Below are 72,089 nucleotides of genomic sequence, written 5' to 3' on the forward strand. Positions count from 1 at the left end.
GCTAATTAATATTTTCTTTAACATGTTTTGGAGAAACTTAATTTTAATAAATAAATATGTATATATTTGTGTATTATCTGAAGATATGAATGCAATATTTGTGACATTAAACATTCATCTTCAAGGAAAATAACAAAGTCAACTTCATAACTATTGGAAAAGGTAAGTTTTCTACAATTTCCTGATTTATATTTAACAATTTTAAAATTTAGCACACTCATTCAAATAATATAAATGTATGACGTTTACTGAATTTGGTAATTAACTATATTGTACTTTAGATAGAAATTAACGTAGATATTCCCCGTATTTTACGGTACAAAAACTTATATATTTAATAATAATTGACCTAAATCTTCCCTATGTTTTCTTTGCATATGCGAATAACTGGTAAAAATTTAGTCCGATGTCTTCTCCTCTTTCCTATGCACATTTTTGGTAAAAAATTTGCATAAATCTCCAATTACCTATTTACTGCATTTTTCATAAAATGTGCTTATTTTAATCTCAGATTTTTTATATAAATCTATGCAAAAATGTTCTGCATATTATGATTAAAATATAAAATGTTAATTTGATATCATATTTTTACATACCACCTTTTAGGTATGTACAGCAATATGGAATATATATAACTGGAAAATTTAAATGCAAAAAAATTAATTTCTATTCAAAAATTATGTAACACTTAAAGGCTGAAAATCACTTTTAATATTTTATTTCAAAGTGACTACAAAATATGCAATAAATTTTGTAAACCTGAGTTCTATGTTTTAAATCAATGCTATCGTTCATTTACATGGAATAAGAAAATGTCCTCCGGAAAAGCAAATAATTTATTTAAAGTGTTATTTAGTAATAATGAATTCAGTAAACAACTGTTTGCTACAGTTGTTTACTAAATTTATATTTATGAAATGAATTTAGTAAACAAAAATGTAAATGAACGATAGCATTAATTGATTTAAAACATAGAATTGGTGTTTATGATATTTATTGCATATTTTGTAGTCACTTTGAAATGAAATATTAAGTGATTTTCAGCTTTTAAGTGTTGAATTTGAATTAAGTTAAGTATTTGAATAGAAATTAAATTTTTTTGGGCATTTATTAGTGCATTTAAATTTTCCAGTTATATATATTCCATATTGCTGTACATAACTAAAAGGCAGATATGTAAGAATTTGATATAAAAATGACATTTTACCTTTTAATCATAGCATGCAGAAAGTTTTTGCATAGATTTATATAAAAAATTTGAAATTAAAATAAGTACGTTTTACGAAAAATGCAGTGAAAAGGTAACTGGAGATTACCAAAAAATGTGCATTTATACACAGTAAAGTGGAGAAGACATCGGATTAAATTTTTACCAGTCATTCGCATATGCAAAGAAAACATAGGGAAGGTTTTAGGTTAATTACTATCAAATATATACGTTTTTTACCGTAAAATATGGGAAATATATACGTTAGTTTCTATCAAATATATACGTTTTTGTACTGTAAAATACGGGGAATATCTACCTAATATATACGTTTATATACCGTAAAAAATCGGGGATACTTACGTAAATTTTTACTAAAAATATACGTAAATCCCTGAAATTTACGTACATTATACGTAAAAGTTGCGAATGACCAGCAGTCTCTCGCGTAAATATACCTAAATTTTACGTAAAATTTACGTATTGTATAACGTAAAAATATACGTAAATATATAGTAATTGCCACTGGACACTTTTTATGATATTTTTACGTTCAACTTGAACGTTTTTTATACGAAAGGCCATTCGTAAATTGCACGTATTTTTCTCGTGCAATTTACGAATGCATGCTGCATGGGGTGATGCTGGGATAAATACATGGTATGGTTGAATGCAAATATTTAGTAACCTGAATCCATTATAGATCACAAGATACCAAAATAAAATATAACATGTGGAAAATATACAGTAAGCACAATTACAAATAACATAAATACACACATGGTGCAGAAGATACTTGGATACGGAAAATATTATGGCACGTGTAAACAGTTGGTTCTTGCTAACATAGTAGTGGTGTTCAGTTGGGGCGAGGGCCCATCCATATTGTCTAAATTATTGTAGTCATAAGTACAAATTTTAATACTGGAGTTATCAATTATATTTGTTTTGCATGAAAATGTTTTGCTATTTTGTAACACAAATTTATACAATGTAATTAATTATTTGCATAATGTAGTGGGCTCTAAGTAACTCTACACCAAGCTCCTATTATATTCGATTATTTCTGATGTACCAGCCGGCACTGGTTATCTGCCTTAGCACCATATTCTAGCATGCTTGGAGCTTCTGCCTATTTGCTTTTCTTGTATGAGCCCAGACTGGACTTGCATAACATAATAATGGTCTGAGAATGGGCTTGTAAATAAGTAACTTGAGACTGTGCATCGGAGAAAGAAATTAACCCGGAGAAATTAGATAGTATACTGACATAATATTGCAAGGCATTTTACTGTCTTGTCCTCCAGGTATTGATTTAATTATAAATTATAAAGTTGCATTGCTCATCAACGTAAAAATATGTCATATAAAAGAAACGTATAATTTTATCAAATGTGTAATATACAGTACATTTTATACATTTGTACTTTTTATAAGAGATCTAAATATTGCAGCTTAAACAGTATGTGATTTTTATTTCCTGTAGGAAATAGCAATGCTTTTACAGTTATGAAAATATGCATTTAGGAAATGCTCTGTGTTAATTGCATGTGTCGTAACAGCGCGTTTACTGTTTGCAAGATAATATAATAAAGATCGTTCAAACATCTTAAAAATGTATTGAATACTGAAAAAAGAGAAGCTACCAATTCAAATAATCCTTCCAAACAAAAATTCGCATTTTCAAAAAATGAAAAGAATTAGCCAAAGATGCATTTTTCTGAAGCACGTTTCCAATACTTAGAATATCCAATGTTACAATATCTGTTAGAGAATCAGCGAGACATAGCAAAGTTATGATTGACGATATTTCAATTATCGGATATAGGTTAACAGTTTTCCTACTTTGCGGTTTTAAACTTGTTTCTAAATTAAAGGACAAATTAATATATGGAGGGTTTAAAAATTTAACGATCCCCCAAAAGAGTTTGTTATGGTTTCTTACGCTCTTTTTGACTTCGCAGTTTACCAGTCTACTGCTACACTCCCTCCTACTAACTCATTTTTTTTTTTTTTTTTTTTTTGTCTTTTTAGTTTTATTATTGAACATAATTTTATTCCCATTTACGCCATATGTAAATCAACAGAAAAATTACAAAAAATTTAAAAGCAGCATAGCAGTACATGTTTGAATATTCATGATGCGGCGTTAACTATTGCATACATTTTTCCGTTCTTTTCTAAGTTAATCATATCAATTCGGCTTGACAAAACCTTTTGTCTTTTTTTTTTTATTAAAGTTCTGTGTATTCACTTTATTTGAAAATTAAAATTCCGAGTAAAAAACATTTTCGACTTCCATTCAAGTAACTGTGTTATTTTCCACTTTTAGGATGACTGGATCAAATCATTTCTTTCGCAGTATTATGTTTTCGGACGCAACGTTACGATTTTTCCGAATTATTGACATTCTATAATACGGACTTCGAAGAGTCCTAATGAACTTATTTCCCAGATTCCCCCCGAATGAGTTTTGGTATTACCAGTAAACTGAAGCAGTATTTTCCCAGTCCTCGAACTATTTGATTATATTATTCGTATGCGAGTTTCATTAATATAAAAGGAGGTATAACTTCATGAAGGACTTTCTAAGGAACACTGCTCATATTAATGTTAAAAGGTGGAGAAAAACAGGAAAAAACGCGACAAGGTTCTCTGAGGTTTGTTTCCAGCTCTAACCAATAATGATAATTCAATGATTTTACTGTCGGTCGGCTGGTCCAACTGTATGTTTATTGCTAAAACGAGGACATTTGGTTTGGTTTATGTGATTATGGCAGATCCTGAAGTTATGTGATTAGGCTATATGCCTACGGGGAGGGATGCGATCGGGCAAGACTTTCTAAGAAAACTGGCTCGTTGCACACGGGGAAAACCACGAAAACGCCCATGCAGCCAGCTGGTTCGCGGGATTCGAACCACGAACTGAAGCACCAGTGTTCAGTGACTTTGCCGGTCGGCCGCTGGGGTACTTCCAAAATGGGGAGGAGATTCGAAGCCTCTCACCGCTACATATATTTCTTTGCTGGAGGCCGACACTTAAGGAATCTCTGAGCTAAATGTTTTAGAAATGAATGCGAAATTATATAGTAAAGTTGAAAAACAATTTTAGAGAATTATACTGTATAAAAGCAAATGAAAAGTAGACTTAACGTTATTAATTTTGGAAAATGATGTAATATAGGAAATACAAAATGGATATGAGACAGACACGTTATTCATTTTAAGGCATTTCATTAAATTTCACTAAGAACTGAGAAACCCATTCGTTAAGTTGAAATTATCAGTCAGGCAAACGTTTGCCTTTACTAGGTTGTTAAATTCCAGAGTAATGTATTAAAAACTAATTAACAATTTGGAATGAATCAATTTAACATGGAAGAAATATACCAAAGAATGGTATTTTCAATAACATTCAACTCAATCTGACAATCTAACAAAAGCCATATAGTAACAAGAGTTGCTGAACGATTTAAATATCACTTGTTAAATTCCAATATGAATTAGGGTAATAAATTTGTTTTACGCGAAGTTGCAGTTGTTTTCCATGTTAAAGTAAATAAATAGGATAAAGATAATAGACTTGCTTGGCAGTTTCCGCTAAAATCAAAAGTACATAAAAATGTATTGATTATTAAAGCTATGTTTGCATGTATTGTATATGATAGTATTTTAAAAATATTAAATCCCTATGAACTAGCAAGAAATTAAAGAATGAAATTTCACTATGGTGTCCTTTAATAAAAAACAATCTGTAGTTAATTTGTAAAGCATTCAGTAGTTTTTGATTAAGAAACTCAGCGTTTTGAAAGCACTTATAATCATCGGCAGTGTGCGGCGGAGAGACATTTTTATAACTAGCGCGCAATACAGTGTATCGGAAATTCTAAAGATATGCTTTTTAAAATATTTTGTGATATTGCTGTTAAAAACCTTTCATGGTTTAAGTGCAAACAATATGATATTTAATACATAAAAGTAATACACAAAGCGTTAAAAAGCGCCTCTTTGGGCGTAGTAACAATTCTGAAAGCCTTCAGATTTTTTTTCCTTCTTCTTTTTCACTATGATCATAAATATATAAGAAAAATACAGAATATATAAAAAATTAACTTAGCAACGTAACTTTCTCTGCGTTATTCTAGATTAATCCATGTAATATGACGGTTACATAATTCAGATTATGTAAATGGAATTAAAACTCTAACAGCCAATGTTAATTGTATAGTAATTGTCATGCCTCGCGAGTCCAACTCCCCGTGCCCTCTCCGTCCAGTCTTTCTTCCCCCCACCAGCCTGCCTCGACCGGTTTTTCCGGGGTAAGTCACTTCCGTTCTTCGTCTTTCATCAGGGGAAGGAACTTCACATATTATTTTGGCACTTACCAGGTAGTCCCTCTTTTCCGGGGCACAGCACAAGGAATCACAGTAAAATCAGAGAGCAAAAAAAAAAAAAAAAAAAAGGGTCATGCTACAGTTATAAACACTAACACAAAAAAGAACACTTAAAACACATAAACATAAAAACTGCACATGTCCAAATTTCTATAGCGATACAAACAAAACATTGCAATATCAACTCGCTGACACTTCTGTAAGGAATAATTCGTTTACTAATATACCCTAATAACACAATCTTTTCTAGAGTAACCACAATAATACAAAAAAAAAAATAATAAATGAAAATTACAATATCTGTATACTTTTTGCCATACTAGCATTGAACATTATCCTTTCTAGTGTTACAATAACAAACACACACAAAAAAAAAATATATATATATATATATATGATACCAACATTAGTTTCTTTTTTTTTCAATTTAGTTCAGATTATTGGTCACTTATACATTCGTGAGGGATCCTCGACAATGCGTCTGCATCGGAGTTTTTAGCTCCTGGTTTATGCATTACAGTGACTTGGAAGCGGGATAGAGCTAATGCCCATCTCTGTAATCTAGCATTCCGGGGTATCCCTTCGGTTAAGTACTTTAATGGGTTATGGTCTGTATGCAACAAAATTTTATTTCCGTATGTCCAAGTTTCGAACTTGTCGAGAGCCCAAATAATTGCATACGCCTCTCTTTCTATAGTGCTCCATTTAGACTGAGCGCTAGTTAATTTCTGGCTAGCAAATGTTATCGGTCTAGCTTTCCCATACTCATCTCGTTGAAGTAAACACGCTCCAATACCTATTAGTGAGGCGTCTGTGTTAATTTCAAAAGGTTTCCGTATATCCGGCGTATATAAAGACGATGCCGTGCACAATGCATCCTTTAATTCTTTGAATGCCTTCTCGGCTTCAGACCCCCAAGGTATATCATTAGGTATAGATTTTCTCGTGAGCTCAGTTAATGGCCTAGCTATTTTTGCATAATTCGGAACATACTCTCGATAGTAATTATATAACCCCAAAACTGATCTTAATGCCTTTTTGGTTCTAGGTGGCTTCAAATTTTTAATGACCTGCAATTTCTCTGGATCTGGGCCATGTCTGCCTGAGCCTACTATGTGACCTAAATACTTTACCTCCGAATTGCCAAAAGAGCATTTCTCTAAATTAGCCGTAAAGTTCAATGTCTGTAAAGTACTGAGTACGGCTCTTAAATGTTTAAGATGTTCTTCCCACGTTGACGAATAGACAATTATATCATCGATGAAACTTTCAGCATAATCACTATGTGGTCTAAGAGCTTGATTCATAACTCTTTGGAAAGTTGCGGCAGCACCTGACAAACCGAACGGCATCACTTTCCACTGATACTGACCCTTCGGAGAAACAAAACTCGTCAGATGTCTACTTTCCTTCTCCATAGGGATTTCCCAATACCCCTTAAGAATATCTAGCGTAGACAAATAACGTGCTGCCCGTGCCTTATATCGAAGCTCTTCTGCGTTTTGCATAGGAAATGGGACAATCTGACTTTCCGCATTAAGCCCTCGATAACCACAACATAAACGTACGCTTCCGTCCCGTTTCGCTACACACACAATAGGGTAAGCAATCTCTGCTGTGGAAGGTTAAATTAAACCTCTTTCTAACAAATCAGCAATTTGCTTTTCCACCTGTGGCTTCAACGCCTCAGGTACCTTATAAACATGAGGTTGCTTTCTTTCAACTCCCGTTTTTAACCTGATACTGCGGGATCCTACCTTCGCACATTTAATCTCCCCGTCAAACACTACATGGAAAGATTTGATTAATCTGCTCAACTGATCCCTTTGTGACCTATCTAAATGTTTCCATTCCTCTGAAACACAGATCCTATCTAAAAGTTTGTCTACTTTAAGGTTTCTTTGAATAGGCGCGTGCTGCACCTCCCCAAATTCTGTGTCAGCCTCATAGATTATCCCTACTGCATTTATAGGCTGTATATATTTCCGTAACTTATTTTGATGCAAATGTCTAACAGATTCATCTGGCAATTTTACCAAATATGAATGTGGAGACTTTTTCGCAACTATTTCTCCAGGTCCTGTCCATTTCGAGCAAAGTTTATTTGTTGACGTTGGTATCAGTACTACTACCTCATCTCCTATCTCGAATTCATTTTCCTTAGACCTCAAATTATGATGATGAACATATTTCTGCTGTTTAGCTTCCGAATTTTCTTTAGCGAATTTCTCTGCCTCCTGTAACCTATTTCGAAGAGAAATTAAATATTCAGTAACTGATTTCCCAACTCCTTGTGGTAATACCGTCTCATCTACCCAACTTGATTTAAGTATCGCCAGTGGCCCCACTGGCACCCGACCATACATCAGCAAAAATGGTGAGACTCCGGTAGTTGAATTCGGTATCTCCCTATATAAGCCCATAACAAATATGGTAACTGCTTATTCCAGTTTCTTCCTTGAGTATTTATCGCGTGATGCAACATTGACTTCATTGTTCCTATCCACCTTTCCACTAGCCTGTTTGACTGCGGATACCCTGGCGTAGAAAATTTTGGCGAGGCCCCTAACCTAGTTAAAAATTCTTGTGTTAGCTTAGCCTTAAAGTTCGTTCCGTTATCCATGGCTATCATTCTCGGAACTCCTGTTCGCATGAAAATATCAATGAAAGCGTCACATGTAGCTTTCGCTGTTATCGCCTTTAGTGGAATTGCCTCCGGCCATCTGCTATGTTGATCAACAACACATAACACATATTGGTGCCCTCTTGAAGATTTCGGCTCAATCGGCCCTAAAACGTCCGCATTAACCACTTGAAATGGAAGTTCTGGCCACCCTACTGCTGTAATTGGAGCCCTATCCTTTCACTTTAACTTTCCTTCGTAGCTGGCATTCCTTGCAAGCTTCACACCACTTCCGCACCTCTTTGACAATCCTTCCCACCAAAACGACATTTTAATCCTTTCCGCCGTCTTCTTTGCTGCGAAGTGCCCCCCTTGTAAGCTTTCGTGAGCCAACTTCACAATTTCTTTCCTGCGGCTTTGAGGAACAACTAACTGACTACATCGCTGCCCATTGACACTTCCCGTATGGTACAAAATTCCTGACTCCAGCCAATACCCATTCTTGTTATTACGTGCATCCATGAACGCGCTTTTCAGCGAAATACATTCCGCTTGCTCCTGTCTAAAACGTTGAGTTTGCGATAAGGGTGGGTTATCAGCTGACATTTGCTCACTGCCTCCCACTTCTACTTCCCCCTCATCTTTACTCCTTACCAACGGTGTAGTACGAGCTATTTCCGCTTCACCTTCGACCTCGTGACTGGCTTTTTCTGTCGATTCCTTTCCGTACAAGTTACTCGATACCTGACCAACTCCCAATACTAGTTTTTCTTCCTTATTTTCTCCCCAATAAATATCTCCTTGTTCCCTGAGAAGTCTAAAATCTCGAGGTGTCACCAGCGCCTCCTCGTTCAAATTATGCACTACTGCTGCATGAACGTTTACATAAGGCTGTACCTCCTCTTCTCCTGACCAGATACTGATAGGTACTGTAACTAATTGGGCTTCTACCTGGGGTCCCACGGCGGGTTGTAACCATATCTTCCCTCCAGACTCCAAATATTTCTAAGGAACTACCGATTTCCGGATTACAGTAACTTCTGCTCCGCTATCAATCACTCCTTTAAATCTAGCGTTGCCTATCTGCAGTTCTATCCTAGGTAATTCCCCACTTGCCCTAGTTAACGGAATTTCTTCTGCATAGTTAGCTAACTTCAACCCTACGCATATTTTATTTAATCCCTTTGCTTCCACCTCATCCGTATCCTCTTTTTCGCTTCCTCTCTTGGGTTTCGCTATCAGGTTTATCGCTGGACAAAAACGCTTTATGTGTCCTTCACCCTGACACTGAAAACATTTTAGAACTTTCTTATTTGCCTGCATCATTCCTTGAGGTTCTAAAGTTTTTACCCCTTTGTACTTCTCCTTATCAACCCTGTAATCAGAACTGAAATTCCCCTTACTCTTATTTGGTCGTCCTAATTTTTCCCCTTGTCTTATCGGTTCCTGTTTTGGTCCCACTTTATTTACTTCCTGAGCACTCGTATTGTAATTTCTAGGCATTGCTGCGACGTAATTATCCAAATCATTTGCAAGCTCTGACGGAGATAACCAGTTTTCTACCTCTTTTAACAGTATATGCGCCTTAACATTTGCGGGTAATTGATCTTTTACTTGATCGACAATCAATAGTTCTCTTAATTTATCAAAAGTCTTAACTTTTCTGGATTCTAAGTAGAAATCAAGTGCTGCCTCAACCCTCGCTATGTGCTGAGTATACGTTTCCTCATATCTTTTTACACATTTTTCTAAATTCTTTTTATGTTGCAATGGGGTAATCTGGAATTCTTTTAATACTGTATCTTTAATCTTAATATAATTATCCAAATCCCTTTCACCCAGAGTTGAAATCAAACTTTTAACTTTAGTTTTTAAACTCTGCAAAATAATTTTCCCCTTATGTTCTTCAGGAATTTTATAGAGATTAAACATCATTTCCGCATGATGGAAAAAGAACGGCCATTCCTCAGCTTTAGATGGCGGGTCAATCATAACTCCTTTCATTATTTTTAAATGTTTCAAGAAATCATTTCCCTTGCTCTCAGCATCTGAAACCCCTTCATCCTCTGAGCCCGATTTATTTCCTCCTTTATCTATTTTCCTACTCTGAATTTCTAATTCTTTAATTTTTATCTCGTGTTCTTTCTCTAATTGTCTTTCCCGAAATTCCATCTCTTTTAATCGGTCTTTAGCCGCATCTGCCTTTAACTTACACCTTTCTAGCTGCAGCTCCATTTCCTTTAACTTAATTTGAGCCTGCATGTTCTTAATAATTTCATCAGATTCTCCTGACACCCTATTTCTCCTTTTAGGACCCATATTAACTTCTGGTATTTCTTTTTACAGCTTTACCCATACAACGCATAAATAACACTTAATTTTACAGGCAAACATACATATTTCACTACTACTGAATACTACCATTATTCATTTAGCAAACATTATCATTAGTGAACACAATCATGAATACCTTTCTCATATTACTATTAACATATATTACTAATAACATATATTTCTATTAACATATATTTCACCATATATTGTTAACACATAAATACCAAAAATTATATTAGCTTTTGAATTAGTACAAAAAAATAGTTCTGAATACTTTGGCCTTACGCCGTAATACCTTACATATTCTGGAAATGAAACAAACATTTATTTATTGTTCTCAAATCCTTAAACTAATTAATTTTTAATCAAGCTATTAACTTTAATGACTAAAACATTTTGCCAAAACACGGCAACAACAAAAATAGATAATCATTTCTACCTTAATTAGTAACATGAGCACACAATTAAATGTTTCGAAATTACTGCTGACATATTTTTGAACTCTTTTAACATTCATTTAGCATACCTTATCTCCTTAATAACAAAATTAATCATAATTCCTTATTTGCATATAAAATATACTTTCTAAGTGTCTACTGGCTTTAACGCCTGGCATTCTCATCATGTTATTAACCGACATTAACACAATTTTAATTTTCTCCGTTACTATAGTAATTATAGGGAGGGAGCTCTCTTCATTTATATATTGTGCTTCCCAAGAAATTAAGAGGGACTTACCTTTGATCCCGATAGTAGAAAATGACGAGTTGTGCTCAATTCTGTACAATTTCCTCATCGCGCTGCATAACACTTCACTTAATAATATCACTACGGTAATACTGATGATCATTTTTACCATCCACTGTTTCAACACTGCACAAACATCTCAATTAATAATATCACCACGGTAATACGGATGATCACTTTTACCAGCCACTGTTTCAACACTGCACGAACACTTCATTTAATAATATCACCACGGTAATACTGATGATCACTTTTACCAGCCACTGTTTCAACACTGCACGAACATTTCAATTAATAATATCACCACGGTAATACTAATGATCACTTTTCACACGACGAGGTTTCATACACCCTTTCGTTTATTTGCACGTGTAGGCTTACGCGTCCCACTTTCCGTCTTTCATGACCATCTTTTGTCATCTTCCTTGCTTTCGTGACTTATTTCCTTCATTTAAACCACGTTCACTCAAATCACCTTTTACGATATTACTTCCTTCGTATTTTTAGTGATTTCATTTTTCCCACTATCCTGTAGCTCTGCGCCATTTGTCATGCCTCGCGGGTCCAACTCCCCGTGCCCTCTCCGTCCAGTCTTTCTTCCCCTCACCAGCCTGCCTCGACCGGTTTTTCCGGGGTAAGTCACTTCCGTTCTTCGTCTTTCATCAGGGGAAGGAACTTCACAGTAATATTAACTATCCAATCAAAATGCATCGAGAACCTAAACTAACTCAGTCTGAATTAAGATTTCATCCTGAACATTACGTGCTTGTTTCCTGCGCTTTGTCTTAGCTGAATTGCTGTCTGCTTCTTTCTTCCTGCAAATATATGTAAAATGTAAAAACTCTTGGAATAGGTACAATTACTGTGTCAACTTGATTGTGTCCGCAATATGTTTGTTGAAATAAAAAATGAAGATGAATTAGCAGGACATATATTTTAACCGAAAACATTTAACGAAAGAGAAGCAAGCTTACACGGTTTGCTGAATGTGAAAGTGGAAGAATTTTTTCTTTGAATTTTAAGTCAAGATTGCATTTTCACTTTCGATGAAAATTCTAAAATCGACTTTTTTAAGACAAGTTTTCATTCCCGAAGGAGAAATAGAATGAAAAAATATGAAACTTTACCTAATCTAATAGATAATATAAAGAATTGTTGTATGCTTGACCACCAGTTTTTTCGTATTTTTTTGTGGTAATAGGTGGAGCACTTTTTTTAAATGAAACTGCTCTGCTTCTTTTAGGCAAGAAGATAAAGAAAGATAGTTTGCTTGTTCTGTAGGTGGCGTTGGCTGTTATATTTGTCCGTGATGTATGCCGGAAATTGAATTTGCAATGTTAGAATAGACAATTCAGCTAATTAAAACTTACCGGAATATACTAATCTGGACATTATTTTTCAAAAGATAAATTAAGCTGCATATAAAACTGAGTAACGATTGATTCAGAAATTTATTTAAAACTAAACGATAAATGGGTTGATTTATCAAACAGCCCTATTAAATATCAATAGATATTATTATTATTTATGTTTTCCAAACGTGAATTCGGATTTCTGATAGAACTATGTATATTTACTGTGCGAGCTAATTTCGGCATTTTAATTGACAACTGCCAGTTGTTATTGAAATGCTGATTAATAATGCCAAGAATCTTCAAAAACATTAAGATTTTCTAGACTGACTTGCAAATAAAGCTAGAAGTAGAAACAGTTCCTAAATTATTACTCAAACATTTACCTCTCAGCAACACTTTCAACATCAAGATTGTCCAAACTTTTATCCAATGGACGTAACATCGCATATGTTAAATAAAAATAACTCCTTTTACTGAAAACATCTCATTTACTGAAAAAAGATTCAGCTTCATTCTTTGTTTTTTTAAATGTATCAAAAGTTTCGAAACCAGATTTAAATAACTGTGCTAAAAACGGATGTGTATAAGAAATGAGTTAACCAACGTAGTTAAATATTTAATAGTGACAAATTAATATTGCTAATTTAACATTTTTACAAAATGAGTTAAAAATAAACGTAACTAAGAAAATGCAGAGCCAACGGAGAGAAAGCTTCTATATTTTACGAATCCCAATATAATTCAAAGGATGTCCGATTTTGATCTGTAATCTTATATGAACTATTAACGTCAGTTTTGGGACAGTTAATTATTTTTTTACATACAACACGTTTTGAAAAGCAGTAGTACATTAAAAGCTTTCTTCGACTACTTAAGTAAGTAATTAGAAATTAAAATCTACGTTTAGGTTATAATATTTGTTTTTAAAAAGCTCATGATATGGACACTTGCATAATTAAAATATGTCTTTCATTTGAAGCACACAAGACTGTTCAATATTTTAAACTTTAGCTCTTGTTCACTATACAGAAGTAATTAATTTTATATCGAGGTGCCAAACAATTCCTATCTGCTTAACATTATACTATCAAAACTGCTACTAATTCAGATTGTAGTCCAGGTGATACTGTAAGTTAAAATGAAGCACCAAATCAGCACTGCTCTCTTTTTTATTGCACGGACAAAATATGCACTAATACGTCTAGGCAAAACGACATTTCAAGATTGGTATCCTTTTCAGTACAGAAGACATTATTCTGCGTTACGCTTTCTATAAGTCTTTATAATACCTCATATGAACAACACTTCTGTAACGAAAGTAGCTTAAGTTATACAAAAACTAAACTTGCGCTCTTTTGATTTTGAAAAGAGATTACGATATCAAATTTTTGCTCCACCTCTTTTTATTTCTAAGCCTCCAACTTCGACCGAATTACACTGTATTGTGCTCACCATGTATTGAATATTTAGCGAAATTCGATGGGTCATGTTATGTAACTTTGTAAGGGATATAGAAAATAATCAAAATTCTGTGGCTTATAGGTTTAAAAATGATGGGAAAACTGCTTCTTTTCTCCTAGAGGATTGACTATGAATGCGTTCTTGCGAAAAGCCTTCGTGGAACCCGTCCCTCGTGGCCTGTGACCTCCTTAGAAGACATATTAGCGTGTTCTGAGGATACTTTTCTTTATTGGCAATAAATTAACGAACTTACCAAATACAGCCAAGTTAATACAATTTAAAAAGGAATGTTAAAGATAGAAAGTAAGTAATGCTGATATATCAGAGGTTTGCTAGAGCCGTCACGAATCCTCATTCATCATGCAAATCTAATATGTTTTTTTAAATACAGGAAATATCGTTAACGGTAGTAAAGGAAGTGGCAAGGAAATTGTTGGAAACTTCCATTGCTAGGTTAGTGAGAATTCTGGGAACTTTGCTTTATAAACTTAACCATAGTTTAACCATTTTCCTTTGAACGCAAATGCCGGTTAGCTCTAAACGTATGTATTAACAAAGTACAGAAACAAAAACAAATATCATAAAAATGGTACATGCAACAAAGCAGTATACCTAGAATTTAGAATAAACTTTCGACTTGCGGGCACTTAATATTGGAGAATCCATTCTCATCGCAGCCGTACGTCGACTGCTGCAGGTTGTTCTCGTCGCTACTAAATGGCATTCGATAAAATTGTTCGGTTACAACCAAATAGTTCTGCGACATTTCATCTGACTTCGTAGACGTCCCAGCAAGAAGCAGAAACTGACGTTTTGCGTTTTTTCTACAGTAGGTGGAACAGAAGACAGCCACAGGTTTTATGAGAAATAGCTCTAGATTCAGGAGGATCTAATGAAACGCATACAAAGCTTTGTGGGTATTTCACGTTTTGGTATTCCCTTTTCTTCAAGGGACCACTGCACCTAAAGTCGGGGACTTATTACGCTCTTGAAATGATTTCAAGGCTGAAATATGATACTTGCCGAAAATTTTGTCTTCGTTGCTGTGATCAGGAAATCAAACAGTGTTGGAGATCTGGTTGTCACTATGACATAGCGACCCTCTCGCTTAGGCATGAATTTAACATGACTTTATTAAGTGGTCACAGGCCACCAGACACGGGTTTGGGACACCGGATCCTATCCGAAGAACACAGTCATAAGAACTAAAGGTTCTACTAGAGCAGAAGCGGTGCTTTCCGCTATTTTTAAGCTTATAATCCACATAATTATGCTAATTTTTACATTCCTTACAAGTTTCAGTATATGCTCCATCGAATTCCTCTAAATGTTCAAATTGTGGTGCTCACAGGAAAGTACAATTCCGACTGTAGAAGAACTTCGAAATAAAAGTAGATGTAGAAATAATTTGATATGTTAGTTCCTTTTAACAACACAAAACATGCAAATTTAGTCTTTGCAAAAATTCAAGTAATGTTCGTGATATAAATTTTGCTAATGTGAAGTATTCTGACCAGTTATAGAAAGAGTAAAACTGAATAATATCTTCTCTATGTTCGTCCACATAGTTTAATGGAGAAGAAGAATCTTCAACCTTCGTTTTCCCAAGAAGTACTAATCCACTCTTTGTCAATGCGATTATAGAGTTAACGCTGCTGATTTTTCACGTAATCATTCTAACATACAATATCGGGTAAGCTAAATTAACTTACGATTGTTGAGCAGCTATGGAAGTGTTTGGAACGGCGATATAAAACCATTTATTTCTATAGTGAACAAGAACTAAAGCTTCGAATTCAAACAATAAACCTTGCTGAAAGCTAAATAAAAGACCTATTCCAATTATGAAAATATCCATGCCATGAGTTTTTAGCAAAGTTATATCATGTCCTTAAGGTATGTAATTAGTAATAACTTAAAATATTCGTTGAAAAGTGTTAACTTCTGTCAAAAACTTTCAACGGCTCGAAAACTCAAGAAATTGATTGTTTATGTAAAATTGTAGATCAGAGAATCTAAGTTAGCATTTAGGTGTAACAAATTAGTGTTACTTCGGCCATTCTTTATGGGATCGTAAAAATTCATAAATTTTCTTTGTGTTGGTTCTAGTATTTTTACAGTTATCTTTATTTCTAATCGTTACTAAACGTATTAAATTATTGACATTACATTATTTTCACTATTAAGTAAACTGAAACACATTGGTTTAATTAATTTTTTATGCACATCATTAAAAAACAGAACAGTGTCTTTCTTTAGCAAATGAAATGCTGAAGAAATATGCCCTTCATATTGATGATTCATGGCATTATTAGTCATCAATCAAATAGCAACTGGTAGTGCTTAATTAAAGTACTAAAATTTTCAGGCAAGGTAACTATAGAAAATTCTATTAGAAATGAAAATTTACATTTGGTAAAAATGAATAGCATTACCTACCTTTATTTAACAGGGTCGATTGATAAATCATTCCGTTAGCGTTTAGCTTTATAGAAATTCCTGCATGTAACGTAACTGGGTTTTATGTCTAGCCTAACTTTATTTTTCGCAAAAGTTATCAAAACTTTCAAATTGAAAAACCATACTGGTTTAAGCATATGTTTTGAAAGAAAAAATGTGTGGGTGAAGACTTTTTAATTTGATTACAGATTCTGCCAGTTTTAAATTACCTGAATTGCCTTCACTCGCATTGCAAATTGAATGTTCCGAAATACACAGGTGTGCAAAAATTAAGGACGAAGTCGAAAAATTAGCATATCAGCTGAACGAAGAGGCAGAGCGGACAGAAAGATCAATCAGGAGATTAAGTAAGGTGATGTACGGTAGCACATGTGCAGATATGCAGGTAGACGTAATATGGGAGTGTCTGAGTAGTATAAAGCATGTTGTCGGTATAAGATCAGTATTTCTGGCAAAGAGATTGCACGCCGTATGGCAGTTAAAATCACACCGAGTTGCTTCCTCAGCGAAAAATGGCGAATAATCAATCTGTTAGAAGACATCTGGATGCTTTTACCCGAGGTCGAATCAATGGGAAGTTGGAGGAAGGCCGCAGTGTGACAAGTGTGGCTGCAGAGTACGGAATTGCTCACAGCATCGTTTCACGACTTTAGAGACAATTTCAAACTACATGAACAGCTATCCGGGGGTTTAGTAGTGGTCGTCCACGAGGAACCACACCCGCAGATGACCGGTATATTGCCTTACAGTCCAGAAGAAACAGGCGGCAGGCAGCGGGAGAAATCGCTAGACACACTACACAGGCGACTGGACGACCGATATCGCGTTTCACCGTGGCCAGAAGACTGCACGGTGGTGGTCTGTTTGCACGACGCCCTGTACGGTGTGTACCTCTAACGCCTGCCCATCGGAGAAGGCGTTCTCTGTGGTGCCAGGAACACCGGAATTGGAGAGACATTGAATGGGGACGAGTACTCTTTACAGATGAGAGCAGATTCAGTCTGAGTAGCGATTCTCATCGCATACTCATCTGGAGAGAGCGGGGAAGCCGCAATCATCCCTCGAACATCATTGAAAGGGACAGATATGGAGGTGGTGTTCTTGTTTAAGGAGACATCATGCTTGGTAGTCGTACAGACCTTCACATCTTCGACGCAGGTTCAGTCAACGGGACCCGTTATTGTAACGAGATTCTTCTTCCATATGTGCGTCTTTTTAGAGGCGCTATGGGTCCGCAGTTCCTTTTCATGGACGACAATGCACCATGTCATCGCACAGTAGCTGCCGAACGGCTCTTAGAGAGTGAGGATATTGAACGTATGGATTGGCCGGCACGATCTCCGGATCTCAATTCCATCGAGCATGTATGGGATTTTCTAGGCAGACGCTTGGCAGCTCGTACCTTACCACCAGTAACGATTCCGGAGCTTCTATTGGCGCTGGAAGACGAATGGGCAGCAATGCCTCAACAACTCATTGACACCCTCATTCTCAGCATGGGCAGACGCTGTGAAACCTGCCTAGCAGTCAGGGGAGATCATATCCTTTATTAAAGACTGGATGTTTCTTGCTGGACACCCATCACAGGGATGTTTCGGCCTTCAGTCGCATTGCGCTCCATGCCACTTTTTCAATAAAGCTTCTTTTTATCCCTCTGATTTCTCTCTTAGTAAGTTTTGCTTACATTACTCATGTCCTTACGTATTGGGGATCTTACGGTATTAAATGCGTTGATTTGGAAAGCTTTTGTACAAAGTTATATTGAAAAAAACCGTCTCGTCCTTGATTTTTGCACACCAGTGTACATCGCGACCACAATTAGCAGCCATCAGCGACAAACCCAAATACTCAACAAACATTGATTTAACACACCCTCGTAACCACCACTTCGTCTCAAAGAGACGATGCAGTTTTATTAAAATAAATACGGGTTTAACCAAAATCACACTGTCCGTAAAACAATTTTTAATTATTTATACCTGGGAAGAGGACGATAAAACTGGTGATCAGCAATTTCGCTATAATTCATGTTTGGCGTAGATTGGATTATATGTATTTGACTTTAAATCCATTATTGGTTTGAATCAAAACTTGTTTAAAAAAATGGAAATGCGCATCTCGACTTAAAACTGAAAGAATAAATATTCCCAATTTTACGTTCACCAAACAGAGCAATCTACTTTCTCTTTCATTAAATATTAACAAATCCTGCGTCCTACAACGTAAAATTTAAAATCAGAAAATAAAAAATATGGTATCCTAGAAAACGTGTTTAAAGGGAATACAAAAGTAAAACATTACGACTACTAAATTTCAAAAAGATATAAAATGTAAACTGAAATGCATTTATTTAAAAATATTTGAAACTAAAACTAAGAAAATTCCGATTAATTATTCATATTTTAATGCATCAAATCATCCCGTCAATTGGTAATAATTTTAAACAATAAAATTCGAACAAATAAACAGAACTATCAAACGTTTCGTTCCACTTAACATTTTGAACGCCAACACATTAAAACAAAAATAAAATATAGATTAAAAAAATCTGAAAGCTTCCAGGTTTTATACTACGCTAAATAAGCGTTTTCTTTATTTACATACACCAACAATTTACAAGCACATAACTTTGTGAAAAAAAAAAAAAATTAAACAGAATATTTTGAGAAATTCCTACAAACACTATCGCGCAGTGGAGATAAGAATATTTTTTTCCTTTTAGTGTTGCCATTGCTCGCTCTGAAATCTTTCAGTTTGTTAAACAAAATTTCGTGAAACGATACTTTTGTAAAAGAAAAAAAAGGCTCCAAATTCGGGCTACGTACAATAACGACACAAATACAACAAATTCACATATAACTGCATGAAAATCGTCTATCTATGTACGAAGTTCGTAACACTACCCTCAAATGAATGCAATACTTAAATTATTAGTTATTTATAATTATATAATACTTAAATTATAAATAAATAATAATTTAAGTATAATTGTTATTACCATAAAATAAGTCAAATACTAAATCAATGAATGAGTGCAAAAGTTCAAAAATTTAGAACCAAATGGTTTTACTACAATATTTAAACTACGTACACTATGCGCACTACGTACTATGACCACAGTAAAGGGATAGCCAGTCTTAATCAACGACTTTAGGTTAGAATTCGATGCCTTACAGATTCGTACCCAACATCGTTTAACCTGTTTAGGAATGTATAAGGACCATCCGAAGGTGACTGTACTTGACGGTATCTTAAAATGAGAACATACGTATACAAATAAAACACAAAATTCTAAAAAAAAATTAACATAGAAAGTTATGGAAACTATACCCGATAAAATTTTTGCAGGCCTTTTTCTATTTTCGAAAACCGCAAAGCGTGAACTGCCACCCATGGGAAGTAATTCAAAGACCACAGGAGTATTTATAGGTGCGTTAAGACAGCGGCAAAAACAACGTCTGAAGCAATTCGTACATCTTTTTTCTCGGATGGTAAATGTAGATGAGAAATTGAAATGGAACGAGAGCATCCAGTTAAAATCCTAGATTTAAACACGTATATATACCAATTCTTAACATATAATTTAAATCTATATGAGATATTTTAGTTTCTGTCTTATTTTGAATCTATTTAAAGTGACTTTTTCACTTCCTACTGAAACTTTACAGTTCTCTAAATTAATTTAATATTACTTATAATTTTATATTTTCTTCTGTCATTTAAATTTTATTTTAAAAACTGTAAACAATAAATATTTGTCTAGACAGGAAAACAGAAACGCATGCGAAAGTTCAAGAAAGCCTCATGGGAAATTTGGAAGACTTTAACACACAATCAAGTACAGTTATTTATAATATATTCTGATAATCATGTCTAACTATAGTGCAAATTGCCATTACATGCGGGCGACAAAAGATTGAAACCTGTTTAATGTATGATATCTGTTGTAAAATGATGTCCATCGCAAGAAACAGAGTGATGATGATCATTCAAAAAATTTAAGTAATCGTTTTCCATCACACGCAATATTTCGATGTCGAGAAGAAATGGACAACAAGATTAAAATACCAGAGAACATCTAAATCCAATGCAGAAAATGGTATGCAAAGTGTCATTTCTAAGACCACTTTTGTCTGCATTAAATTCCGCTTAGGACGTAGTTCTGTTTGAAGAACATTTTGCGTAAATTACATCACGGGATTTGTAAAATTCAGTTTAATAGCTGTTAATCCATTGCCTTCACGATTTTCTCGAAACCTGGTTTTAAAACATGACGCGTTATGTTTAGCAATGCAAGGGATGAAAGGAAACTTCTTAATATATTATATGACGGGAAAACGTTAAATAATGAAAAAAAAAAACTTCAGGCCATAAGAAATGCAATAATATGTTATAACAAATGCTGACTATTGCATTTTAAAATTATTTTAACACTTTTGGAATCTTAGAATTCTTTTGGACTCCAGTACCAGGATATAAAAAGAATGTTGTACAGACATTCCAGGGCAGAACAATATCGGCATTTCCTTGCGATACCGATAACTGGAAAGAAGTTGTCATTTTTGTCGAATCTTGCCAGTCGTATTCTGCAAAGATCTTTAATTTGAGTAAAATTCTCAGAAATGGTGGAAAAGGGCATATCATTAACAGAAACTTGTTAGTCATCATAAACTACAGCACAGTTCTCGAGCTAAATCCTTTCCATTAATTATTATGGAAATCAGCGACAATTATAGAGTTTCTACACATTCGGCTGCATTACCTCCGTATTATTACTTATAAGATTTACTGTTTACCAGACAGATGTATTCTTTTTTGATATTTTTTTATTAAATTTTAAACATCTGGCTTATATATAAGTCCCCAGATGGTACAGGTAATATCTCACACTGAAAATCATTCCCGAGTTTTGATATTAGTTACGTAAAGTAAAATTTAACCTGTAATATTTTTAAATACCGGATTTTATGTAAATCTTTGGCGCTAAGTGCTTCAGACTCCGGCTAGCGAAGAAAGACTCTGCTCTCACTTAGACCAGGAAATGTGAAAGTACACTGCGCATAAAAAAGGGGGGGCAGTTCTATATATCTCGTTCCACTTGGCCGATAGACGAAATTTAAATTCCGTTTCACATGTCTCGAAAACGCGACTTAGGATGTATATTAGATTTGTATGTAGCACTCTTCTAACATAGGTATTTTGACACAAAATCGGACCTTTTCTAAAATAATATACCAAGTTTTTTTACATATTTCGATTCTACGACTCAAATTATGCTTATATTTTAAATTTTGTAAAATCTGGTGCGAAATTTGCGGAGAAATTAAAAAAAATATCATGGCTCTTTTTTTTTTTTTTTTTCCAGGTTGAGCCAAAACTAGTTTTCTTGGCGAACCCCTTAATTAATTTATGACAACTTATTTTCCTTTCAATTCTTTTCATTGCGCACGAAGGAGGAATACTCCGTCGTTTGACAGGCATTTCCGTACGAGATGGTGAGCGTTACGCCTGTTATTGTTCTTGAGTATTCAGCGGCTTCTTTGCTTACAGTTTTTTTTTTCTTTCTTTTTTTTTTTTTTTCTGCTGTAATAGTATACGTTGCGGAAAGTGATGTAACCACACTGAAGGTTGTACCAAGATAACGATTAATGTTTATGTAATGCAACCGCATTGACAGTAACACAAGCGTAACTTAAAATATCGAAGATTAAGTTTAAATCTTGCCCTGTTGTCTAAATAAGTTGGTCGCTGCAAAAAGGAATCACTGCATATTTAATTGGTAGATAATATGTAAAAGATTTTTCACTGTGAACTTTTGAAAATTTCTAATGCGCGGTTCTAAATTTACTGTTTGACTTCTTTATTTATTTGTTTGCGCATCGATCACTATATTTTATGATTTTCGTATTTTAAATTAATTCTTTGATAGATTTCTAAATGACTGCAGCTGATCATAAACATTATTGCTGTTCTTTCTTATTGTGTTTATAACAGAAGTGCAACAAGTATACTTTTGCTTTCTACACAGAATAAACTTATAATTTAGTTTTCGTTAAAATAACACTCTGAATAAATATTATTGTAGGAATAAGAGCAACAAGAATCGGCATAATATTCATAAATTTGCAGGTCTAGGTTTCGAAGGTTATTTGCACTTCTGCAACTGAAGAATAAGTTTTCCTGTACTTAAATAATTATCATTTAGACAAAGGATTGCATGCGTGACCTTAAATCAATCTCAGGAAAAAATTTAATTTTCTGTGAATGTGTGCCCCCACAAACATTTGGATTTCGAATCGTATTTCTACAATGGCGCAAATTAAAACAAATAAAATCGAAGGCTTAGAATTGTAGCTCCTCAAATTACTTTAAATAAATCTCAAGACAAAAATTATTTTTCTGTGTGTGTGTCCTCACAAAAGTTTGTACTTTGAATCTTAGATCCAGAAACTTTCTCATTAAAGCAAATAAATGATTACACGAATAGCACTTGTAAGCCACCCGTTTATCCGGACCCACTCTCTTCTGTCATCTTATAGCAATATTGTAAATAAATTATATAAATACTGTATTGTATTTCTTATTTTTTGTTTAGGCAGGCGGGCTGTAATTTACCCACCCTTCTTTTAGGGCATGAGTGTCTAAACTATCACCGTTTGAGGGCCGCATTGCAAAGAAAATAAATTGGCGGGACCGCATTGCGGATTAATTCTTTTTATTATTAATATTTTATTTGAATTAGATATGTAGATGTACCTATTTTTTTATTAATTTCTAAAAGCTTCGTTTTACTTAGTTTAGATTTCATAAAGATGGAAAAAATTCAAATTAATGATATGGATGAATTTGCTTTTGTTGAACAAGTAAATCGATATCGATTTCAATTGACGAGGTTGAAATTCTTAACCCATTTTCAAGATGTTTGTCAGTGAACGTTGTCCTATTTTTGTTTTTTGTATGCTTCATTCTTGAAAAACATTGTTTACAAATATAGGCACTGCCAAAAGCTGAAGACATTAATAAAGCCTGATTGTGAACATTAGGATATTTATTGCGGGAGAGGTAATATTTATAAAACTCCAGTAAAGAAACTTTTTCATTTTTTTTCAGTTGAATGTCACTTTGCAGTTCAATACATTCCATTTGAAGACTCGAGGGTAATTTACATTCCAGAGAAAATGGGGTAGGAAATATGTTGAAATATTCTTCATTTTTTCGAAAATCTCGAAATCTACTTTCAAACTCTTGAATCAAATCAAAATTTAATGCAGCATATTTTACATATATTGTGCAACTCACAGGTTTATGTCAGCCAAAGTACTGAAATGTTTCAAATCTTTTACTTTTATTTGATCGTGCCAAAACTTTAATTTTCTTTCAAACGCTGTTATTGCTTGGAACATATAATTAATAAGTTGATTTTTCCTTGAAATCTCAAATTTAAATCATACAAATGTTTTGCTAAGTCTACTAAATAAGCTAAATCTGAGACCCAAGCTTCATTTTCAAATTCACTTACAGGTTTCCCTTTGTTTCCATAAATATTTTTATTTCAGTTCTTAAATCGTAAAATCATTTGAACATTTTCCCCTTACTGAGCCATCTCACTTCTGTATAATAAATAACATCTGCAAATTCAGTGCCCAGTGCTTAGCTGCACTTAAACAGCACTTAAATTCAGTGCTTAGCTGCATTTAAACAACTTTTAAATTGTTAATAACTCCACAAATATTGCATTAAATTTACGATAACTCCACAAATATTGCATGCAGATTTACGAGAAGGAATAAAAACCTTAACCGGAACCGGAAGATAAGAATTACATAATTCAATCATTTTTAAACTTACAAACTTACAAAGAACTTACAAACATATAGGAATAAAGAAACTGACCTCACTATGCTGAGTTACAGACTATATATATATATATATATTTACATACTCTGTGTGCGGCTGGTTGCAACCAAAATACGAGATGTTCATCTACATGTAAGAGCAGTTCTACGTACAAAATTTCAACGTTCTGAGGCTACTCATTTTTGAGTTATGCGAGATACGTACGTACGTACGCACAAGACGCCACGAAGCATTCTCTTCAGAATTCATTTTAAATCAATTTTGTAATTTTTTGGGGAAAAAGAGTCTTTTATTCTGTCCTTAGTTGCGGATGTCAAGCAAAAACATCACTAAATTGCAATTGGACAGCGGTCAAAATCGATATTTTCGTTGAAATATGATACCCGAAATTTTTCGCGATTACAATACTTCTTTTTACTTCGTACAAGGAAGTAATAGAATCGAATAGATGCACATAAAATTCAAAACGTAAATTCAAGTGTGTGGTAAAATATACCACATGGAAGGGTTTTAGGATGTATTTAAATACTTTACAAGTAGTGAACTTTTTTGAATTGCAAAAGTATAAATTGAACTACATGCTAACTAATTTATATAGCTAATAATATTGCTTATACTTACTTATTAATTAAAAACCCAAAAATTTAGTTACGTTAAGTGACAAAGACAGTTCCCGTCATCTAGCGCCATCTAGGTGTAAAACAAGACGTGAAATGTAAATATTATAATATTCTTAGCCTACGCGGAGAAAAACTGGGACCCGTATTGAAAATAAAAGAAATAAACTCACGCGCGCTATTTTCATATGACCCGCATTATGAGACGGATTTCGAATCCCGTCGAAACAGCGGGAGCCGTGCGCGAAGGGTTTTAATCCACCATGACATACTAACAAGTGTTTATTTAATTTTTTATTTTAAAATAAATGTCAATGAATCGATTATATATGAATCAAATTAAAATATTAATTTTTTTAATAAAAATTTGTAAATTTAAGTACTTCCTAACTTGTGTTTGGGCCGCATTTTAAAACATTTTGGGCCGCACTTTAAACATCCATGTTCTAGGGGAAAGTTAATACTGAAAGAAATAAAATCTTACATATCACTAATTTACGAAAGAAACTGACTTCATCTATTTTGCAAAACATTTCTTGGATTTTCTTTTTTCTAAAACTACGTTTGCCCTTGGAAAGAGGCTAGGACATGAACACCCACTTTTATTTCTTAACCCCGCCTATTATTATGAATTTTAAATTGTAATGGGTTTTCAAGTGAAATATAATCCAATACGATGAATTATTATTGCATCCCTAACCACCGGTATTTCCGCATCGTGTTGGAGTACATAACTTTGCAAATTCCCGCAAGAATACTCTTAATCTTGACTTCTCTATTTAATAATACTGCGTTGCCTTTTTGAGGCGAAGCGGTGGTGCTGGTACTAATGTTAGATTGCTATTTGCATTGAAGTTAGGTAGTTGTTCAATGTGTTCGTGATATAACTAGTTGTAATTAACGTTTTTCGCCAAATAACGTACATAATAAAGTTAGAGAAAAAACAACGAAAATATATACTTGTATTTTAGTGTGGGTAGAAATCACCATCCAAATCTATGATTTTCAAAGTCCGGAGAATAATAATGGACGCGAGTTCAAAAGCAGATGACTTACATTTCGGTGTTCCTCTGCAGAGTGAAATATACAACCAGCAAGATGTAGTTGCAGGTGTGGAAAAAAGTTAGAAGTCTGAAGAAGCAATGTCGCTGCCATATGGTGGGTGCGGCAAAAGATCGCATTCGAGAGCATATGGAGTCCAGCCGGTGAATCCAGATACATATGATTTGCATTATCTTGACGGAACATCACCTTTTCCCCTCGAACTCAGTTCAACGTTTCCCTTGACAACAGCGTCAACACGGACTAGCATCTGGCTGTGCACCTTACTACCCAGAGTTTTACCATTTCCCAGAAAATCTTTGTGGACAACAAAGCATATCGCAAAAAATACAAATCATGACCTATTTGTTAGCCAAATTGCGCTTTGCGACGCTACCTACGGGGTCAAGGGAGAGATCAACTTCCTCTTCGGTTTGCATTATCGAGGTAAATCCACTTTTTATCGCAAGTGACGATCCGGTCCAGAATTTTCTCCATCCATTGATATTCGAGCAGATTAGTGCAGGCCTGAATACGTTTGTCTTTATCTGCTTGTGTCAGCTTATGCGGCACCCAGCGATTAAGTTTCTACTTCTAGTTTCTACGATGCATTAAGGCGGCTAATGGACATGGCACTTAGGAAGCTTTGGAGTGGTTGCATATTAATCTTCTTCCATTAAGTTCTTGCAGGCCAACTTCGGTGGGCCAGAATGCTCTGTTTCTTGAATGCCATAGTCCTTATTTTTGAACTTGCCATAGTCCTTATTTTTGACAGGTGACATTCTGTAGCTGACTTATTTCAACAGAACTGGAAGTAAATGATGGTTTTGGTCTTCTAGCTTGATAGTTCCATTTCAGAAGCTTCTATCGACAACCGTCATCGACGTCTTACGAACCAAGTGATAGAGTATAGGAGACGAGGCAGACCAAACCAACATATTTCTGGCTCTTCTTCAAGAAACAGGGCCAGAATGCTCTGTTTCTTGAATGCCATAGTCCTTATTTTTGAACTTGCCATAGTCCTTATTTTTGACAGGTGACATTCTGTAGCTGACTTATTTCAACAGAACTGGAAGTAAATGATGGTTTTGGTCTTCTAGCTTGATAGTTCCATTTCAGAAGCTTCTATCGACAACCGTCATCGACGTCTTACGAACCAAGTGATAGAGTATAGGAGACGAGGCAGACCAAACCAACATATTTCTGGCTCTTCTTCAAGAAACAGGGCCAGAATGCTCTGTTTCTTGAATGCCATAGTCCTTATTTTTGAACTTGCCATAGTCCTTATTTTTGACAGGTGACATTCTGTAGCTGACTTATTTCAACAGAACTGGAAGTAAATGATGGTTTTGGTCTTCTAGCTTGATAGTTCCATTTCAGAAGCTTCTATCGACAACCGTCATCGACGTCTTACGAACCAAGTGATAGAGTATAGGAGACGAGGCAGACCAAACCAACATATTTCTGGCTCTTCGCCGAGACTTTGTACGAGCCAGAGGAGAAATATTTAAGGAAAGTGTAGAACATATGCTGAAACATATATATATTTCTTAATGAAAGCACAATGAATTTGAACCACATCTTTCGAAGAGGATTTATGCGTTAACAGAAAATATCCTAAGAGAAATGCATTTAGTTCACAAACAGATAAAACCCTTAAGTTATTAAATTTAAAACGAAACATTAATGTATAAATGTTAACTCATGAAAGCAAAACTGTTTTTTAAACAACCTGAATACATGTCTGCCCTCAATGCAAATTCAGTTTGAGGCCAAATTTTGCAATTCAGTATTGCGGTGAGTTTTTGACGTAGGAGAGGGAATTTTTTCATGTTTTATACTAAAATAAAATATGGAAAGATGAAAGTTCTTAATGTAGCTGAAGGCCTAGAGCAATGTATAAAAAGTTAAGAGTCGTAAGGTTTGAAAAATTAACATTATTTTTTAATTTAAAAATGTGAAAATATGAAATTTAGCATAATTTAAAAAACGGTTTACCTGTAGGGAGTACGTGTCTGTGATTGATGGTTACTAAACAAAGGCCGCTCGTTCGACCTTTGCCGCAAGGCATAAAGTTACGCTGTAAAATCAGTATAAAATCGCTGACGACCATTTTTTTCGCGTCTTTTGCGGTACAATTTTTTCAAAGCAGTTTTTTTTAATGAAACTGCTCTCTTCTCAGAGACAAAGTGGTGGGTCTAGGATATATGTTCGCTAATTCCTTGGTCTTTAGCTGGGTAGGCTTAAGAATGCTGTCCGCTGCCAAATGTTTTCGCGATGTGTTTCGGAGAGTTGTAATGAAAGCAAGACAATTCAGTTAGTTTAAAATTGGCAGAAACTGTAAAATATTCTAAAAACGTAATCTGGACAAATTTTGCTTTAAAAGGGGCACTTAGAACAGCACTTTTTTTCAAATAACATACAATTATCATTTTGAGGGTTTTGGAAGTTTCCGAGAAAAAGGAAGCGATTTGCGTTTCATTCATTAATTCATTGAACGCTAAACAGAATGACTTACTTTTTCTTAGCATAATATTTATACCAATTTTGTATCTAAATAGCTAATTTTAGTAGAATTGTAATTAAAATTTTTGTCATTCTCCGTGCAATGCAACACGAGACAAGTTTTAAGAAGAAGCTATGTCGGAAAAGTAAAAATACTGGAGCATGTGCATTTAAGATTGACAAAAAGGTTTATCTCGGTAATTTATATTTAAATTGAATAAATGTAATTGACTACTATGTTAGCTGTCACCTTATTTACATCCTCCGTTTTCTTTCTAGACATCTCGAGAAGCAGAATTTATAAGAAAGATCTCATGCGGCCTATTAAAATTATTTAAGGTTGAAGAAAGATTGTCTAAGTACAGTTGTAGATAGTTGCTTAGTTAATGTTTTTGCAATTTGCAGATCGGCGCGAAGTGAGATAAATTGAAGTTAGCTTTTAGATAACGCTTTGCACTGTGTTGTATTTTAGCGGTTTTAGTAGTTAAAAGTATAACTACAGATAATACTGCATGAGATTTTGAACACTTGTACGAATACCTGTGTGGAAAATTCGGGCATTCTGTTATATTTCTTTTGCTAAGAATAAATTTTATTAATCTTCATTGACTTATGCATTCAGTCTATTACGCACCCGCATGTAAGCAGCAATATATTACCAACAGCAATACATTAACACATTTCTTCGAATACTGATTAACACTAAACTAAATATTCCACATTAATAAGTTAATGATGATATAATCAAATAAATGATTGTTTTGTAATGTTATTACAGTTTTGAAAATCACTGCCTGAAAATGGTCATTAAATTTAAAAAAAAATGTTATCAGATCTTGTTTAATTTTACCTTATTTATTTCAAAGCATCACGTACTATCAATCTTGTTTAATTTTACGTTATTTGTACGCAAAATTAAGTTCATAAATTTTGTGCCTAGAATTTTTACCGTTTTATCAAAGTAAAGACGTTTGTAGAAGAATTACGCGTGAAAAAAAATGCGCGAAATTCCGCATTAATGAGATATATTAAATCCTATTTGCAAAAAAAAAACTGTGCCTTTCATAATCTCATCACTATACAAAGTATCACATTTAATACTTAAAAAGAGTTATGTGATACAAACGCCAAATGTTTATGTTTTCGTCAAATGTTTTCGCTATATTTCTGGGAACTTTGATGTGCCGTGTGAGTGACGTCAGTACAATTAATGTAAAATTGGCCTAAATTGTAACAAAATTCAAAACTCCTAATCTAAAGTTTTTCTCCCCAAAATATGCTTAAATCTGCATGCTTTTAAAGTGATGTAAAATTAAAAATGTGAGAGCTTTTTAAGCTGTTGCGAAAAACGAAGTTAGACTAGATATAAAACAGAGCTACATTTAATTGAAGAGGACGAAGATCATCACTTCGTGAAGAAGTTTTCAACTTAGTCTATTCTTTACTGTATCTCTCACCTGTTCGCTTTGATATAAAGTCGCTATCAGATATAAAGTCTTAAAAATCCTGGCGATACGGAAGGGCCTGTACTAAGAAATAAATAAACTGGTAAGAGTACATTTAAGTAAAATGAGCATTTCTTGTAGCTCCTAAGTGGCGATAATTCGCATAAATCTTGAGATAACACTCGGCAATTATAATTGGATTTCACATGTAAAATACCAATACCGTGAATACTTGTAAAAAACAAAGAAAGTAATAAATAATGTATACAAGTCTCATTTCTAATTGGCAATCGCAGGGCAGGCGATCGACATGTTCATATGCGTGAAACGTACAGCGCAATGTAATCTGCCAATTTTGAAGTCTAATCTGCAATTTGTTTTTCAACGACGACCGGTGAAGCCGTAAAGTCGGTGAACACTGGTAGTACTGACATAGGATCGATTCCAGGCGAACGGGCTGGTTTTAGGGGCATTTTCACGGTTTTCACTAAGTGTAATGTGTATACGAGCCAGTTCCGCCGTCTGAACGCAGCCTAAGGTAATGTTTCCGCCCTTTCTGCATCCTAAACGCTGTGAGAAATAACTAATTACTAATAAATTTGCGATGCAATCTAAGGAATTATTTAAATCTAATAGTTTCATCTGAAATAAACTTAAAATATTTGAAAATTAAATATACACACATAATTTTATTATAAGTTTCGAATACGTTATATTCGAAAAATGGAAATACGATAGAAAAATTCTCACAAATTCCCTTTGACTACGTATATTAAACGTATTTTCACAGGACCTATCTGTAAAGAATGCAAGAATAATGTTTCACCATTATCGAAGCAATTCCCTAAAGAAACTGGAAATTTAAAGCATTTTTTCGTAGTTTCTATTACTGTTGCATATTGACTATCTTTCTGTATTCAGCAAATATCTTGATTTAGGCTATGAGTTATATATGTGTGTTTGTATGCAAACTATAAGTAGCCAAATAGGAGATAAAAAAATATCATTCTAGCAACCAATTCTGTGCTGAAAATATCATAGGGAGGAAACTAATTTCACTCGCTAAATTCGAAGAAGGTGAGGATTTGCCTTAATTATATCCATATGTAGGGCCGACAGTTCTTCAAATAGTCTGAGACAAAATACTGGCCGTTTTTGCAAAAGCCCAGTAGAGTACACAAGTTTATTTTTAATTTCGTTTCCTGGAAAAGTGGAGTCGCTCAGTGGGTTACTTCTTGAAACTGCCACTGCAAACTTGAACAAATTTCAAGATATGTTGTAATACTTAGCAACGCTGTTTGCGTCTTTCGAGGATACGAAGAAATTCAGGTAGCATCTGGTCGCTGGCTCACATTCCTTTCTGTTGTTCGAAACGTTTGGAGACTTGTCTGCAGCTTTGTGACTGCATCTCATTGCAAACTAAACTCACACCAGTTGCTGGTATCGTTCCTCAGTTCACAGTCCAGGCGTATATGTGTTAAAAATATTTTGGGAAACTTTTGATATTCTGTGAAGTCGCTCGAAAGTGTCGCTGGAAAAAAAAACCTAACTTGAACGTGAAAATAAAACTAGATGCCTTACAGAAACTGGACAATGGGTGTTGTGTAAACAAAATACATACACACATATAATACAAATAACCAATAGGTTGGGCAGATGGGCAAAATATGCCATCTTTTGCAAACCTCATGGAGCGAATTGGATATATTTTATTTCAGATTTCTATCGCGAAATTGAAAGATGTAGGAGTGATACTAAAGTCGTTTAATTTTTAAGATGGTATGCTTTAGTAAAAAGGTTCAGAAACGCTGTTAATAGCCTAAACGCCAATGAAGTCTGCAGCATCATCCTTCTCCTGGCAACTATCATGAAGATCCAGAACCTCACAGAAAGGAAAGGGCCGTTGCATTGGTGGCGTTGTTAAGGATGTAGGAGTGATACTAAAGTCGTTTAATTTTTAAGATGGTATGCTTTAGTAAAAAGGTTCAGAAACGCTGTTAATAGCCTAAACGCCAATGAAGTCTACAGAATCATCCTTCTCCTGGCAACTATCATGAAGATTGAGAACCTCACAGAAAGGAAAGAGCCGTTGCATTGGTGGCGTTGTTAAGGATTCTTCCACAACTCTGGAAATTGCAACCTCCTTCAGAAATGTGTGCTACATTCTGTGGCAACTATCATGAAGATCGAGAACCTCACAGAAAGGAAAGGGCCTTTGCATTGGTGGCGTTGTTAAGGATTCTTCCACAACTCTGGAAATTGCAACCTCCCTCAGAAATGTGTGCTACATTCTGTGGCAACTATCATGAAGATCGAGAACCTCACAGAAAGGAAAGGGCCGTTGCATTGGTGGCGTTGTTAAGGAATCTTCCACAACTCTGGAAATTGCAACCTCCCTCAGAAATGTGTGCTACATTCTGTGGCTTGATGTGCTAGACCACATCAAGCCACAGAATGCACAAAAGGGTCCAATGAAATACACAAACTGCTGGGACCTTATGGAGCGAATTGGATATCCTGGCCCTCTATTCCCGAAATCCAAACGAGCCTAAAGAAATCCCACACCAAATTCCATTTCTACCATCACCATCACCAAAATATCCAAAACTAAAAAAACAACACACAAAAAAAAAAGAAGAAAAAAATTGGAAGGTTTCAGATTTTAAATTATGTCCAAACGTGAGTGTTTTTCAACATTTTCTGTGTTACTTTTATTTGTTAAATTCCATGTCTCTTCGCACTTAAACCATAAAATTCAGTTCATAAATAATGATATGATAATATGATAAAATAATTTTAAATTGACCATATCTTTAGAATTCCCTACGCAGTCTCACACGCTGGAGATAAAAATGCTTTTTTCTGTAAGCCTTGCCATTTCTCGCTTTGAAATCGTTTAGGTTTTTAATCAAAAATTCGTTAAATTGTTACAAAATATGAAATCGATAACAAAACAAATTTCAAACTCAAATTAGTTCTTCCACATGCTCATACTCTATGGAAGATTACGTTATTCAAATTTTGATGGCTGTAGGTACCGTTGTTTTATTGCAACGCAAGAAACATACATTTATTTATGCAGATTCTTCATTATTTAATTTAATCAAATGTAATACAGGGCGATAATATTTGGTGGCAACAATTTGAAACGTGATACAGCCTTTTAAAGGTTTCGACGCAAAATCTCAAAACGAAAACAATAGTCCTTCAGGGGAAAGCCGCCATTTGGACTTAAAGAGACGAATAATAACCGCACACCAGTCGCTGCTCTTAACGCTAGTAATATACCTTCCGGAGTCTCAACTCCAGTGTTTTAACAGGGGAACAAAATGTTGCTCTCCCCTCTCTTCTAAATTTATCGATACCCGAAGAACGAAGTTTTATTCTAAATTGTAACGATATTCTTTCGGGAATCATACAAATTTCTAATCAGTCTGGTTTGACCAGAAAGTGCTGCTGTAACTCTCAAAGCTCCTCTGCCACATCTTGGAGTGGCTCCCTTTGGTGCTGACACAGCCTACTATAACTTTAAGAACTATATTACGCTCCAATTTTCCGATTCCCCCTCAACATGAAAATTCAATACTTTTAACGATTTTACAAAACACTCTTCATGGAATACTAATGATATTATGCCTAAGCTTCGCGAATGCAGAGAATATCTGTATGAAAAGCGTTTTCACCTTATTCATACGCAAGAGACTAAACTCCAGCCAGGGAGAATTCTCATGCTCGCAAATTACAATTTTTCTTCATGACAGACAAACTGTCAGTCGGCTGGAAATGTATCATTGCAGCACATATATCTATATTACAGACCATACCCTTCACAGAAGGATTGATACACCGAGTCTGAACAAACCCGAAGCTAGTATATCGAACTTTGTTTCCAAATTCAACTTCAGTAATTGGGATCTCTTTCACATAAGGGAAAAGGTTTAAAATCCCTGAGGAAGATTTTAACAAACTGCTCAAAACTCTCAACAATATCATTATTGCTGTTGATTTAAATTTTCATAATCAGTTTTCGCGTTATAAAAATTCGAAAATCGTCTTATTTTCCAGAAAAGAGATGAAGACATCATGCGACCAGTTTTTCTAATCATAATACTCAAAACATATAAAGTCTGTAACAGCCAGTGGCAACAGTCGTGGGCGCGAATCTGCCGGATAACGCAAACAGAAAACACTGATTCCGTTCTTTTTGTAGATGCAGTGGTAGCTCCCACAGACTCGAAGAAAGCTGAGCTTATTGTTAACAGTCTCCAAACCCAATTAGCACTCCGCAGCGAAGAACTATATTCGCCAACAACACTGATACCTCCCCACAAGATGTTGAAAGTTTCTTAAACCCATCTTTCACATCTTTCAAGAGACTAGTACTTAACTTCACTTTTTTGGGGTTAGCACTTATATTGCTAAACCACGAGCCTAAATATGCACCTTGATTGAACTCTACCTCCAATCGTACCATCAAAAACGTTCAGTCCAAATTTACTTCTTCCTAGAATAATGTTAATTGCTAATTAACGTAACGTAAAACAAAGTTCCTTTCGAAAAAATTAAATTTTATCAAGCTATCATCAGTTCTGTGTGCATTCAATTTATTGCGAACCAGTATGAATGCAATAATATTGTTGTGTGCGTACGGGTTCGTTATGAAATGAATGCACAAGTCCGATGAAAAATGAACAAAAATTTATTATTATCACAACAGAAATGCTTAAATTTTCTCAAATTATCATGCAGTATCACAATATCTCACAGTAGTTATCTTTTAACTACTTAAATGTACAATAGAACGTAATTCAAAACAGCTAAAGAACGCTAATCCGCGAATTCGCTATAATCAACAACGGCAGTTTTCTAAACAACAACAAACTAAGCAACTACTACAAACTGAGATGTTTTCCTCCTTTTATAAGATTTTAAAATCACGCGCTAGAATTTTCCAGTACTTTCTCGAAATCAAAAAGAGATATTTATTTATTTAACGCACGCGCTCTTGTATTTTTAATTTTTCCGGCTTAGCTTTCTTTTAATATTCGTCACGCGCTGCACTGCGCGAGAAATAAAACCATTTAATTTATAATTGAACTAACATTAGCTTTTTTAAATACCAAATTCGTAACAATATTATAGAATTCCACGGGATTCGGTCGTTGTCCCAATCTCTTTCATATTTATATAAATGCTATGCCAAAACTATTTAGGAACCCTGTTTGAAAATTATGCCGATGACACATAACTACTCTAAATCCCGCAAATCGGAAATAGCAGAATCTTCTTCAAGCTGCTTTAAAGGATATACTCCATTTTGGTGCATTAATCCCTCCTGGGTGTGCTATAATTTTTTTAAGAATTCATAAAACCATATTATTTATATTATAGCATTTAGCTTCTCCTGAAAAAATTTTTGCTTCTCAATATTAAAAAGAACGTTAGAATTATGAATGCACTACCAGGCCAAAACTTCTATATGCTGAAAATTAGACCCCTCTGAGATGCTCATGCTATTTGGCTTGTGCGAAATTGTATTTTTATTAACATTTGAAAATTAATACGAGACAGCAGAAACATAACCTCCAACCTCCTTTTTAAACAATTTTCAAGTTTCATTTTACGCTTCCCCGCCAAAATTACGCAGCCAGTACCAAACTGCGAAAAATGCTTTACAGTAACAAAACTAAGATTTGCCCATTTCGTCTCTTTTCTAGCATCATTTGTAATTTTGCTAGGATCTGTTTGCTTAAATCTAGCATTAGAATGCGATTTTTATTTGGCAGAACTGTTGAGATGCCGTTGTTAGAGATTTCTATCTGTGAGCCAAGAAGAGAAAAGGTCATAAAGTAACTGAGGAAATTGTTAATTTAAGTTACATCGGACACTGATTTATGAACGAAGAAAATTCAGCAGAGTCCATCCACGAACAATGTGATCCATTCCGCATTCACGATCTCAGTACAGATATTTTGCTGCATGTAAATGCAAGGCATCAAAACCACTGCTCTAAAATTGAGTAACGAACTGAACGATTCTGATGACATTCGTAAATTCCAGTCAGTGGATGGTATTTTTGAGATTTATTAAGGAGAAAGAAGGAGGAACTTTTAGACCGTGGACTTGGCGTCAAAAGAATAATCAAGTTATATATGACAAAAGGATATGTTTTCAATCAATTTGTTTTATTACCATTTTAAATACCAGTGACTCATAAATGTTACAGACTCGATTTGTGTTATGTAATGCAAATCAAGGTGGTACGTAATGCCGTTAATAAACTTCAGGAGATATTTACGAGACTTTGTTTTATGAATAACTTTATTGAATGAACACGAGTCTTTTAATTTATTAATGTTTTAATGAGTATTATGTATGCTTTTTTTGTGGATGACATCGGTTTTCGGCGTTGCCATGCACGGTCTGATCCGTGTTTGCTTAGTGATAGAAGTGTTCTATGAATTTAATGTTGATATGAATTGAATTGAATTATTATATTGTATTTTTGTTCTGTTTATTGAATAATATCATAGTTCCTGCTTTACTTCAAAGAAACTGTGAAAATTCTGATGTCAAGTATTAATAGAAGTATTTATTCTTCAAGAAGCATGTGGAGAATTCAAGTAGACAAGATTTATTTCTTTTTCTATAAATATTGAAATTGTAAACAGATATTCTAATGGACTCACTGTGTCTAATTATTATTAAGGTTTATATACTTATACTAAGAACCTGTGCAGAACAACCGTTGATGGGTAGTATCGGCGTAGTTATGATTTTTTGGTATTTTCAATAAATATTTTACGGTACAATTTGCAATTATTGTGCTCATGTAGTATTGGGTAAAATGTTTGGATTTTGCTCATATATCGAAACACAAATGACGCAAGTTTTAACTACACATTGCACCTTCGTGCGTCTGGATCGAAAGACTTGCCACAGCAGGAGTGATTTTTATCCCACCGAAACATGGCGCGGCCTTGCATATTCTCCGGTTATTGTTTAATGTAGCCTTAAAATTACCTGCAATGCCGATGGACTGCGGATATGTTACTAAATAGCACTGAACGGGAACGCTTTAAAATGTGAAAGAAACAAGCAAGCCTAAGCCGCAAGAGAATCTACGGGCAAGACTGCTTTCAGCCGTTCTCTACCACTGTTTTATAATGAGCCAGAAAACCTGACCTTCCGAGAAATGTTTCTCAGCTCTAAATTTCATGATATAGTACTTGACTTATGACTTACTTTTTCTGGTCGTTAACTACTAAAGAGTTTTCGCCAGTAGATCGCATTAAAGTTCACTACGCAAAGATATTTTCAAATAAATGGTACTAGGGAAGTACCAACATCCGTGGGCGAAGAAAATTCAGCTGCGTGAGCAGGCATATCTTCCTTTCAACCTAAAATAGATATTTAAGTATAAGAATAAACTTGATATTTCGATAAAGTAACCGTTTCTGCACTCAGATTTATGATTCCTTTAAGACAATTTCACAAACTTTTTAAAATACACTTGGTGCAAAAGCAGCTGCGGACGTCTTATGATATCCTAGCATTAGCTTGCTTCATTTTTCTTCTCGACCTTTAAACGTTCAAGCAGTGCGTTTTGTGAACTGATTAGTCCAGACGATTTAAAAGATTACTTTATTCCCCTCATGAAATATCTTATTGACTAGTTAATTTCAATTGAAGAACTGCTGAGGACTGTGATGAGGGGAGTGGAAATCGAGGTTATAACTATTTTTCCACTTCTCGCGCTATATAGAAGAAAAATTTTCCAAGTTTGAAGAAGAGAAAAAAATGAAAGGAAAAGTATCAATTTTTTTCTTATGTCCACTAAAAGTGTGCAGATACGAGAATGTTTTTCTTTAATGGTAAAAGTCCCTCCCGAATGACCGCAGAGGTTTTGCTTGGATTCGAACTAAATTTAGGCGTATGAAAAGTATGTAGATATGATTTAAAGTATGCAGTATGTAGATTACACAATAATTGTTATAATGTCATGGATCCACAAATTGCACTAAATAATCTCCAACTGCAAGTTTACATTGTCTCTATATGGCCCAAAGTATGGAACATTAAACACCTCTAAGTGATCTGTTGTGTTATATCGTCGGTACAAAACTACAATGAAGGTCAATATTGATATTAAATTGATAATGAAGTCGTCACAATGGCCAATTTTTATAAATACTTGAGAAACATAATTGATCAAAAACTCTCTTTCAAGGAACATAAAAGTGAAGTAAGAAATCGCGCAAATTTAACCTTAATGGCAATATACAGTTTCATCGGAAGAAAATCAAAATTAAGTGTCTGGACCAAAAGAACTTAGTAACTCACTCTAAATAGGCCCATTATCCTCTATGCCGTCCCAGCTTGGTAAAAGCAAACAACACTGAAAGACAAAAAATTAATGTTTCACAAAACACGATTCTAGGGTCCATATCAAGAGCACCATGGCTTGTTCGAAATACAGTTATCCAAAAAGAACTTAAAATTAATCCCATTAATGGTCTAAATGCTAAACAAACTCCATATCTAACTATAAAGTAAATTACTAATTATGTCACTACAGTTGAAAATTCTGTCAAGATATCGAGAAAAATTCATCACTATCCGCGTTGGTGGTAAACTGTAAATATGTAAATAATAACCGTATGTTTAAAAACATTCCATTTAAAATTATTTGTAAATTCACGAGCATTCTTAATGACTGTTTGCACAACAACTATTTTCCGAACGTTTGCAGATATGCAACTATTTTTCTGATTCCAAACTCTCAAATTTCTTATTGTTTGTCAATTAGAAAACCGTGCTGCTTCAACCATATTTATTTCGAAAATTGTCTAGGTTGAAGTTCTTTGTTAGACGTTCCGTCAATTTTAAACTATTGAATAGTCGTCACTCATGTTGCAAATCAAGGATTCGAAACATAACGCTAAAACATTTGGCAGCCAAACGCAGTATAAAGACAACCCAGTTACAACGCAAATAATGAGCTAATCTATGTTCCAAAACCACCGCTTTGTTTAAAGAGTCAAAGTATTCTTATTCTAAAATAATGGTAATTAATTGAAGATAATTAATTTTTTTATACTACAAGACGTTACAAACAAATCTGGTGATCAGCAATTTTTTGGATTATATTTGATTATAAAATTTACCTCTCTGAATCAAAACGTGATCGAAAAATTCAGTTTCACATTCTTCTTCCAAAATAAGAACGCATAACTTAAAAATAATTTAACCTGGTTTCTCATATACGAACCAGTGTAAGCTTGCTTCTCTTTCGTTATATATTAACAAATTAATTACATTTCTTACATAGTATATATTTATATACACATACAAAAATTAAGATTTAAAGCATTTTATTGATGAAGCCTACATGAATATGCTCCACTGTTCGAAAAGCTGGTGAGTTGTATAGTTATTTTTTTTTCGAATCCAAACGTTTTATTAATATTGATATTTAGTTTTCGATGGAAAACACTCAAATTTTCAAGCAACATAAGTTCGTATAATTTAATAACGAAGACAGGTCTACTAGGTCTGTAATCTTGAAGGTTTTAATGGCATTGACCAGGTTTCGATTAGGCAATATTAATTCACGTTTTTGAATTTATGGAAAATAGTGATGTAGTTTATTATCAATGAATATTATTATGGAAATAATAATGCTAATTGCTAAATTGTACATAATGTTAATTATAAGTTATCATTCTTATTGAAAAAGACAAATTTAGAGGGAATGTTTTTGATCATACAATTGGAGGTAGAGTCCAGTCAAGGTGCATTTCCAGGCTTCTGTTTAACAGTATAATTTCTAACCTCAAAAGGACTATTAGTCTCTCTATTATTGTTCTGTTTTTTTTTTTTTTTTTTTTTTTTTTTTTTTTTTTTTTTTTTTTAGTTTAGTTATTTTTTGGTTTGGGTGGACTGTAGAAACGGAATTTGGTTTGGGTTTTCCGTCAGCTCCTTTCTGTCTTTATTTGATTTGATACTAAACGAAATCTGATAAACTGGCACTTCTCAAAATGAATGAAGCTTCTCATAAATTAAAAGATGGTTGAAATTTCTATCATTTGCTAAATTTTAAGAGTACGTTAAGGGTACTAAAAGCAATGATATACTTAGAGATCTCAAATAAATTTAATTAAAATGCATAATTAAAAAATATATTAATTAGTAAAAGTTCGATTGTTCAAGATGACATAGTTATATTTTTATTTAGTGCGTCGGCTTTTACATGAGGCTTGCAGCAAATATTTACTTCATGCAATAAATGTGTTAGCATGTAATAAAAAAGTTATCGAACTTGAGAAAATTTCTAAACAAACCCGAAGGTAATCGTATCTTAAGACGCTGCTTAACAGATAAAATAAAGACCAGAAGCACAGAATAGAAGTAAACAAATAGTAGCAATTTTAATGATCTTCCTGTCCTAGATTCTCGAAAATGTCCTGTTATTTATAAATACAATTAAAGAGCAGCGTGCTGGAAAGAGTTAAGGGTACAGGGAAAGGCCTGTCTCCACCATATTAAATTTACTAATCTTATGTACCTTTTTCTCAAAAACCACAAAGGACAAAATTATGAAATTTATACCACTTTTCCAGTAACATATTTTACATACTTTAACACGCCATTTTCTATCTAACTTTAAATAAAAAATTGTTACTAATTTTTTACTGAAAATCACTTTTAAATTGGAAAATTTTGTAAAATTCCACTACGTAAAATAAATAATTCTTAACACATCACCAAGCCCCTTTGTTAAATTATACAATACAACATAATAAATGATGAAATAAAAAATTAGTTATTAACTTTCATAGATATTGAGAGAAAGGGACACGAACCGGAAAAATATAAGTTTTTCAAAAAAATGCTCTTTTTAATATTTTTATTAGTAATTAAGGAAACTAATTTAGTAAAATCCTGGTTTATATGAACGATTATCACCTTCTTCTATCTCATAAGACTTCAAATCTCAGTTTTACTGTCTTATTTCTTTTTTCTTTTTTTTGGGGGGGGGCATTTTTACCGTAATCGAATAGTTTGCGCTCTGTGTCAAAAATCTATTCTTTATTCAATTCCTTCATAGTTTTAACACAATGGTCACCAGGATTAATACCAGTATTGGATAAGGTATAGAACTTTTATATTTCGTGCATTAAAGACAGAAACAGCATCGAAAACTTCAAATTTTAGGGTTTGAATGCACACAAGAACATTTTTTGGCACACGAGTCCAGATCACACTGTTCACAAATTTCATTTGGATCTTGGCTTTTCCCGTACAGACATTTTCTTATGAGCTCAACATTTGCTATGTCTCTAAACATTGGCTTGATGATCTCCATTATTTGAAGAGGAACATGTGTATGTTTCGTGTGATCATACGTTTCGCCTTTCATTTGGGCACATCAGCTTTCAGTTCCAACTGGACAGAGTCCATGATGCGGATTTTGATTGCTCGACAGCAGATATTCAGTCCAAACAGCTTAATGCATATTTTGAAGTGATCCGATATTTCATCTAATGGCTAAGCCATAAAAATTTCATAATAAGTCTGCATCTTTAAAATAATATTGTCAGTTAGCCTGTTTTTACCCCCTAATGACATTCCATCCCTGTTTTTTCCAACTCTTGTAAGCGTTTCCCCATTCTTTTCTGAATGTGCAGAATGCACTCTAAGTTTTCAATATGAGTATTATCCCCGTAACCTTTAGATAATACTTTAGATTAGTTTTGAAAGCTTTTGAGTCACCATCTCCAAGATAATTGACATATCGAGTATCACACAATGTTTCAGATCTATTGAAAATATCTGTGACACCACCGACCACCTTTCCCCCACTTGCTTCATTGTAATTAATCACTGTGCATGCATTCAAGTGAAGTGACTGATTTTTATTGAGGGCGCTTACAAAGTGTAGACATAATTGCTATGTCTATCCCTTTACCTGTATCAACACTTGTCGCTGTAATTACACTGTTATGTGTTAGATGGTCACATTTCAGCCATGTTCCATTAAAGGCAGCACACATCATTATTAAGGGGTATGCACTCTTCAGCTGCTTTTTTCACTTGTTCGGTGTATACTTTTTCGGACGCAACAGTCAAAATGTTAATGCACTTGGAAAATGTTGTGGGTGGAGGTGTTAAATTCATCACTCCAACATAGAATTCTGCCAGCTGTGTAATCTTTTCCAATACTGCGAAGAGCATACGCAAATCTCACATTTAAATCGAACATATTTATTTTGATTCAGTGTTTTCTAATTTACCACTATTGAAAAAATCGGAATATTTTCGGCAATTTTAGCAAAATATTTTTAATTCTGATTGCAAAGTCTATTCGTCTTTACTCTTGGACATATAGTATGTTTCCATTACAGTTTCTACAAGCAGCGAAATCCTGTAAAACATTTTGCAGAAACAAATTCATATCCAAATTCTGTGTTTTCATTAAATTCATTGTATTGAATGCCTGAAAAATCTATCTTGTCACTTTCTGTTGCCATAGTTGCATTCGGCTCAACACCAGTCTCAATATTACTGACAACTGGTTTTCCAACACATTTACGTTTTTTCAGCAAATGTTTATTTCGTGGCATTCTAAATTAACTAATTACTTAAATAATAGCAGCAAAATATCACTTACAAGCAGTAGTTTAAGTGTATAAGGAGAGATCTTTACTGTTGCTACTTCTTCAATCATAAAGAAGTAGAAAATGTTTAGCAGCGATAATAATTTATGTAGAGTATTAACTGAGTGGCTATGTGGGAAGAGAGGTTCGTTTACGTTCACCACCCGTTTAAATGGCCCTCTGAAGTGCTATGAGAAAGAATGACAAATTCTAGTATATTTGTTTTTCTGATAAGCAAGTGTGATACATCATTGGAAAGACTAGTAAAATGCATCAAAAACAGAAACTCGATTTTTTTTGGGTCAAATTTCAACTTTCCTGGTCCCTTTAAGTCCCCGTAGAGACAACTACATTCTACAGACGGAACTCACGATAATCGCCGCGATCGGAGGAAGCTGAAGAGAGAAACCTCAGTTGTGAATAATTCTTATTCTTACGTCACGAGAAATGCGATCATAAATTAGTGGTTGCGTTGATTACGTTAAAACATGTCCTCAAACTGAAGTCCACAGTCATTCGTCGTATTTCAACGCCCACCAGCGGCTGAGCGGTAAAATCGCTGAACACTGATAGTTGCGACTTGTTTCATTTCCAAGCTGATGGGCTGGCTGCATAGGCGGTTTCGTGGTCTTCTCCATGTGTAACGTGCATACAAGCCAGTTCCCTTAGAAAGTTTTCAACGAAGGCAACCCTCCCCTCTTAAGCACGTAGCCTTAGCTTGCTTTTCCACATTCTACCAAACCAACTAACTAGCCTGCTAATTAAAGGCGTCTGACATAGAGTTAAATTAGGTTCATTTAAAAGAAAAAGCACAGAAGAGCTATCAGGCTACAGTGAATTCTGGTCTGATTGAGGCGCTTCTAAAACCATCCAGGTGGTATTAATGTCACACGTAGGTAAAAGCCAACAAGTAAGCCTGGGTTCGCAATCAGGCCCAGTTACCAGCATTTGAAGGTCTTTCAGCGCTTGATAACTGACGGATACGCAGTACCTGAAAGTTATTTGCCACTAGTTCCTATTCATATGCACAACAATACCTAATATAACAGTTTGCGCGCAAAAAAATGCAATAACCAACCAATATTCAAGACAATAACCCGAACAATAATAATTTTATTGTTTATGTGGTTTAATATGAATGTGTTATGTAGTTTAATATAAATAACCGGAACAACTAAATCAAGAACATTGCTCATTCTTAACTTTGGGAAAAGGGCTTAAAATATTCCTTAAAATTCGTCGAAATTGATAGAAAATTCCTAGAGAATTTGTGGCACAGCGAAAAGTGTACCAGACTGATCTACTTGAACGACTTTGGAAGAAGTGAAAAGAAATATTTCTCCATTGATCAAATATCAATTTCTCCCGATTCATGAAATGTAGCATCTGTTAAATTTAAGTCTTGGAAACGTTACACAAATTGAAAGGTAATGTTACATTTCGAACGTTTCCTGTAATTTTGTCTATTGTATAAGCGGACATAGAAATTCTTTAAGTAGTATTGAAATGAAGTGTAACCAACACGTCGACTTCTCCAGTAGTAGTTATATTGAAAGTTCCTAAGCATGACACCTATGTTTCTAAATTGATAGCTGTTTCCCGACGAATGAATGATTTTTCACTGCCTGAATCTAGGAAACATCTACAATTTGCAAATTCATTTTTTGAGTTTTGAACCTTAATTAAAGCAGTACACAAAACTACTGCGTTTACCATTAGCATAAGCTCCAAAATGGTTATTTTCAGAGTTGTTTACACAAACAACTGGAGGAATCTCATTCAAATTGTGTTCTGTTTAATCTTCGATTTCGGAACAAATTCCGTGAAGGGAAAGTAGATGCATATTTTTGGTATACAATTATTTCCTAGGTAAAAAATGTTATGATGATGAATAAAACAATGTTTACAAGTATTTGCACTTTTACACGTTTTGGCTTTATGAATATGAGACAAGCAATTAAAACAGTCTTAACAAGCTGTATTCGTTTTTGCACTGGAAGTTTAAAAATTAGAACTCTTGTGTAAAAATGGTCTTCTTTCAATTCAGACTGTATCCACCTTTAATTAAATAATTCATAGATAAGTAATTTAGTCAGAGATATATATTTGAATTTAATGAAAAATGAAAATTCTTAATTAAAAAACTTTAATTAATGAAAGTTTTGTACTTGCATAACATTATGGAAAATAATCCGTTGCACGACGTTGCTTGAAAGTGTGTGAATTGCAAGTACCTTTCCCTACATGAATATGAAGCCCCTGATGATTTTAAGTCCAACACTGTCATCAATAATAATCGTGAATTGTTTTAATTAGGAGGTGTATTTCAAGGCACCTGCATAGTTAATTATATCATTCGTTTCGTCTAACTCTTCGCCATGTTCCTCACTGCTTCCCAAGCTATCTTTATTAGCTACATCATCAACTGCAATTGAAATAAATGGTTTTATGTCGTCATTGGTTTTTAATACACAAATGCCCATCCATTTCTAAATAGGCTGAGAATTTGTATTCTTTACAAACTCGTTATGTCATGTTTTATGCTTCTACCCGGTCCACCAACAGCCGAGCGGTAAAGTCGGTGAACACTAGTAGTTCGGTACGAGGTTCGAATCCCGCGAACGGGCTGGCTGCATGGGCGTTTTCGTGGTTTTTCAAATGTGTAACGTGTGTACGAGCCAGTTTCCCTTAGAAAGTCCTCCACGAAGGCATGCCTCCCTTTAGGCAGATAGCCCTAGTGTGCTTTGCCATAATTAAATAAACCAAATAAATAAACCATTTCTAAATACTTCTTGCATTTAAGCACTGGTATTGACAACTTCAAAGAACACATTTTCATCAGTAGTACTTTCACTGAGAGCACTCGAAACTGGAGTTTCAAAATCTACATTTTTATAGCAGTGATGAACAAGCTTTGTGATACAGATTTCACAGATCTGCTTATCCATTAAAAGGCATTCAATACATTGATACGCTTATCGCTGTTTCCGTAAGCACCTTGACAAAGAACGTGCCGTAAAAACCATTTGCTGCTATAAACCTTAAAGCTCCTTATTTATACCTTGGTTCAAAGGCTGTATAGTGATGTTGCATTAGGTGGGAAAAATACTAATTTCACTGAATTCAGTTTTATATTTGGTGGATTGGTCTGGCGAATTGTCTAGAAATAGCATAATCTTCCTATTTTTTTAAGACATTGTCTTATCAAGAGCACTCAACCATGATTTTTATTGTGATGCCAACGGACTGATAAAGATTTCGGATTGATTTTTTTGAAATATCGGGGTTTTTGGTGATCTTTGGCAAGTGGGTGCTGAAACGTTCCTTCCAAATTACAAGTAAGTTTAACACAGTGAGACATTCCTTGGAGCTTTTACCACCAGCGCAATTTTCTCCTTTAAAGCATAGACTTTTATTCGGCAAAATTCGATAAAATAATCGAGTTTCGTCTGAATTGTACATGTTTTTAGCCCTCACAAATATCCTTTACAAATTTCATTTAGCTATGTAGTCTGGACTGATGTTGTGTTTTACATCTACTGATTAATCTTCCTAGTCAATACTCTTAAGAGTAATGTTATGTCTTTGCTGAAATTTGTCAAATCGACCATTTAATTTATTTGAAGTTCTGTAGTCTCAGACCTTTTGCAAATTCTTTTGTCTTTTCTTGCAATAATGCTCCACCTGCAGGAATATAGTTTACTTTTGCAGAATAAAACCAGATAAACACTAAGGTATCAATTTCACATGTTTCGGCTTTTCTAAATTGTACAGTCTTGGAATGATCACTTGAATTAGTAATCAATAGTAATCGTATTGTTACCTTTTACTAGCACATGATTTATTTGTTTTTTACTTATTCCAAATTTCTGTGGCATAGCTTCCAAAACCGGTTACTGATATGAATTTCTGAAGAGTAGTTCTGAATTTTTATGTATTTCTGAGTCATATATGACAAATTATTTGGAAACTTTTCTAAAACACAACAAATAATTATAGAATTAAAGAATTACCTACCAGCAGGTAAACAGTGAAAGATAGAATAAGAAAAACGAGTAAAGCTGTTACAGAGTAAATAAATTCTGATTTAGATAAGTTAGAGACGCTTTTTAATATGCTTTGTTCATTTGTTTGCGGAAATGTAATGACATAGAAATTAGTTGCATTGCTGAGTTTACATACCGGACCAATATGTAAAGAAATAACGAATGAAAAAAAAAGAATTTGCGCTAAAAATAGAATCTGAGTTAAAGAAAACTGTACCTGTAACAGCTGATGGTGCCCTCAGTATGATAGGAATACATAATAGGTTTATAAAACTTCTGGCTGAAGAAGTTTAACAATGCATTGTGGAATTTCTTGCATTTTGCACCAGCAAGCGTTATATGCAAAAGCTTGTATGAAGTCGTTTTAAAATGTTCTTTCTGTAATACCTAAGATTTTGAACTTCATGTCTACAAGTGCTCTAATTCATCGCCAGGTCTGGGAGTTGTTACTGTAAGTTGAATCTCAGTATGAAAGACTTCATATTGATTTTGATTTTCATGTATACGCTTAAATGGCCAAGAACTTTGGCCTGCGAAATCTTAATGAAATCGGCCACCTAAATGCGTCACATGAATGATTCATGAACTGAAATATCCATAAGGGAATCAAGATGTAAGGTGGAAAACAACAAAGTCTCATACAAAAAAACAACCATCAGGATAAATAGCAATGAGAAAGGTTTCATCATACAGGAAATGATTAATACAATCAATACAGAGTTCACCAAATCGAATCGAAGATTAATATTTGGCGACTATTGCGCAGAGAGGAACGTGTCCGGATCAATGACACATATTGCCATAAAAGCACATAACATGAATGCAGTCATGCTAAGTAGGACCTGAAAGGGAGTAGCGGGTAGTGGAGGCAAAGAGGGGCTAGAGAATAATAAAATGACTCAACAAAATTGCAAACAAGGAAGAGCTGGAGTGTAAGTAAAAGCAAGTCAAATAAGTGTAGTAAAATTAATTAGCAGGGGTTTAAAGTTAGAAAATCTCCTCATAGCCTAAAATGCAAATCAAGTGCATTGAAAGGCAAATCAAATGTAAAAACAATATGGAAAGAAAATTTATAAAAGAGATTTGTGTATTTCTTATATCGCTGGCTGAGTCGTCGAAACGTGCTTCACTGCTTTCTCGAACTGTTGGAAGAAATTCGATTTTTTATAGCAGAAAAGGAACAAGAATTACCAAAACTAATGGATCTTTTTTGACTGTATGATTGAATGTTTTCAACGACTTTACAAAACTCTATAATGATGTAAATAAGGAATTGCAAGGAACTGGAAAACTGAAAAGAGACTGAGACTCGGATCGTAAGATCCCTTTAGCCCAAGCTTTGTGTATTCTTTGAAGATATTGAAGGTAAAGCAGTTTAAATATTTCTTCTCGCTTAAAAGACATTTAGAACTACTGCTGGGTTTGTCGATAAATTATCTTCCAAAGACAGAGAAAATCTTTTAAAAGCCATTTGGATATTTTAGAGAATTCAGAGGAAATGAAATAGTATGAGCACGATTTTATCAGTGGAGAAAAAAATTGCAGTTTCTTTGAAAACCTCACATTACTAAAATGGATGATCTTAAAGCGGCATGTTTGAGTGGGTAAATATTAAAATTTAAAATTAAATTGACAGAATGTCAAGCAAATTCTACATAGGTGAACAAATCTTTCAAAGTTGGTAAAGCGTTAAAAGCAATATTACAGACTTCAAATGTTGCATCTAAATGCCAGAAAACGTAATAATTGAACAATGGAACTCCACAAGAGAGGTTTGGCCATGAAAAAATTTGCAGTAGCTCTGTTTACGATATACGGGTGATCATATACTTGGGAACAGGTGGTTACGTTAATGCACTCTATAAAATGGACTGTAAGAAAACGCTCTGGTTCATATTTGCCTGGATCCCGTGTGTTGTTAAACACAGGAACGTAAAATAAATGGCAGTGCTATACGTCTCAGCAACAGGTGTCGAACTAAAAGGGGTTAATTTGCATGTAGTTTTTTAATATGATTGCGTTTTTCATTCTCCTGCGATTTAGATAATCGGGAAAAATGTTAAATTTAAACTGTTTGTAAAGTATATTTGATGTCAAAGTGGTTTCTAGATTATCAATTTTTAATTTTATTCTTCAATTGTGAAATTTCGAGTTTATCCTTTTAATAAATATCGGTAATCTTACAGCCTGTCCTCTGGTATATTAAAGGGTAGTTTAAAATTTAGCTTCAAATAAAAAGGATTAATATTCATTAAACTATTTCCCCTTTTTCTCTTTATTAAATTTTATTCAAAACTTTCTAAATTTGGATGATTGAATTTCCACCGGTTTATATGTAAGCATTTAACTTACTAGTACTATTTATTAACTTACTTTATTTAATAATAAAAACTTACTTTATTTAATAATAAAAAAAAGGAGTCTAAAGCTTGAGAATCTTTGTCGAAACTTCATTGATTTCTGGAAAAGCCAATTTTTGGCTGGTTATGAAAGAGGAGTGGTGGCTAACACAAGACAAACGTTTTAAGCCCAAGAGCATAAGGAGTTGGTTAAGGGCTTCAAGTGTCGAAAACATTGAATTATGAATGATGATCTACTACAGCAGTTGTTTCTAAAAACTCGAAATATTTTTTATGGTAAAATGTGATTCTGTAAGAGAGCGTTAAAGTTTTGGAAATGTGAAAGGCAGTTAATTTATTAAAAATATTCTCACTCTGATACTTTTTAAATATTTTGATGTATCTAATTTATTCCATTTTAAGTCTAAGAAAATAAACATTAAATAATTAAAATTAAGTCGAGTTCCGACTTTGTTTAATAGCAAATCATTAGCTCTAGGAGTCGTTAGCGGAAAAGAATTAGCTATATACAAGAGAAAAATAACAAATATTTGAAAGGATTTTCATGTCTTATTGGCCGTTAATGAAATGGCGGCGAAGTTGATTGAAAAGTTTTTTTTATATATCTTTAATAAATTTAACTACTCTCAGTTTATACAAATCTAACTGTAAACATAGAATAATTAAATATCCATACATAAACATCAAATAATAAGCCGATAACATAGTTGAATTAAATATAAGTATAAAAACTTTTATATGTTAGCTACGTTCTAGCTACTTAATACTATAGACGACAACACGAAAACGAGTAGCCGACAGAAGGCAACGAATACATGTAAAATAATTACAAGGGGCGTGAAATGAAACACCTCTTAAGAGTTTTTATAGTCTTAAAACATTTATAAGTCCTCTTTGAGAATTTAAACTCCAATGTCAGATTAATAGCGATTTGTTATCATTCAAGTTTCAAACTCAGGTTGTGATATTATCTCATGCTATGAGATATTATCTCAGTTTTAAAGTTACAATGTTAATATGAATTTCAGGTTATGAGTCTTTTTAGTTTGCGCGTAGCGTGTAGGAATAGTTGACAGAATACCTCGATACTTTGCAACAATATAAAATCTTGGACGGTAGCAATTTGTTATACATGACGCTCGTTATGACGACCTATCTAGTAAAAAATTAATTATTTAATTAAAATATACGTGAAAGGTTTGAGGTTTTAACGGTCGCAAAGGGTTTGTTAAGCTTTTCTACGCTCTCGCTGAGCTCGCAATCTACCAGTCTGTTGTTACTGTCACTCCTACTAACCCATATTTTCGGGGCCTTTTTAGCGATATTATTAAGCATCATTTTTTTGTGCTTACGCCATATACAATTTAACTTCAAAATAAAAAAAATTAAAAGCAGAATTGCGCCGTTATACGTTAGAAACTCTGATGCAGCGTTAAATGCTGGCATATATTTTTATACTTTTTTCAGTCTTCTCTCACTTCATCTTATCCATGTTCAGTTTTCTTACAAAGAGGGCTTTAGAATTTTTTGTCATTTTATTATTAACATTTTGTGTGTTTACTTTATTAAATATCATATTCTGGCACTTACGGCACATGGAATTCGATTAAAGAATATCTTTAGATATTTTATCCGATACAGAGTCTAATGCGCTGGAGTTAAAAATGCTTTATTCCGTATAGTGTTAACGAACATTATATTCCCCAGTTATTCTAGTAAGACGCTAGTATGTGTGGTAGCGTTAAATTTCTTAAATGTTGAAAGTTCGTCACAATAACTTTCATGTCTACAACTCTGTATCTGCTTTTACTGGTTAGAAAACTTCTTCGAAGAAAATCTTCTGTTGCATCGGTCCAATCTGACGTTAACACGACTTACCAGTAAGCTTCAGACAGCTTTTTGCATACTAACGTATCGTAATAAGGAAGAGCAGGCAGTTTTGCTCGTGAATACGATTGCAAGTTACGTCAAACTGATGAATTTAAAAAAATAAATTCCAGTACATTTTCGATTCAAAGAAGTAGCATTCTCTTTCCATGCCATTGAATAACAACAGCTGGTTATAAAACTTGCTATACGTATTTCTCTTTCTAATTTTATTCAAATGGTAAACTACACCTTTAATACATCTTATTTATATAAATAATATAAATTTATGTTAAAAACAAGAAATTCAAGAGCAAAGCAAATTTAAAGTTTTAGATAGTTGATTTTTTGCAGTAGCAAAGAATCCTTTCTATCATTTGAGAGTTCTAGTGATTCCTTTATATAATGCCTAAAGATAGATTTTTGAACCCATTTTTTGCCAGTTAAATGTTTTCATTTTTAAAAATTCATATTGTTAAAATTATTTAATAGTTCATCTTTGTCTGATTCCTGTAATCTCGTATTATCATTTTTTTAACACTCGGATCCCAGATTATGAATTCCTATCCCAGACTATATGTTCGTATCTCAGCTGATCAGTTATTGCATTATAAAAAATTTTAAAAACTGCGATAATTCGTCCAAGAGGGGATTACGGAAGAATTCTATTATAGCCTTCCGCATTAAATATCCAATCTGTAAAAACTTGATTGCAGTATATTTTCAGCCCGCATGTGGGCTTTCCAATTTATATGTTATTCACGGCAGTTTTTGCTTTATGTATACCTGTATTCCATGAATGTATTAAAAATATTTTTCAAAATATAAAAAACTCATTTAATAGTTTCTTATTTTTCTGATTATGTCATATTTAAAACGGAATTGTAGAAGAAATTTTCAGTTTCAGAGCTGAAATTCTTTGAGTTGTATCTGGATTTTATTTTGAATTTAAAGGCTTAGTTTCGTGAATTGTTTACAGTAGATGTTAGTTTCGTTCATTTAAAAAAAAGTCGCATTTGAATGAACGTTTGTATCCTTTGTGTTTTCTATACATCTAAAAGTCTTCGTGTTTAAACACGTTTTTGAGATTTAGTCACAATTTTAAGTCACAAATATTTGTATGCGCTCAGCATAAGAATATTCGATGTTTCTTTAGCAAAATGAAGCAAACGTATGCTAAAACAACGGTATAATTTTGTATTTGATATTCTGTATGACAATTCGGTTCTCGAAAGTTGACTAAGATGCCACATTCGAAACAAACTTCTCGATTTCTTTGGCATTCAAATCGTCTGAATTATAACCTTAAAAAAGTGCTAAACGTTTTATCTCTCAGTCAGTCAGTCATACCGGTATCGCAGAGATATCGCGCGGAGCGCGACGTGTCCTGCTCAATGATAGAATTAGCCGTATGGGCACATGACGGTAAAAACAGGACGGGCCAAGGAGGCATCGGAGGTAGGTGAGAGGAGGTGACCATGCGTCACAAGGGGAGAAATACCAAGGAGAGGCTGGTGGCGCGCAATCTGACAAGTGTCTGTTCGTGACATATACATGTATAAAACAATACACAGAAAGTAAAAAAAAATAAAATTATTTACAGGGTACATAAATACACAAATAAGGTACAAAATAAAATACAAATCCAATTAAAATAAATATTTACATATGTACAAAGTGTTCGTGCGCTATCATAATTAAGTAGGGAAATTTGCATTCCTCGTGATATGTGCAGCGTACGGTCTTATTTTGTAGTCCTCTTGCAGAGGTACATAATCAAACGTGTTGAATTGAGCAAGGTACGGGCAATTGACAGCTCTATCGAAGAAACTGCTGTTGGTGCGGTGAAGAAATTTGTCAACAGGCTCAATTTTTAAGTCTCTGTGAAGCGTGTCATTACAGACAGAGTAGTGTGCGTTTGTCATTAAACGCAGAAATCGTTCTGAATAATAGACTGCGGTTGCTATACTTTCATAGTCCTGAACTTGCTACATATGGCTTGTGCGGCCTATTTTATTTTCTGGAAAGATTTTAGTTGATAATATCCATAGAGCTTCTACCAGTACTGACACCTAGTTCTGGCGGCTAATAATTGCTACAAATTTGTGAGATATCGCAAAAAGTCCCCAAAACATTCTGGTCCCTTCTCTGCATAACTGTAATTAAACAAATGTAATTGATCCTTACATGTAAATGCAATTGTTTCCGGCCCTAACTAAGTTTTCCTGGAAGCTCCAGATCTGCAAAGAGTTTCCTTTGTTAAAATAATATTTTTAGCAGCTGTATGACCATTCAATTCATTGCGAATGCGTACGCATGCATCACCGAAATAGTAGTGCAATTTAGCGGGAAAAATTACAACAGACAGATCTTAATTCAAAGGATTTCCAAGGCAATGCCGATGATTATAATTTACGGAGTGCCTATGCTTCAAAACCATTTAATTCCACATCAGAAAAATATCTAAGTAGTGAGCAGAAATAAGAAAATTGCCTAATTGGTTATCATGATGCACACTAGAGGGAGCTACATTAGCTCGAAAAAGGTTAAGGATAGGAAAAATCAGGTTCTTATTTTTTGGAAGTTTTATGATTTTAAACTTTTTTGTATTTTTTAATTTTATGTATTTTTTGGTATTTTTTTTTTTTTTAATTTTATAACACAAGAATACGACACTAAAGCAAAAGCGGAAAGGAAAGATTTTACAGATTAATAGGCTGATTGGCATATGGCACTAATCATAGCGAAGTAAAGATTAAATTTTCACTTTTCAGTAATACTGGAGTAGGAGAATGGTAGAGCAATCACATGGCTAAGTACGTCCTTCATGGGCCGGGCGCTGGAACTGAGAACAGAGTGCCGTGTCTACACCTTTTAGCTGGAGGATAGATGCCTTATTCGCGTCCCATGATGGAGCCATGCTTTCACCTCGTCTCGCTGTCGGCGCATAGGTGATGCCCTCTGGTGGCTGTGTTGAATATATATATATATATATATATAATGTTGTATGATCTTAAATTAAGTTCGAAAACAAGTTTTTTGAAACAAGTATTAATCGTATCGAAACAAGTATAGTAGTTCGTAGTTTTCGGAACAAGTATCGAAAACAAGTATTAATTATTGTTCATTGAACGGGAGTTGTTTTGTTCTCCTTGAAAAGTCAACTAATTTCCGATCAATAGCGATAATTACTTGCTTTTAATTTAATTTCTTTTTCAACGTTTGAAATTTTGTTATTCATGATTTAATTTAAGTCCCCGTAAATTGAGCCGGAATACCGAGTCGCATAAGCTTGATAATAATACTCGTATGCCAAATTCTATCAAATGCTTTGGCTATGTCAAGAAAAAGGGCGCCAATAAGCATTTTGCTACGAAAGCCTTCGTGAATGAACTCCACTGTCCTCAGAAGCTGGTGCGTTGTGCAGTGTTTTGCTCGGAAACCAAATTGCTCATCGATAAGGATTGGATAAGGATTTGGGTCCGGAGAAAGTCATTCAGGCGTTTAAGAGCGTTTAATACCCCTTTCTCATGTCGATTTTTAATAACAGATGGCGCTACGAACGTTGAGCGATAAAGACTCAAATCTGTAAGACTACCTACAGCCTGGTTACTATGGCAACGACGCTTCCTTCCTCTGTACTTGTTTGGCGGGAAAGTGAGTAAGCCATAAAACACATCCCCTCAGTAGCACAAATTCGTAAATCTTTGATAACGAAGATAGGAGGCTGATAGGTCTATAATTTTGAGTATTTGAATGGCACTGGCCAGGTTTCGGAATAGGCACAATAAGTGCTCTCTTCCAGCTTTGAGGAAAATAGCAATGCACTAACATATAATTTATGAGCATTGCGAAGAAAAATAGATAGCTGGTGGGTAGGTATTTAATCATGCGGTTAGAAATAGAGTCAAATCCAGGCGCTTTCTTAGGATTTAATTTAGCGATATATCCGCTAACTTCGTGCATGGTTGTATATTGTGTGTCTCTCCAACATGAAGAGTTTAGAAATCTTTCAACATCTAGTTGGAAGGAATTTGCGGTATTAGCGAAAATCCCTTCATAATGTGGTGTGAATTGTGTTTGGAGACTGTCAGCATATAATTCAGCTTTCTCCGTGTCTGTATGAGCCACCACTGCGTCCTTAGCTAAGGACGAAATGTGAGATTTATGTTTGCGAAGTCTGGCAGATGCACGCCAAAGACTGTTATCTGTGGTCGTTAGGGACTGAATGTGATTAGAGTATCGTGATTGACTGAATTTGTCACGTGAAGCCTTGACCTCAGTTTGGAGAACACGAAGTTGTAATTTTAAGTCAGGACTTCTAATTCTTTGCCAAAGCCTTGGTACTTTATTCTTTTAGAGAATTTTGAGTTTGATTTCAGCTGGAAGTGTATTAAAATTGGGGCGAAGGGTGGGTTTTGATACTTTTTTAAAAGTATCTGTTAGGGTAGAAGTTAACTGATCAACAGCCTTCTCAATATCATTACTGGATTTAACTTCGAGGGAGGGAAAACTTTTAGTGTTAAGTTTATATCGAAAATTGTCCCTATTTGTACATACGAGTGCCGGAGAATTTTGATTAAAAGAATTACAGTTAAGGTCGATGAGAACGGGGTTGTGATCTGAGGATAGACAACTTTCCACAGTCACGTGATAGACAAAATGAATATTTCGAAAAAGAGCCAAATCAGTATAAGAAGGGGCTACCCGTACATCGTATCGTGTGGGTGAATCCGGCGGTATAATTTTAAATTGGGCGCACTGAACCCATTTTTGGAGGCCACGACAGTGGTGTTGGAATTTTTACAACGCCAAGCCTGGTGATGACAATTTAAATCACCAGCGATAATGATATTGATTGATAAATTGAGCAGTTTGTTAAAATCCTCCACCGGAAATTTGTCTCTTGTTCTGGATAAAGGTGGAAGTTAAGCAGAGATCAAAACTAAGCAGGGTGAATTTTGAATAAAAATTTCGATAATCGTCGCCTCGAGTCTGCTCAGACTCGGTGTGTCAATTCTGCGATGGGGAATATGATTTTTAATAAAAACATATGTACCACCATGATAAACGCCACGAGGATCCGGTGCTTGTCTGTCATTTTTATAAGTGAAATAATTTGCGAGCTTGGGAACTCTACCTGGTTGGAGTCTGGTCTCTTGGAAAAAGATAATGTCAAAGCCCTTCTCTTCGACGTAATCACGAAATTCGTGATATTTACACATAATGCCATTGGCATTCCAGGTACATAATTTTAAGTTCTCCAAACCTTTCAAAGTACTGTTTTAATGTGAGGGGGAATCAGAAAATTGTAGAGTTACATAGCTCTCAAAAATATAGTATGCAGCGTCAGCACCAGAGGGAGCCACTCGTAGCTGAGGCAAGGCATTTTTAAATGCTAAGAGTAATTTACTCTGGTCAATGCCAGGTTGATTAGAGATTTGGATTATTGCCAAAAGGATTTCGATGCAATTTTCAGTCTGATAAGCTCCTTGGGACACCGAATAATTTGGAATAGGGGGGAAGCAACCTGTTGAGTGCCCGTTAAGATATTGGAGTATGAGACTCCGGGACGAACTTTACTGTCATTATTAAACTTCGCAGCTGGACGTGGATTTGATTTAAGATTGTTGCTATTGTTGAGGGAAGGACCAACGGACTGGGTGGATTGAGTCGTGGGTTTTTTAGGTTTTTTTGGCTCCAGGAAAGCGTGGACACAAACGCCAGTTCGCGGCATGAGAACCTAGTTCGCGCACTTCATCTGTTCGACGAAAGGCTTGGTGCAGTTTTTGGCTTAGTGTAGACCAGCACATCGTACACAGCGTTGGGGTAAAGTACAAAGTTCAGAGCTGTGTAAAAAACCCTGACAGCGCCAGCACTGTGAAGGGCCTTTCCTTCCTTTGAATCTTTCGATTTGGACGTCAGTGCCGAGAAGTTCCGTGATATTGAAGACTTCGTCAGCTTTCAAGCTGTTGTAAATCTGGACATAGAAGAGAGGCATTGGAACTTTAGTCTTCCATCGTTTGAGTTATTTTGTGGATTTTAAACCCAGCAACTTCAATCGCAGTCTGAACAACGTTGATGGGCGTTACAGAGGGTAGGCCCCGAACAACAATTTTTAAGGGACATTCTGCTTTCAGAGTATGAGATTTAAATTCTATTTGATTCTCTGAAAGGAATCTAACAAGATTTCTATAAACAGTTTCATTAGTAGTAGTTAATCTAAGAAAATCAATATCTTGCTGAGATTGAATAGTGGGGGCGTGTCTACGTAGCTGTTGTAAAAGAAAGTACGAATCAGCTCGTGGTTTGATAAATACAGGGGCAGGAGTTTGAACTTTAGGAGTTGCATTTGCGGCCGGCTGCGCAGAATTACTTTCAGGATTAGCTTTTGCATTTTCTAAGTTCTCAAATTTATTTGAGGTATCAGGAGTTGAAAGACTGATATTTACAATATGGTAAATGGTAGTTTGGCGCCATTTTGCGGCGATAAAGGTTACTACCTGGGACTTTGGTAATAATGTGAGCAGTACTCACTTCCGATTACGCATTATTTTGTGTGAGGGAAATGAGAGATCATGTGATATGTCATGTGATATTAATGGACGAATTACAGTTCTTTAATCGGAAAAGGGGGAAATCGGGAAAAAATCTGGAAATTTTGTATTTGCCTTTATTCTGTGTTGTGTGAAACAGTGTTCGTTAATTTTTGGATCCCATGGCCCTAACTAAAGTGAATTCGAAATGGGTATTTAGTGGGATTGAAAGGGGTAATAAGTGTTTCTTTAAGGTTGTGCGAGATAGAAGTAAAGATGTTTTATTAAGTTATTTATTTTACCTGGTACCTTGGTGTGAACTATAAGTATGATTTTAAAGATCCTGAAACAGAAATAAGAAAAATTTATCGGACACGTAATCAAGATTCTGAAGAAGAATAGGTAAGTTAGTATTTCTAATTATTTGAGGATATTATTTTTATGCATTGTTCTAAATGTAAGGAAGTAAAGTAATTTGCGTAAACGTGCATTATTTCCACAATTGTTCGTCGTAATCATAAACTTCTCATTTCAGAAGTATTTTAAATCACGAAAATATTCATGTTTTACAATGTCAGATTAAAAAATTAATAATAATTTTCGACAAATAACGAAATCTGGATATATATATGTAATAAAATAATAGTAGTTTAAATATATATTTATGTAACAGAACTATTTGGCTGTAACCGAATTATTTGATCGTACGCCATCTAGTGGCGACAAGAACGACTTACAGACAGTCGACATCCACCTGCGGATGGGGATAGATTATGTATTATTATATCTCCGTAATTCTAACGTTAATTTATATGTTACTTCTAAATGTTAGCTGTTTCTTTTCAGTTTATGTTCTGTTCTGTTCTAATCTATATTTTCTTTGTAACCCTGTGCTTTGTTAATAAATACTTTTGGAGCTAGGCTGCATTCGTGTTCATAACAAAACAGTTACAGTTAGTCTAACAATATATGGCCAACAATATTTAATATCAACTTATTGTTCGTGTAAGAAAATTTTCTAATAGCCTGTGCAAGGAGGTCACGTTGTGTCCACATCAAACTTTTTATTGATCAAGCCTGCAGAATATTACTTCAGAGAAATTGTTGGCCAGAGAAATAAAAAAATACTTAAACTGGTGTATAATAGTAATTTAGAAAAGTGTTAATTTTAACTATCTTATGAAGCACATTGCGCAAAATTCTCAAAAACTAAATTCAGCTTCAAAGATGCCTGAACCTCGAGCTCTTGTCACACATTTTTTTTCTAAGATCAGCCTAATAATTGACATGTACTGCACTATGCGGAATATTTGTAACAACTAAATCTAAAATTGTTTAAAATTTGACATTAGGATAATTTTGTTAACCGAGTTGATAAATTTGTTACAAAGGCCACATGACTGTAAACAACAATGAAAATAAATTACTGAGATTCAAACAGCATGCATTTTCTTTTATTATTAAGAGGACGAAGTTCCCTTAATATCAAAAAATTACTCATTTTCAGTTTCTTTCCTAAAAATATACTTTAATACCCTTACTACACCAAAGTAAAAATTTTCAAATATCTGATGGTAATAAATGGTATAAAAATCATCTACAAATTTCGACAGTCGTAGAAATTACACACCCAATCTTTGTGTATAGTTTCTTTTTATTCTTATTTGTCTCAGCTGTTTAAAGCCCAGTGTAGGGGAAAGTTTTGCCTATTTGATTACGGTAGGTCGTTTTCTTTTAACGTAATAATCCACATTTTGTCTGTACGATAATAAAAGAACCAGTACCAGTGATTTAGTCCATGATTAGTGTAGCGTGCAATATCATGGAGCTATAATATAAATTGATACCGGTGTTGACAATATAACCTTGTGCAGCTAGCCATTGTTTGGCACCGGGATATAAAACCGAATATTAATCTACCGTGAACAAGAAGCTTCGAAATCAAATATTGATCCTTGTTGCATGCTCCAAATGAAAGACCTATTTTAATTATGCAAATGCCCCTGCCACAAACGAAATGCTAAAAATAGATTTTACTTCGTAAATACTTCCTTAAATTCTCGAACAAAACTGTTAATGTATAAGTGTTCATAATATGATGTAGGAGGAAAAGTCACCCTTGCAAAAGAATGAAGAAATTCAATATTCATATAATATTACAGATCAAAGAAATTAGCACTTAGATAAATTAAATTAATGTTACTTTTGGTTTAAGTATTTTTGTTGTTATAATTATTTTTTAACTTAGTACTAAAAATGTTAAATTAGCAATGTTAATTTATCATTATTAAATAAAATGAGCCACGTTCGTTGAATTCATTTTAAATACGCGTCAGTTATTAATATAGTTATTTAAATATTGTAATTCGATTTATTTGAAAAATCAGAGCTGTGACTTTCTTCCTTAAATAAATCGTTTTTAGAAATGGAGTTATTATTTTTTTGCCATATGAGGCATTATCTCCATTCGATGAAGATTTGAAGAATACTTGATATTGAAAATGATGTTTAGGGGTAAATATTGTGCAATTATTTATACATGCGTCCAGCTTTATTTGCAGGGATAGTATAGAAATTTTAAATTCTAACAAAAAAATCTTGGTATTATCGATCATCATTTCAATAACGATTGGCAGTATTTAATTAAAATGTCGAAATTTCCCTGCGAAGTACACATAGAAAACGCTACTGAAAATCCGAATTTATGTTTGGGAAAAATGAATAGTAAACTCTGCTGCTATTTAAAAGGTTTGATTTATACATCGCTCCGTTTAGCGTTTAGCTTTAAATAAAATCCTGAAATTGGAAAACGTGCTGGTTTAAGCACATTTTTTATTTTGAATCCTTCAGAAATTGTCTTCACTCACGATTATTTTTCAAAAAATAGGTGGACAGCATTTGGTAATAATTCATATTAAACAAAGAATATCAACGGCAGAAGAAAGTTCTCGTAGATCTAATGCCGTCGCTAATACTTGGATGACATCCACTTAGCCGACACGGACAATTGCCGACAACTACCCAAAAGTTATTCAAACTTACTGTCAGTTACAAAGTTCCTGCTGATTATCCAAGTAATGTTTTCCCCTGTGAGTAATTTTTTTTATTCATCCTCGTGCTTTAATTTTTATGTATTTTAACATAGGTTGACATAAGTTGTGACTTTTCGTATATGTTGTGCAAATTGGAAAAAAAAATTGAAATTTCTGGTCAAGGAAAAGGAATAAAAAAATAATAGCAAAAAATTTAGCTAGTTACAGTCGGTCAAGAAATTACACTTTCATTTTGAATCTGCAATAATTACCCGTATACCTTCTTCATTCAGCTGATGCACTAGGTCCAGCCTACTAACACACTTCGTGTTCTGCAGATCGTAACTTCTGTAATAGAGTGAAGCTTCATTCCATTATTTTTAAGCTAAGGATAAGTAATTTGTGTCATGTTAGAGAGATTAAGTATAAGGAATTTAATATACGGTTTTGTAATATCATTTTTATTGATCACGCCTACCGCTTAAAACGTTAGTTAGAAAGGTTAAAGTTTAGTAAAATAAACTGTTGTATAATGTTAATTTAGAAGAAAAACATCATTTAAAAGTGTTTTTTTTTCTATTCAGAAATGAATTAATTTTTACAAAAACTAAATTTCATTCTCTGCATCTTGAAAAAGGTACTGACATCCAATTCGAGCTAGACTTACTTTTAATTTGAAACTCCAGCCACTTAACCTCTTAATGATTAGATTGTGCTGTGTATTTAGACTACTTATTCATTGAAAAGACATATTCTTTCAAAGTGGACATTTTGGAACGCTCGTGACGAAAAGTCGTAAGTTAGCAACTAGTTTTCAATTCCTTAAAAAACTAGACAACAATTTTACAAAAAAAGACCGTGTGAAAATGTATTACTTCCTCTGTCCCAAATTAGTTACCATATTTTAATACTTTTGTTCTAATTGTTGATACTGGCGATTTTATGATTTCGTTTGAACAAATTTCAAAGTGCTAAATTATAAATCAACAACATTTACTTACCAAGCATTCTCTCCTTAAATCAATACCAAATTAGTTTAAAAAATACAGGATTCGCACATTTACATCCCGATTTTTAAGGAGTATTCCACCAGTAATTGCATAAAACTGTCTTCTAGCTAATTAGTTGTGAATTCATCTTTCTAATGCACTTTAGCAGAGACTTTAAAAAATGGGGCGTGGCTTAAGAGAGTGCGATCCTTGTAATTTTCTTTCGAAATTATTTGTCTGAAAATGAGTGCTACATCTGTAGAAAGTAAAACCTGAGAATAAAAATACCCTGCAAATAAAGCAATTTTAATTGATACGTAATTTTACTGGTATCAATCTACTGAACTTCATTAACAGTGATTTATGACTCCACCTAGTTGAAATGTAGCAACTAATTTGGGACGGATAGAGTATAATATAAAGTCCGCAGATGTAATAACCCGGAAAAAAATGCTATCAGGTAAAACATTTAAAAAAATAGTCTTTACATTTTAAGCTTCAATGAAACAACTTCGAAATATTCTAATAATGCGTAAATACCTTTTGTAACCGCTATTTCTCTTATGTGTTTTGGGAAAAAATTAATGTATGTGTCCTTCGTTCTACAGAACAGCAAGAATACGGGGTGGTTATACTTATACAAATATTCAAAATAATAAAAGACTGTGGAATTCGAAAAAGGGGATTGCAAAAAGCATCATGTAATTAAACTCTGTGTTATTAAATATTGGAAATTCAACTAGAAGAGAAAGCGGAATCATCATGTCATACTAGTTTTATTACACTAAACCATACTAAGATTTGTGTTACATTTTTCGCTTGTAAAATACAAGAATGGTTTAGTCAACTTTTATTTTGATTTTCACTAAACTTGCTTTGTGATTACATTTAAATAGTTCTTAAGGGCGCGAATTCTTCAACAGGTTAATCTAAGTTTGAATGTTAGCGGCTAGGTTGTGTGTTTACAGATAGTTTGAAATAAAGTTTACTCAACTTAAGCATACTTAACATAGTTTGCAATTTTTGTCTCCTGTTTGGTTTGCGCTATCTCGGGTTAAAAAAATGAAAGTAATTTCCGAGCTGATAATACAACACAGTACAGTCTACGGTCCAATAAGCTGAAGCTCCGTTAAAATTAGCATTTCACTGCACGAGAAAAACACGAATATTAAATGCTAGTGGTCTGAATTTAGAGGCAATTGAAGCAATCTTAGGAGGCCAGCGAATTCATTTTCGATTTAGATAGTTAGCATTATTAGGACATTACTTTTTATGGCAAACAGTTGGAGACCTTTTAAGATTTTATAGTTTTGAATCCAGATTTACATTATATTCATTACTATTAAAAACGAACATGAGTAACGCCTCTAAAAATCTGCAAACTGTGATAAAAATCTGATTAAAAAATTTAAGCTACAGATTTGATTATTTATATGACTTATTATTATTATTAGAATCATTGTTAGAATATTTTATTTTCATAAATATGTTTATTGCAGCCTGTATAATGATGATTGAAGTCTCAGTATTTAAGAGCAAAAAATCTTGAAACAAAATTCAGATTTTTTTTTTTCAGAATCAGAGTCAATTTTCCGTACGTATTTGAGTCACGTGAATTATGTTAGACTTGTAGAGATTAATATAAAAACATTAAAATTCAGACTAGGTCGAACAGGAAATCTCACAAATTCTTTGTTTCTGTCTCTAAACAAATGCATGATCTTCTCGTTCATTGGTATCGATCAATATTATAATTTATCTCTGATAACGTTTTAAAGATCTGTAATAACCCTTTACTAAATTTTAAAGAAATGAATGGAGCTTATACAGGTTGGACTACCAAATACTTCGAAAGTTTAGCTCTTCAAATTTCAGAAATTCAAATTTATTCATGAAATATATATCTCTCATGGAAACAGGTTTCGGTTCGATGATGCTAGTGATTTTTAAAACTAAATTTAGAGGTTGAGATTGTACTTATTATGAAGAAAATTATAACCAATTTGTTACTTACTAGTTTTTTCGTATACTGTTGCGCTATATTCATTTTGGATATTTTTGCTTTTCTTTGGAGTACGCCTTCCGGTATTTCACTGAAGCTGCTGCTCTGGATTTAGGTAAGATATTTTTGCTTTTTGATTCCCTCGCTATGCTTTACCTTGGTGAAATATGAGTGAGTGTCAGCCATCCGCAAATTTAGATAATGAAATCTCAGCCGCCGAACAAGCCTTCGGTAGAATTAATATACACTTAGAGAGAGCTAATCTCCCACCCAATGTTAGCTCTTACACAACCCTAAAAAAGCAAGCTATTGCTGATCTCCTTAAATTCAATTCAGTTGAAAACAAAACTAGCGATGATCTCAAACGTATAGCGGAACTTGAACGCATCATTCAAGATTACGACGCATTCTTAAATCTGGCCGTCATGCATAAAAATCAAACAAACAATTCCATTATGGAAAATAACAACGAAAGCGATGCTATGTTAAAGGCAAAAGCATCTAATAAAACACAAAAAAGCGATGCAAAAAATATAGAGCGTTCGACTATATCTAAGAATAAGAAAAAGAAAATTACTACTGACAGAGACGGGTTTAAAATCCCCCGCATCACGCATAAACGAACGCATTCAAATTCATCGAAAGCTGAACTACCCGTACAGAAAAATAAGTTCAATGACCTACAGGACGATGACCGCATGGAGCAGGAATCGAACTCAGAGTCCGCAGGATTTACTCTCGCCAAAAAAAGCACTGGACATATTCCCCCAATTGTTCTCTCAGATTTTACAGCCAACTGGGATACGTTAAAAGAGGAAATCGAAAATTTAGGAGTAAAAAAAGTCAAAGGCAATCTCATAGGAGATACACTCAACATCAAAGTCTGCGATAAAGATGACTATCGCGCAATCACGGAGTTTCTGGCCAAACGAGGTGTGCAATTCCACACATACAAAATTAATTCCGAAAAACCAATCAAAGTAGTAATTAAGAAGCTGCCTAGAAACTCAAACGTGGAAATAATTCACAAAGAACTCACTGAACACGGAATTCCGGTAGAAAAGATACGTCAGCTCGAAAGATTACGAGAAGGAAAAATTTTTAAACTACTATATTCTTAGTCGAGGTCAAAAGAAACGAAAAGGGTAAACAAATCTACCAAATAAAGCAACTTCGTGGATTAGACGTCATAGTTCGTGCTTACAAATCCAGACCTGGCCCTGTGCAATGCCACAGGTGCCAGAGATACGGACACACTCGAGATCTATGTCATTACAAACCTACGTGTCTTAAATGCGCCGAACCGCACGAAACTTACACCTGTAAGAAGAACAAGGACAAACTACCAGCGCTCTGCATTCTGTGCGGCGATTGCCACCCGAGCAACTCGAAGGAATGTAAATACCATCCGGATAACCTACCCAAAAGAGTCTTCAATAAGAGCAATCAAAACGAGAAAAAGCATGAACAGAAACAATTTCAATTAAATAAAGAAGATTTTCCTACTCTCCCTGGAGCTACGGAAAACGAAAATACTAAAAATCAACCAAACTGGGCAACTCAAAAGGAAAACAGAAATAAACAAGAAAGCGAAGCTAAAGAAGTTTCATTTTTGAGTGGATAAAAACCCAACTCCTAAAAGCGAAAGAATTCTTTACAGAATTTAAAAAAGCAAAAAACATCATGGGTAAACTCGAGGTCGGAATGGCCGCAATTGAATATTTCACTTCTTTAGACTATGACTTTTAGACCTCATAGCAATATAAACGCGATGATTTCAGCTACCAATAGCTTCTTAAAAATTTCCTATTTCAATGCGAACGGTGTCATAAAACAATATCAAGAAATTAAAGATTACTTGGATATGTACAACATTGATGTCATGATGATAGGTGAAACTCACCTTAAAGCTTGCGATAAATTTAAAATAAACGGCTACAGTATTATAAGGAAAGACAGAACCCGAAGTAGATGGGGTGGTACTGCAATTATTATTAAAAATCACTTAAAGCATACTGAATATGATCTTCCTCACAATAGTCTGCTCGAATTTACTTCAGCTATGATTTATACTGCTTTAAATGAAGCCTACCTATTTATTTCTATTTACAATCCTCCTAATAATCTGATGACTAATAATGACCTGGATATCTTAACCTCCACCAACTTCCCGACTATCATCGCAGGGGACTTGAATGCAAAGCATAATGCTTGGAATTCTAGAGGATCTAATAGCAATGGAAACATTTTACATAACTATTTAATTAGCAACGACCTCAATTTTGCTGCTTCCACTTCTCCAACAAGATTTGGTGCTAACGGAAACGGCGAAGTTTTGGACATTGTACTTCTTAAAAATATTCCTCATACCCCTCTCTTAGAAGTAATAACGGACTTAAATTCTGATCATCTTCCAGTGAACTTCGACTTTTATGGCTTTTATCCCCCGTTAAAGAAACACAGAACTAAGATAAATTGGACCCAATTCTCTGATAATATGAAAGACTATAATTGCAGAAATAATTATAATCATTGCGGTGATATCGAAGATGAAATTTATAAATTCACCACTAAAATGAAAGATGCAATCAATAATGCGACTTATCCCTGCAAAAGCACTAATTTTCTCTCCCTTCCTAAATATATAAAAGATATTATTACAGAGAAGAATAGAAAACATAAGGAATGGCAGCGGTCCGCAGACCCTCGTACCAAAAGGCACATCAACTTTTTAAACAGGAAAATCAAACAAGAAATTATGGAATTCAGAAACAAAAAATGGGACTTTCTTCTATCAAACCTGGATCCTCAAGATCAAGCAGTATGGAAAATTGCTAAATCTCTAAGAAATAGCAGACCAAATCAAACTCATGCAATTCATCACATGGGAATCTTCTATCAATCTGTGGACGAGATTGCTAATATAATGGCTAATGAATTAGAGAAAATATTTCAACCTCCCCCGCCTGAGAATAACTCCCAAGAAGAAGAAGTTAATTTTACCATTGACAGTATTAACAATTATCCTATAACAAATTTCATTCCCTTTACTTCACCAAGAGAAATAAGAGAAATTATTCACAAACTCAAGCCAAGGAAAGCCAAAGGCTATGATCAGATTAGCAATGAAGCACTTAAAGCTCTTCCTAGACGTTGTATTACTAACATAGTCAATATTTTTAATGCCTGCATCCGAAATAATTATTTCCCTCAGCAATGGAAACACTCCATAATAGTCAATATCTTAAAACCAAAGAAAGATCCTAAACTCGTCACTTCCTACAGACCTAACAGTCTTTTACCTTCATTAGGAAAAGTATTTGAGAAAATCCTCTGCTCAAGGCTCACTAACCATCTCGAAAGACTCAATTTAATAGATGATCTGCAATTCGGCTTCCGCAGTGGACACTGCACGACTCATCAAATTCTCAATTTGGTGGAATTTGTTTCGCAAGCCTTTACTAAGAAAAACGGGGTGTCTGCATGCTATCTCGATTTCGAAAAGGCCTTTGATAGGGTGTGGCATGCAGGCCTCCTGCATAAATTGAATAATTTTATGCTTCCAAACAGTTTCGTAAAACTCATTAGTTCCTATCTGAAAAACAGGACTTTTCAAGTTCGCTGCGGTGACGCCTTATCTGTCAGAAAAAGAATTCATAGCGGGGTGCCGCAAGGATCCGTTCTTTCCCCCCGGCTCTATAATGTTTATATCAATGATTTCTCGCACCCATTCAACACGAAAATACTCAAATATGCTGACGACACTGTAGTACTGACTGAATCCAGAAGTCCCCAGCTCGCTCTAAGTAATTTACAAATGCATCTTAATATGATCAATCACTGGTGCAAGACTTGGAAAATTAAGCTCAACTCCTCTAAATGTTGTATTGTGCTCTATCGGAGATACAAAACAAGAGTTAATACTGATATCTACTTAGATAGAACTCTAATCCCTGTAGCTAATTCCTGTAAATATTTAGGTGTTTACATAGATAAATCTCTCAACTTCAAAGATCATATTTATTATATCTTAAACAAAGCAAATGCAGCCTACATGGCAATTTATCCTATTATCGGCAAAAAATCGAAGCTCAGTCTAAAAATAAAGAAAATGCTTTACATATCTCTAATTCGACCGATCATGCTATATGCAGTGCCGGCATGGGCAATCGCCAATAAAACTTCGCGCAAAAAATTGGATATACTTCAAAATAAAATTCTACGTAGCATTGTGAATGCACCTTGGTACGTGAGAAACTCTATAATTCATAACGACCTGGATATTCCATCTGTGCATAACTTTATACTCATGACAGCTCACAACTTCTTCGAGAAGATGAAGCATAGTCAGTATAACGCAATTAAACAAATGTTGGATTATGATCCAACCATTGAATATACAGTCAAACGCCCAAGGACAATTCATCACAATTCGTTATAGTGGTAACTTGTAAAATTTAATTTTAAAATTTACTTGAACTCTAATTGGACTCTATCCTATTATTTGTGTTATACTTATGTTAATCAAGAAAAATTTTTATTCAAGATTTTTATGTTACTATTTCATTTTTTAAAATTGTTTTGTATGAATTTTTACTTTATTGTATGATTCTACGAACTTTTGAAATTTTATGGCCTATCTAACTACTGCATACTTCTGAAAGACTTTGAACTCTTATGCCATTCACAGCTTCAAACTGTCTTCGCGCAATTTTCATGATGTCTCACTATTGCTTATCCTGCACTCTTACTAGCTATATTGAGCTCACCACCTGCATTTGCCATACAACTCACTGAACCTGCCTACATGCTTCAATTTAATGCCATTGCTTACCACTGCACAATTTTTATGATGAACGCCTACTTTCGTAAGTACTATTAAGATATGCCTGCTCACGCAGCTGAATTTTCTTCGCCCACATGTGTTGGTACTTCCCTAGTACCATTTATTTGAAAATATCTTTGCCTAGTGGACTTTAATGCGATCTACTGGCAAAAACTCTTTAGTAGTTAATGACCAGAAAAAAGTAAGTCATAAGTAAGAATTAAATCGTAGTTTTTCTTACGCTGATTTTTTTTAAAATCAAACTGCTTTGTCTGTTTCGGCATAGCGGTGGCTTATCGATAACTTTTAGTTAATTTATTTTTATTGTGTTTAGTAGTTAAGGTCATTTTACATTAGATGTATTTATTGAGAAGGCGCTCAAACACGGAACGATTGCTTTTGTTTGCTGGAAGAGTCAAAAATTGTAGGTATGGTACTTGAAAGTAGCGATGACGTAGGAAGAGAGGAAAAGATGCTCCATCATTTCCGGTTCGTGCATTGTGAGTGCCACGTTTCCCATTAGTACGAATTAATATTTATTCTTCTTATTTTTATTGATCGTCTGCTCTTTTTTTTAATTTTGATTACCTAATTTTAAAAATTCTGCGTTAAATTTAAAGAAGATCCGGAAAGAAATAATACATGCCATTTATACAAAATGGAATTAAAACTGAAACTTTCTTTCACAAGTGAATACAATACTCTTTTCGTATAAAGCTAGGTCTTTTAAAGCTCCATCAAAACATATCATACTAAAACACATTATTTATTTTGTGTAACAGATTAAAAAAAAAGTTAAATAATTATGTTTTTTGTTATGATATTAGCTGTAAATACTGTAAATATAAAAAAAATTACAGTTACAATTATCTACAATACCTCAAGTAAATAAAAACTTTAAAGTTACTTATTGTAACTTCATGTAATGCTCAGTTACTTTACCGAATCACAGACTTTCTTATAACGATATCAGAGAAAAATTATAAAAAATTGATAAGTAGCAATGAAGAGAACACCATTCATTCGGTTAGAAACAGAAACGAAATATTTGAGAGATTTCTTCCATTGAGTGTTAAAAAATTGGTTCGCATTTCGTATCAAGAATTTGTGCCTAAATTAAATTTTTTCAATCAACATTTGTGTAACGAGAGTACCCACCATCAGCCAAGGGGTAAAATTGCTGAATACTGCAAGTTTGAACCAGTTCGAATCAAAGGAAGGAGTCAGGCGGATCTTCGTGAAATTAAAAAATCTAGACATTTTCCTGAGAAAACTATATTAATGATTAACATATACGCTTTGTTATTTTAAGTTTGTAGAAAGGATTTACGGTTATTTAAAACTTTAATTGATAAATCTTTCTTCTGAAGATTTTGAAAATCCCCCCTGAATGAAACATAATTCTGCTTTTTAAAGCTTATATCAATTTTTTAAATATTTTAAATTCTTGAAACTGCTAATTTCGTAATTTGGTTTTGCTTGAAGTATGTGCATTTACGCTCAATATTGGGAATGCATCCTTGGAAAAGAACTATAATTTCTTCAAAATTCCCTCTAATTTATATCAAGAGCAAAACCATTGCCACACTCGTTCTAAATCAGATATCTACACTACACTTCTGAAACGTTTTATGGGGAATTGCAAAACAGAAAAAAAATTAAGCGCAAAACAAAGCAGCAGATAAGACATAAGCATACTCTATTCCAAGGCGACTGCTCTGCCTCGGATAGAAAAAGCAGTTTCATTAAAAGAAAGCCTCCACTTTTACAATTTGTACATTGAACTGTAATTTTAAATTATATAAAGCGCAAGACTATATGAGAAAACCAGTGAGTAACAAATTGGTTGTATTTTTAATCATAATAATTATAATCTCAAACTGTAAATACATTTTTCAATATCGATGGCATCATCGAATGGAAATTTGTTTCCATGTCAGACGCATTTCATGACGAAATGTGCAATAATTATAATAATTTTAAGAACAAAATAATTAATATATTTCCGAAGTATTTGAGAGCTCAACTTGTATAAGCCGAATTCATTTCTTTAATAGCTAGTAAAGGGTTATTACAGACGTTATCAGAGATAAATGCTGATATTGATCAAAAGCAATGAACGACAGCATAATACACTTTTCAGAAACAGAGGCGAAGTATTTGTGAGATTTCCTGCCTGACCCAGTCTCAGTTTTAATATTTTATTATTAATCGCTACAAGCCTGACATAATTTACGGACATAAATAGGCATGGAAAATTGAGTCACAGTGTGAACAAATTGATATGCATTTTCTTACAACGTTTTGTTCCCTTAAATTTAATTTTTTAAACAACATGTCTGTAACCAATGTGCTAACGAATTTAATACTGGAAAAATATTGAAACTTCAATCATCATTGTACAAGCTAATGAAAAATAAAATATAAATGTGATAATAAAGTACACTAACAGCGACTATAATGATAAGTCGTACAAATAATCAAAGCTGTAGCCTCATATTTTTAAATCTTTGAATTAGGTGTAAATTTTCAGATGTACGACACATGTTCATTTTTAATGGTAATCAAAGTAATGTGGAAGAGGACTCAAAACCATTAAAATTTTAAAATGTCTACAAATCTTTGTCATAATATTTAATATCATAATAATGCGAATTAACTGAACGGAAAATGTGTTAACTGGTCGTGAAATGTTCACCAAGGGCCTCTAGAATTAGACCACTAGTGTTTAGTCTTCGTGTTTTTTCGTCCTATGAAATGCTAATTTTTAAGAATGTTTCATTCTAATATGTTGTATGATCAGATCGAAAATCACGTTCCATTTTTAACCTCAGATAGCAGAAAATGTAACCGAGTCTAATTACAAACAATGTTCGCTTGAGTTGGGTAAACCTTTTTACAATGAAAAAAAAAAACCTGTGAAACTATGAACACACAACGAGTTAAACTTCAAAATTATCCTAATCTTTTGAAATATTAGTTAGATTAACAGCTACTAAATGTAATCACAATGCAAGTTTAGTAAAAAGTCCAAATAAAAAAATTATTAAGCCATTCGATGTTTTGATGCTTAGCCGGTATACTGGCCTGCAGTAGGTGATAGTGATCCCTACTCTTGCCAGTTATTGAAAGAATCCCATTAGGGCCTGACTTGCAATGAAATTGTAAAGAATATTCTCCAAAAGCGATAAGTTCCTTACTGGGAGAGAACAGATTGAAGGGCTTTGCTTCTAAAAATTGAAGAACGGGTAGGTCTCCGATAATGGTGTTCTCCCAGAATTCATACATTTGCAAATACACAATATCAATCTAAGTAGTAAAAGCCCTATGGAAATTAAGCCATTCCTGTGGTTTATAACCGAAAATATAACACAAATCAAAAACGATGACAGGTAATAAAAGAAGTATGTTAAGGAGGAGGTTGTTTACGCTTGTATTTAAGCTTCATATACTTATAAATGGAAAGCTCCACTAAAAGTTTAATATATTATAGGTTTTAGTTTTAATTTTTTAACGCAAGGTTTCAGCCGGAAATAAACGAATGTTTTTTTTTTTTTTTTTTTTTTTTTTTTTTTAAAGCTCAGTGACTTAAATCAGTCGCGATATGCTTCGAAGAGATTTTAATCTACATGACAAGATTTACAGCTTTTAATTTACTAAAAGAATGCTTAGAATTTATTCTTCAACAAATGGGCAGATCCGCCTTCTAATAGACTTCACTCACAGGC

The sequence above is a fragment of the Stegodyphus dumicola genome, chromosome 9 (genome assembly GCF_044657685.1).
Source record: "Stegodyphus dumicola isolate Sdum_Otavi_A_Nest chromosome 9, ASM4465768v1".
Classification (NCBI taxonomy): Eukaryota; Metazoa; Arthropoda; class Arachnida; order Araneae; family Eresidae; genus Stegodyphus; species Stegodyphus dumicola.